Source organism: Crocodylus siamensis, chromosome 2 (assembly GCF_052110815.1).
Source record: "Crocodylus siamensis isolate JL-2025a chromosome 2, ASM5211081v1, whole genome shotgun sequence".
NCBI lineage: Eukaryota > Metazoa > Chordata > Crocodylia > Crocodylidae > Crocodylus > Crocodylus siamensis.
Window position 1 is genome coordinate 226,243,135 of NC_143396.1, and position 72,089 is coordinate 226,315,223.

Here is a 72,089-nt window from a genome sequence, read left to right on the forward strand (position 1 = left end):
CTAGTAGATAGCAAAGTTGACAGAAGAAAGGTTAGCTTGATTTATGGAACATCAAGATGATTATGAAGAAGAGATGGTCATTAACACCTGCGGAGGAAGAACAAAGAACCATTAAGTCAACTGATCCCCCTCAGCTGCCTGAACAGAAATGTTACTGCTGCTGCCTGGTGGCGTAGGAATCAAGGTAACATGCTTCTATTTTGGGTAGACAATCAGTTTCCCTGCTTAAGACACACTCTGATTTTGATGGGCCAATTTTTTTGGAAAAAGGTATCCGTGGGATAGAAGTAAATATAATAATTTCTCTGTGTTCCTACTTCTTTCCTTAATATCAGATGTTGACCACATTGGCTACAATGTGTTATACCTTTGGCTTTTGCGCACTACTCAGGATAAGTGCCATATTGTTAATAATCAACAGTGGAAGCTGCCATTTGTAGAAGTAGTGAGTATACACTTTAGTAACTGAAAGTCTTGGTTTTATCCCCAATACTGTATGCAGGCGACTATAATGTCTGTGTGCATTCATCACTTGCATTTGTTGCATTTGTCAGGGGCTTTATGGGAAGAATGGAATTTGAATGGACCAAGCTTTCATATGGGCAACGCTGATAATTTGGGAGTGTTTTTTGCATCCCACCATACCGCAGATGACTTTGGTGGCAAACAGGAATGATTTGTAATGCAGAGATGAGGACTGGTGACATATCAGTGAGTACTGAAGAGCAAAGGAGAGTCAGGGATTTTGGAGAAGGGCCAGTAGTAAATTTGGGAGAGACTTTGGGGAGTATAAAATGCAGTGAAGAATGGAACAGGAAAACAAAGCAGGACAGGGGAAAGTTAGGAATGCTAAGAAAATTTCAAGCAACTCTGGGGAGCAGTAGGTGGCTGAGGAAATCATGGAAAAGAGGCCTGAGGCTGCAACAAGGAAAAGGAAGGCAGTAGGGAAAGCTCAAAAGCTAGAAATGCAATCAAAGGCTCCTTTCTGATGGGAAACCTTCCTTTCCTAAGCTGCAAGATTCCAAGGCCTTGCACACATTGCTGCCCAGGGCTCAGAAATTATCTTGGCGGTTCTGGTGATGGATTCTCCTGCATACACAGCTTTATGCTGTGCTCAGAGAACTAGGGCCATAATGGCTGCTATTCAGATTTTCCTCAGGGCATTACTGTTAATGTATGCCATGCTTGATAACTTATAGAGAAAAAAGTACATTTGAGAAAACAAACTGTAGGTGCACTGCATTGTAGAAATCATTGAACAAACCTAATTTTCCACAGTGCAATTTCCAGAAGGGCCTGAGTAGATATTGATAATATCCACAGGTCACTAATTTTGCATCCCACATATATATAGCATCTTACTATTATCATTAGCTCCCTTTAAATGTATCTGACAGGCTTTTGTAAACCAAGGACAAACAAGCACAATAGAATCTCTCATCTCTTCGCAGGATGCAGCAATATTGTTTCTTTGCTTAAGGTTCACTAAAGCCCCTGGCATACATAAAGTTATACTCATATCAGGCTGATTGGCCAACATCCATCTCTGCAGTGCTTTGGGAGGGGAGGCATGGTCTGACAAGCTTCTTGGATTAGGACCAGAATCCTTTTTGGAACAAAAGAACAAAGCTAAGAGTATCATTTATGCATTGCTGGGCTTGTGTTAGGAGGACTATGCACAGATGGTGCTTTTAGTTGTGAGTTTATCAGACCTCACAAGTTTTGGTCAGGTCAAAACTTGTACTGAATGGCCTCCAAAAAACTCACTGTGGTGCAGGAAGATGGGTGATAATAATGTAGTAGGCAGTGATTTTCCTTCTGAGCTTGAATGGTGTCCAGAGCAATGTCTCTATTTTTCTCTTATAAATATGGAGCTCACATTTAGAATTCCCCTCTGACATATAAATGATCTTAAAGGACTTAAATTTATACTAGAGCTTTCACCCAAGTGTGTCACAAAGCATGTACAAACACACTGATTGTTCAAGCTACTTAAAGGAATCCCATGATTCTCAATCGATCTATCTCTAGGGTAAAGTATGGTATCGCTTAGCTGTTTACTGTGATGCTGCTCAACAATTTGGGATGAGAAGGGGAGAATAAATATTGTATCCATTTGAAAATGCAGGAGAAATACACCTACATTAAAATTTGACTAGGGTATTTATACTTGCATCTATAATATAAGTACAAAGAAGTAACAATGACTTCAGTCTCATCTGTCTTCTGAAGATGGCAGCTGAACAGTGACCCTGTCATCCTACAGATGAATTGGTTCAGTACTGACTTTAAGAAACTGTGATATTTGCTGAACCATCAGCAACACTTCCTGAAATAACTTGCTTTCCTTGGAGGTCTCTCATCCAACCACCAGCTTGGGAAACCTGACATGATCACAAAAGAGGCCTGACCTTTGACCTTATCCCAGCAAGCCATATCTGTTACACTAGCAAGTAATCTTCATAGTCCTGGATTTTGCCATCAGTCAAACATGCTAAAATTACTCAGCTAGAGGCTTCACAGAGAGGCCCCATGACATCAGACCACCAAGATAGATGCCATGAGCTAAGGAATTTACACAAGTCTTAGCTTTCACAGGGACCAGCAAGACAGAGCTGGTAAACCAGCACAGAGTTTCATGCCCCGACTCTTTAAGGCCTCCTTTGTTTATTATGGGACACATTTTCAAAAGGGCAGCCTCTTTTCTGGCAGGTATGATTTCATTTGCTCTGTAAAATTAGTGCTCAGAGCCTGCACCTGCTATCCAGCTGTGAGTTCAGATCTAAGTAACTGTGCAGCTTGCTTTGAGTGTAGCACAAATCAGGAAATTAGAAGCAGAAGGTCTCAAATTTGCTCTCTTCCTTCACTTTTCATTTCATAAACAGAGATAGGGCTGAGCCCCAAAACTGAGATCCAGACTCTCTCCAAATTTACAGGGCTTGGATGAAGTTTCTGACCTTGGCCCATTCCTACCAATAATCAAGAAGGAAGATAAATAAAAATAGCCAGAATCAGTACTCTGGAGAAATGGAGTTGACACTTGTTTTGTGGAAAATGATGCTTTACCTACATATCCCGCAATGCAGTCATAAGGATTATTTATAACACCATGAAGATGAAAAACATTATATAAGTGCTAGGCATTATTACTGTTGGTATACACATTGATTTCATATACCTCACTAGCACTGGTCACTGGCTGGTACCTTAATGTTGAACATTAGAAATGCAAGACTTGTGGTTACTGATGCAAGCTGCTGAATCATATGATCGTTTTAATTTTGTGCTGTAATTCAGCTTCCAGCTGCACAGAGATGATGGTAGTCATCAGGAGTTAGATTAGGAATCAGGAACCATCAGGAACTAGATCAGAAACACACAGGAGGGTCTATTTTGCAAGTTTCAAATCTGCTTGATAAGGAAGGTGATTTTCTTCTACCTACACTTTTCACACACTGCAGAGCAGTCATTGCTGTCCTCTCTTCATGCCCAGAGTGGATAAAGTGCAAGATCCTTTCCGGAATAGAGAGACGGTGTGATAGATTATAACTGCAGCCTCCAGATGGACTGTGTCAACAACAGATTTTAGAAAGATTAAAAGTGTTTATCAAACTTCATCTGTCAGCAGCACTCCTTTCCATCCTCCAGTTTGACTGGATCCTTCTGCTAACAGCAAGCCCTGCTTTTTAATTAAACTGCAAAGAAAAATATTGTGAGCTATACTAAACTACTTCTCTGCTGGCCTGTTGCGATTCCTTTGGCCTCCACAGCTAAGTCCAGTGTTTAGTCCCTTGTCATTATACTTATAAGACGGAAAGACTGATAAAATATTGTCCCCAGTTCTATTTTTCTATTCCTTTGAATTCTCAACAGCTATTCTGCTTAAGCATGTCTTTCTGATGATTTTTTATTGGCAAACATTTATGTGAATAAAATTTTGATCATACAAATATCTTGGTAATGACTGTCATACACATGCTCATATTTGCCTGCAAACACACTGATATTCACTATTCATTACTGATTATTCGCTATTCCTGTGGATGTTGTGGTGCCTCTGTTTAAATGTTTTCAGTTGTCCAATCAGACAGTGTTACATGACTTAAACCAACTATATAACACAAGCAACGAATAGGCAAAGCAAACAATTTTAGAGTATGCCATGGGCTGAGAACTGTCTGCTATTTGGTCGGCACTTGTAAATAACAAATACCACGTATAAACATAAATCATTGGCTAAAAAAAAATCTTAAGAAGAAAAATGAATTTGTATTAAAGCTGTATTAATTCTTCCTGCTTATGAATCCACCTTCATTCTCCCCTTCCTCAGGTACAATTATACACAGTTAAGACACAGGCCAGGGATTTCCAAGATGTTTCTCTGCTTCTCTTCCCTTAAGTTTGTCTTTTGCCTTAATCACAAATTCCATGGCAATATGAAGTGCTTATATATGATTTGGAAATATATAATGGATGATTAACCAGACTGCTGGCAGACAGTAGCACCAGCAGGTGAGTGTGCTAGAATTTGGACACAACTGGGGGATTTGGATACAACTGAGGGAACTCAGCAGTGAAGCCATCCCCCCTCAAGAGGGGTGGAATCATGTCCATCATAATCATTCTTGGCCCATTTGGAAAGAGGCACAGCTTCTAGTTTTCCTTTCTGGTTATTCAAAGAAGTGTTGATTGTGCATTGCTTCCACACCCAAAAAAACCATCAAAGACAATGAGCTTTGAGTGCACTAGGAAAGCAGGATCAAGTTCACAGGGCATGCACCTTATTAATAATTCATTTCCATTTCTAAATGTATATAAGCCTGAGCCTCCTAGCTATCCTTAAAGTCACAGTTGGTAAAAAAAAATATTGCTCAATAGCACATCGCACTGAGAAAAACTCACATCAAGACAGAAAGCACAGTAACAACCCCATTTAAGTCCCATATCCTTAAGTCTTCCTCAGAAGCCCATTCAGCATGACATGCCTTCAGCAAATCCATGCTATTCTTAACTGTATTGATAACCATACATAATCAAAGAGTGATACAAAGATAGAGAGATGTCTGAAAATGTCACTAATATTTGTTTGATAATTTTTTTAATTATTTTTAAAAGCTCTCCCTACTAGCACACTTCTCAAATGCAAACAATTCAAAATTTTCAGAGATGGAAAAAGCCCACAGCAGCAGAGCTGGAATACCTTCTAGGTAAACTGGCAGAACAGAAAGTTATAATATAATTGGAGTAGATTACCAAATCATTTCACAAAGATATGACCAGAGCTCCACAGCTTAGGTTAGCAATTAAGCAATGCAAATACATACTTTTGGCAGGTTTTAGGGAAATTTAAATCTAAAAGAGGAAAGCCAAGCACACCCAATCACTTCCAGACACCCAGGGGCATTCAGACAGACAGACAGAGAGGCATGCCGAGGCTGATACAGAGACAGACAAATAGACACATCTCTACAGACAAAAATTCAGAAACAGATAAGAGATAGATATGACAGCCAATATCAGAAAGTACCAGGGCTCTGTGAGATGGCATTAAAGATGTGAATAATGATTGCAACCAAGTGTTATTAGACGTGAATGGTATTTTTTTCCCCAACCCAGAGTATCAGTGCAACACCTCTTGACTGACTCTTACTGCTGGATGCTTTTGGACTTCTGTCAGGTTCCAAAAAGAAAAAGAAAACTGCACATAATCAGAGGTGCCGCATGTCACAAAGCTGTGTGAAATCTAATTTTGATCACTGGACTTTTTGCTGGGCTCATGTACTGCTCAGATACCTGAGGATCTGGATACCACGTCAGCTCTCATAAATAATTAAGTGCAACCTGAGCCCTATGTTAGGTACAAATCCCTTCTGACTTGAGAAGGTGACAGGTTCTCACATTCTCTGTCAGGAGCCATATGCATTTTTTTTTAACAGTAACATTCTGCTGCAATGTTCCTACAGCCTCCATTTCACATCATCCTGACATATTTTGCTAAAAATCAACAAAATATTTAGCATCTTCCTAGGGGGAGAGAGTTAACAAGATTTTGCTAGTCCTATGCTAAACCATCCTACACATATCTGATGACAGATTTATATTCTCTAACTCAAAGTCTAATAATGCAGCTTGTATGCTGAGGTAGCCTACATTTAACCCATTTCTATTCAAAGGGACCCACTAAATGGAAAATCATGATCATAGAGCTCCTTCCCTTCTTGTGCGAACAAGGTTTCACACAGTATGACACACCTTACTGCATCCACTAGCAAGCCAACACCAGGAGAATTTGGACAGATCTGGTAGAATTAAAAAATATAAATCTTGGAACTGATATATTGAGCTACCCCATGTTTCCTTATCAGGGCTGTGGGTGTGGAAGAGAGGGATGGATATATATCTTTAAGTTACCATACCTGTGTGCTGAATATCCTTTTAGCTATTTTTCAGACCTCACTATATTCGATAATTTGCAAAACCCCCTGTCAGTACTGTTGACCAGGTCACTTTTGCCCCAGCACTGGCAGCAGCCATCTATCTAGTAACATTTCCTAAGAAAATAGAATCCTTCTTAAGACAATCTTCAGCCTTTTGTACTTTCCGGCAGTGGTCTAGTGAGGCCCCGTTAGCAGCGAAGGCCTTTCATAGCACAGATTTTGAAATTAAACTGCTGCCTAGTCCATGGTGCTGAAACTGGCTTAATATTACAAGACTGTCATTAGTACACTCAGACAAAGATCAGGAAAATCATTTCACAAAATAATTGACATTCTGAAGCTGTTTCTTTTTTGAAAAGTTCACATGGACCTATTTTCCATTTTTCATTATATTTTTCTGTGATACGTTGCAAGGAGGCTTTCTAGTTTTCAAAAGGTTTGCATTTGAATTGTGATTCAAAGTTATTACCATTTATTAATGCTGACAAGCTAGTGGCTTGAATACCGGCAGTTTTGATCTCTCCATGGCCTTACTTTCCATCTTCCTTCTACTTTATCATCCTCTCCTGGCTTTATCTATTTTTATCTACACTAGTAAACCCAGCCATGTTCAAAAAGTGTGTGATATGCTGCCTTGCTTCCCTCAAGAAATGATGGAAATAGCTATCTTGCTGTTGTGAACAGTGAGCTCTATGTTCTTTGCAAAGAAAATGTGGATACTGCTGTCATAGCAAATGAGGACCAACCAACCCATTTTTTCTAGGGCGGGCAGGCTCCATACAAGCCCGAAGTAATAAGCAACCCCTGCCCCCAATTTCTTGCAGTCTAAACAGATCAGATGTGGGTAAGAGTGTAGCACACATGCAGAATCAACTGTGTGATGGTAGAAAACATGTTTGTTCCACGCCTTTTTTTCCCCTTGGTGGGTTTACTTAGGATATGCTAAATGAGGAAAAAAGGAAATAGAAATGAAAGGAAGAGGAGGAAAAGGGGGACTGGGCAGGCTAGAAGAGGATTAGAGGGGCAGCTCTTGAGTGAGACTAAGGTGAGAAGATTCTGCGGAAGGAATGGGGCTGGAGCTGAAAGCCAGTGAGTACAAGGCAGGGGAAGTCCACTCAAAATGAATGGGAGTTTTCAGGATGCCCAGAGGTCCCAACTCCCACAACTGTTCCTGTTGGCTAAGGTCTGGCTGGCTTCTCTGCTGTATTTTGTTCAAAGCCAAATGATAAGCCAAAGAAGAAGGGAAGGCACTGCTTGGGTCCTTGGGTTCCAGTGTATTGGGGTCTCCCCTGTACACTTCTGGATGTGGGAGGTTTTGAGGGGATAAGGAGGTACCAACTGGACCCTGGTTTACTCTTCTCCCACCACCCCCAAAATGCAGCAGTCCCTCTTTTGACTCTTCTGCAACCCTTTCTAGTGAGGTGACTGATATTTCAGCACAATCATCTTCTTTTCCTAGGCAGCGCCACTAAATTCACTGGCATACCCTGGGTTATGTATAATTCTTTAAAATGCAATGAAAGATATCTAAGAAGAGATTGCTTGAGTCACTTATAACAGACAGCATGGACATTGGACAGCCTCAGTGTGACTCAATAGAAATTTTCCATCCTTAATGTCTATGTTTTGCATACAAAATCCTTCTCTAACGTCACACACAGAGTCCATCTCCAGGTTCCCCAAATATACACTGCCCATCTCTGATTTCTGGATCTCACATTCTTCAGCCAACACTTTTATGCCTGCTCCTAGATACCCATTTAGAGTTAAATAAAATACCCATAATGCTGAAAGCTGGTCCCCCTGACTGTGTGTATTTTCCCCAACAACCCCCAGCCCATGGAGTCAAGTGGTGATGGAGAACTCTGAGTTGTCCCTAGCCTTCAGGCTTGCAGAAAAAAAAGCTTGAACGTGTGATGTTAGGGCACTGCAAATGCACAGAAATCACAACATGAGTAAAAGCCCCCTAGATTTTTTTTTAAACATGCTGAGTTTTTTAAAAATCTCATGATTTGAGAACCCAATTCATGGATTTTTGAATGCCCAGGCTTGGCAGTACTGGATGAGAAGCACATAAAAAGACAGCTAATTGTTTACATGATACATGCAGAGATTATGTTCCCCTGAGCAAACCAAGGGTCAACCCTCAGCTTGGGGACAATTTTCCCTTTGTTCCTACCAGGATAACTTTGGAGTGCTGCAGCCAACTAACAAAGAGTGGGGAGCATGGCGACCCCCAAACCTTTCCATTTGGATGCATACTGGAGCAGAGAATAACCTAACTCACAGGAAAATGCAGCCCTGCAGTGTGAGTGCTGCTGCAGAGAGGGGAAATCTGTCTGCTTCCCCTGTGCCTGCCTACACACACACACACACACAAATCAGGCAGCTGCACTTAACTTGCTGCCGGAGGAAAGGGTGGGGGGAGGAAGTGCCTGCAGCAAGGAGGGCAGGGGGAACCTGGCGGGAGAGGGCGCTGGAGCAGGTAGGGGCTGGAGGAAATGAGGCTGAAGTCGGGTCCTTAGTCCCAGTTCCTTTTTCAAAGCCAAACTATACCCAATAAAATCGTATAATTCATGAATGACACATTCTAAAGAGAGAGGTGTCATCAGCTATGTATGTTTAGTAATTAATGTGTCATGAATAACAAGCTTGCATTGGGTAAAGATTAATAGGTTCATAGATTGTAAGGGGCTGGAAGCACCAAGCAGGAAAGATAACTGGGGTCAGGTGACCCCAGCAAGGTGACCCTCCAGTCTCCTCTTGAAGATTTCCAGTGTAGGCAACTGCACCACCTCTGGAGGGGGCTTATTCCACAGTCTAGATACCCTAACTATAAAGAAGTTTTTCCTAATGTTGAGCCTGAAATGGTCTTCCAGGAGTTTGTGGCCATTACTCCTGGTTCTCCCTTCAGGTGCCCTGGTGAGCAGTTGCTCACCAAGCCCGCGAGGTACTCCCCTAGTGTAGCGGTAAGCTGCTACCAGGTTCCCTCTCAGCCGCCTTTTCCTCAGGCTGAAGAGTCCCAGGTCCCTCAGCCCTTCCTCGTAGGGCTTGCCATGCAAGTCTCTGATCGTATGGGTGGCCCTTCTCTGGGCTCTCTCAAGCTCGCCCACGTCCCTGTTGAGGTGCGGTGCCCAGAACTGGACGCGGTACTCCAGCCGCAGTCTCACCCGGGCAGACGAATCACCTCCTCGGTTTTGCTGGAGACGCCTCGATTGATGCACGCCAGAGTATTATTTGCCCTGCTGGCACTGCTGGCTCATAGTCATACTGTGGTTTCTTATTACCCCCAGGTCCCTTTCATTCCTGGTGTTAGTCAGTTTGGTGACTGGATTGGAATAGACGAGCTGCGAAGGAGCTGGGCACCAGGAATAAGGGACCCCACTTCAGCCTCTGGCAAAGGCATGAGGGGACCAAGGGAGCAGGCACCCACACAAGGGTTGGGGGGGGTGTCTGCATCCTGAAGGGTGGGGGCGGGAGGGCAGCGGGGAGGGAAGGAGGAGGCGGCGGCTGCTGCGGGAGAGCAGGGACGCGGGGCGGGGCGGGGCGGGGCGGCGGAGGCGGGGATGGGCGCGGGGCAGGGCGGCGGCGGCGGCGGCGGCCGAGCGCTGGCCCGGCTGTAGCGGGCGGCGGGCGGGCGGCCGGGGGCATGGAGAGGCCGGGCCCGGCGGCGGGGAAGCTGAACGCGGGCGGCGGGGCCCCTCCGCAGCAGGCGGCGCAGCGGGCGGCGGGGGCCGAGCCGGCCGAGCTGATCCAGCGCGCGCTGGACTTCAAGGGCCAAGGGGCGCAGTGCTACAAGGACAAGAAATTCCGCGAGGCCATCGGCAAGTACCACCGCGCCCTGCTCGAGCTCAAGGGGTTGCCGCCGCCCCGCGACGAGCCCGGCCCCGCCGCCGGCCCGCCCGGCCTCAGCGCCGAGCAGCGGCGGCTGGTGGAGACCATCGAGATCGACTGCTACAACAGCCTGGCAGGTGGGCGAGGCTGCGGCGCGGCGCGGGGCGATGGGGAGGACCCCCGCAGGGCCGCCCCGCACCCCCCCCCCCCGCCGCAGTGGGGCAGCACCCTGCAGCATCCCCCCGTGCGGCCGCCGCCAGCCCCTGCGCCCGCCGGGGGAAGCGGGGGGCTGGCGGCGGGGTGGGGGCCGGGCCTTGCCCCTCAGCAGGAGCGCGGGCAGCCGGGGGGCCCCGCTGGCTGCGTCCCACTTTGCGCCCTCCATCTGTCTTGCAGGAGTACCGCATGGGGGGGGAGGGTTACGCTACTTGATGGGATGCTGCAGTCTGGAGGCAGGCAGAGCTCCTCTGGACTTAGCAGCAGCCTCGGCTAGGGGAGCCGGGAGGGGCGCGCTGGCACCCGGAGCCTGGCTGTTTTGCCCCCTCTTAGAGCGCAGGCAGAGGAGGAGGGCGGGTGAGCCATTCTTTCCGTTCGCGGCGACAGGCTCTGCTTCTTTCCAGCCTGGCATCTGCTGGCTTCTTTTCTCCTATCCTTGGCCTAAATCTGATCACAGCCAGATGGCATGTTGGCCATTACCACCGCTCTGCTCTTGGCATGTCTAGGTGGAGTTGGTTGGCTTGGCTTCTCCTGGAGGGAGGCAAGGGGGAGAGTAGGGTTTAAGATTGCCAGCCCTGGTTCTGGTCTCGTGTAAACACCCACCATCGCTCTCTGAAATCAGTAGCGTTGTTTAGCATGGTATCAAGGGCAGGCACTGTTCAGGCCTCTACTTAACACATCATCCAAATGGATATAATATGGCTCCTTCAAATAACTATTTCACTGATGCTCAGGGAGAGGAAGGTGCCACTATAATACTTTAATTACCTAGGTGTAGTTTTGCCTCTCATAAAGAACTGGGTTGATGTGTTTTAAAATCCACTCTATTTGCAAGGCTGCTTTAAATTGACAGTGTTACACAAAGGATCCGTGATACCATGAATCAGAGAAATTTAGGGTTTGGAAGGGACCTCAGGAGGCCATCTAGTCCAAACCCTGCTCAAAGCAGGACCATCCCCAACTAGATCAGAGTGTAACTTAATATCCTTTAAAGTGCTCCCTAGTTTTAATAAAATTCCTGGCAGAATACCTCATATACAAATCATACATGCATCTTTAAGGCAAATGAGATTTGGAGAGAGGAATGGTGTTCCCTTTCCTTTTTGTTGTTGCTGTTTCTGCTGAGTGCACAAGTTCCACTTGCTAGAAATGTTTACATTTGTGCTGACATAGTTATTGCTCATAACAATAGTTGTCCAGTTTGTTTGGTGTTTCTCGTTTGCTTTGGGATTTTTTTAAAATCCCCTGCTGATTCTGTTGTATCTTATAAGCAGTGGCAATCAAATAATAGGAGAACATGCACATTTACTTTAACCTACATTGAAACAGATTTTACCTAGATTTAAATAGTTTCAGCACCAGGGGAGAGGAGTATTAATTAACCCTAGAATCACAGGTAGAGAGGCTGCTACCCTGATTTGAATCATACTTTGTTACACATGGACAACTCTTGCCCTTGTGTTTTGAGGTCGGAAGTTATACATTGGATAGAGAACAGAATTTGGCTTTGAAATACATGATTTCATATTGGCCTGATGTCATGTTTTAAAATGCAAGCACTGAAAATGCACATCATATCAAAGTAAAAGGATTCTGCAGCTGGACCAAAACTGTAGGGCTACTCCTATAAAAATCTCGTTCCAAAGGTCAAATTTGTGTAGGAGTCTCACTGCCCAAGAGCAAGGGGGAGGGGAACTGGCCCAAAACTGCCATTATGATTAGAACACGTTACTAAAAGAATCTCTATTGAAAAGAACAAGAGATGCAGCAATAGGATTTCATTATGTAATGCCAAAGTCCACCGGAAACCGCTGAATAATTTACACGGTGGGCTCTAGCAGAGAAGCACCAGTGGGATGCAGGCCGTTCAGGCAGAAATCAGTGTTAGGGGTGTAGATGTGAGGAACTTTATTATCCTCTGCTTCTGAGGGGCACCTAGAATCGTGTGTTTAAAAATTCAGAGTCAATAAGTACATCATACTTGGATCATAACAACAAAAAGGCACTGATTCTAAATAAGGAAGCTTGGTAATTAACTCTGGCATATTATATACCAGTAACTTCAGCTACTATCATCTAAGTATCCTTATTATCAGGCTTTTTCAATCCCTTCAGTCATTCCACTCAGCTGAGCCTTGGGCAAATTCTTCCTGCTTTTACACTGTCATTTTTTCATGTGGCCACTGCATTTTTCATGTTTCCGAGAGACAGACTGCACCATATATTTGAGCTTTTAGGGAGACTGTGTACCAGGCAGGAAGCTTGTGGGAGGTATGCCAATAACCAGATAAGTAGGCAAGAAATGCATACATCCGCAAGGGGGATTATATGTGATCCAGCGGGTGAATGCTATGCACATGAACATGCAGTACTCACTGAGTTGACTCCCTTTTAGTAAATTGGGCTGTTTTTTTGATGAATATGAAAATAGACAAAGAGTGATCTATTTTCAGTCCATTTGTTGTTTTGCAGTATGTAAATCCAGGCACACACCTGGGTGTCAGTATAGTTCTGCTCGACTTGAAGAGCATCATTAACTAGCAACCTGTGAACCCGACTACAGAGTTACTAATGTTATTATGCATTTCATAGTACCTAGTGTTTTCCTGAAAGCCCCTGCTTTTGGAATCATGTGATCTCATGACAATCCAGGTTTAAAATATTCCACGATTGTTTTGAAAAGCTGAAAAGCATAATCTCTAAAGCTAAAAAGGGAGGAAAAAATTCCAGGTTTATTATCTTTAAACTTACAAGTTTTAAATCGCTTATGATTTCAGTAGGCATAACCTGATTTGGATGCTTGCAGTTGGCAGTAATGCTAATACTGGTATCTTTTGCACTCGGATACTAGCTGTGCTACAACTTAAAGTGTGTGAGGCTGTAAAGGGGCTCATGTATTTTTTTCTTTCCAAGGTGGGGTTTAAGGTATATTCATATGGCAAATTTATTATGCTAGGCCACGGTGCAGCACTGCTTCATGCAGGCGTCTCCTGTACCAAAAGCAGTGTAGCTGCATTTTTGTAGCATTATAGTCTAGCTAATTAGCATGGGGGTAGGCTGAGTGGTACCATCATGCAGCAGTGCTAATTAATTTGCCTGCGGTGTCAGACTACAGTATGCTTCTTTTGGTTCTGGACCATACAAAGCAGCATGGCATGCTTGAGGGCACTGCTACCTGGAGCAGTAATACTGTGCTGAATTACCGAAAAAGGCCTCCCAGAAGACCTAAGACCTCTCTTTTTACTCAGTTTTTCATAAATTTCATGAGAGCGCCTAGGCTTCTTGAAACTGCTAGTACAGACAAAAAGAAATGGTACTGACAACATATAGCCCTGTAGAATAAACATATGATTACAGGGCAAACAGCTTGTAGAAAACATTTCATTATGACTCACTGCCTGTCTGCAACCTTGAGCAAGTCACTTGACCTCCTTTTACCTTGTTAGCCCACATGAAAATAAAGACTAGGAAACACGGTGGCATCCTGAAGCTGCACTACAGCTGAGCTTTCCCAGGGGAATAGTTTAGGTTTAAAAAGATAAAATGTATGAAAAATGTATGCAACAACAGGAGTTCTTTTTGAACTCAGATGTCATTAATTCCCTTACTGTCCTGTTCCTTGTTGCTGGTAAAGATCCAAAGTGTTTATGATCTGCAAACAGGGACCCCTCTCTCTTCACACACACAGCCACTGACAGTATGGAATGCAATACCCAACCCTGCCAATAGCTGAATAACAGTTTACAATGATGGCGGAGGCCTGTTCCTGCTCTGGAGGTTGGTATCGGTCCTAGTTCCTCTTTAAGCAGCAACATGCTAGTAGTAGCATATTTTTAGCAGGTGTGATGACAGATCAGATACATATGGCTCCAGAGGAGATATCAGCTTGAGCCACACTCCAGACTCTTGCTCCCCAGTCAACCCATCTTTAAATGGGTACCTGGTCTTTTAGGCTGGGGAGTCAGTGGCAGCCATTTCTATTGCTAACCACGTGATGCCCTTGTGTGCCTTTGGCTCTGGAAACTAGTGTTTTAACCACACTAGACTAATGGGTTGCTAGGCTCAGGAGGTTCTTTAATCTTGACCTTTAGCATAGTTTTAAGATTTGGTATGAATGTGAAACTGATAAGCAAACCTGTCTTATCTTGCACGAGGTAAAAGAAATCCTAGAGTCAGATGTGGGCAGGAGAAGCAAAGTAGAGTGACTTGTGAATTAGCTGTGGTACCAGAAGTCAGGAGCTCTGGGATTTAATCATGGATCTGCTATTAACTGGCTCTGTTCCCTTGTTAAGAGTATGCATCTCTGACCCATTTACTCTGGAGTATTTCTCAGTTCACTCTGGAGGAAGGGTGGAGCACACTTATGATACACAGCCATAACTCCAGAGGAAATGCTGTTCTTCAGTATAAAAGTTACTTCTGAGGAAATCAACGGTAAATTTAATCTGGAGAAATTTACTGATATGCATTTCACGTGTGTTGTTATTACCAACTTCATACCAGAGTGGACCTTTGCTCAGTGCTGACCAGTAGGGCTGTGCAAAGATTTGGTTGCTGATTCGATTTGGAGGAGATTTGGCCCGATTCAGCGGCCGAATCTCTGAATCCAATTCGAATCAGGAGACCCATTAATTTCTCCAAATTGAATCAGAAGCCTCCGATTTGATTCAGAGAGACTCGACAATTCGGCCATAGACACAGCTTTATATGTTTTTTCTATGTACCTTGAGGTACTAGACATAGCTTGTGAATGCGGAGATGGTGGGGCGGATGGAGCGTCCCATGGAAGCGCAGGGGTTCCCCTGCATACTCAGCAGCAGATCCAGAAGTGGACCAGAATTCATTCCAGTCCACTTCCGGATCTACCATGGAGCGTGCGGGGAGGCCCCCCACTTGGCAACTGGTGCCTCCTGGGTCTGGGGAAGCACCCGGGATCCCCCTGCAGCCACTTGCCGAGCTAGGGGGTGTGGGGGGGTAGTGGACCCCCCGCACACACACTTCTATGGGATGCTCCTAGTACCTTGAGGTACATAGAAAAAAACCATATAAAGCCATGTCTATGGCCGAATTGCTGATTCTCTGAATCAAACTGAATCTTCAGATCTGAATGAGCAAATTGAATCAGTCCCCTGAATCAGCCCAAATCCAAATCAAATACTGCCTGCTTTGTGCACCCCTACTAACTAGCTCCCCACTGCTCAGCGGCCAGATATTACAATAGTGGGTCTGTTCGTTACTACTACTAAATTTATTGCAAAGTAAAATATAGGTTTACGCTGGAGTGAGCATGTCGTGTGTCTGTATTGAAAGTCATTCAGTTTCCCTGAACCTTGGTGTCCCCATCTCTACTTACCATCTCTCAAGGGTAATAACAAGAATTTCAATTTTTGTTTCAATTAAATGTAGTAATGTTTATATCTTAGTTAAACTGTGTGCAAAGCACTATGGAAGCCTCAGTTGGAGGAAACTGTAACTGCAAAGTATTAAAGAGTGTAATGATCCAAGATGCAGTTGAGCCAGAATGCCAAGATTAGAATCACAACCTCTGCAAAAAGAATCTCAGGATCTCTCACAACCCTGAAGGGGTCAGGTCATCAGCTTTACACCTCATTCAAAGTACGACATTGTTAACAACATAGAAAGCCCCTAGTACCTCACTGGGATTTGGCTCATTGCTGATTTAAGGCTTTAGATTCTGCAGCTTCTGTGCATCAGTAGTACATTGTCACTGAAATAAATGGGGCATAAGGAGGGGTGTTAAGATGCATCTGTTAGCATCTAGAGAGCTCCTAGCTTAAATGTGAGTACCCCTTTTTAGGTTTCCTCAAAAGGAGTCCTTTCCAAAAGGTGAGTGGGCCTAATCCTGCTGTGATTATAACAGCAGTTTTCAACCTGTGGTCCATAGACTATCAGTAGCTCGCACTGCCCTTGCTGGTGATTGAAGATGACTTGGCTAGCTGCCTGATGCAGATCTTGCTGCCAGCTTCTCAGTAAATGTTAAAAGAATTTCCAAGGGTGTCATGTCATTGTCACAGAAAATGGGGTGGTCTGTGGTGTGAACAAGATGGGGAATGGGGTCTGTACAATTATTGTCCATGAGAGTCTCTAGTTAGGTATGGTCCACATAATAACAAAATCTGAATGCCTCAGATTCATGAGACCTGGTACAATGACACCTTAAGGTGGGTCTCCTGTTAGCAGGCAATGAACTAAGGCTTGGTTTACAAGGTTCTGCCCACAGAGCTAAATGGCACAAGAATGTAAAAAGATCACACCCTGTAGCCAACATGGTTCTGCCAGTGAAGTCCTGAGTGCAGCTTCAGCTCTGCTGCCAGAAGGTAGCTTCTCCGGGAGCAGAAAAACCTCTTTCTGGCAGCTGCCTCTACACCAGGGAATGCAGCTGCTATAGCACTGCAATCTATAGCTGTAGCTACAGTGGCAGCAACTCTGTAATGTAGGCAAGGCTGCAGTTGAACTGAAATGGCTGGTTAGGCACTGAAAATATTTAAATAATAGCCCCCAAAACTGCTGTTTTGCTGTTGGAAGAGGCAGTGTTGGGAACAATTGCTGTAAATCATTTATGCACAATTTTTTTTTGCAGGGAGGGGGGGAAGTGGGAGTTCTCTTAGGTAGATGGAATTTCACACACATTGAAAGGATAGGATAAACAATGCTGCCAAATCTGGGTGTGGGCATACTTCCCCCAGCCAGTTGTCAACATGCTGCATTTCTCATAGAGTACACATGTTCTGGATAAGCTTTGGAGAGGATATATAGCCCTGAAGCATTTCTCTCTGTAGCAGATATGGGTATTCCTGGGATTCAGTGTCTTTCTGGAAACTGGCTTCAATTCTTTTGCTCCCTCCCACAATTCTCTTTGAGAGAAACCACAGATGCCCCTGCAACCTGTTCACTGCCTAGCGGCCTCTCTCCCTGCAATGTCCTGTATCAGCATTATCTAAACAGGACTTCCAAGTTAACTCTTTGCTTGGAGCAGTGCCTGTACTAGTCAAGAGACTGGGGAACGGTCAGACAAAGTATGAAGTAATGGGGCAGAAGCACGAGACCCTCATGAGGAAGTTAAGTGAGAGATGGCAAGCAGAAGGTGTGAAAGAAACCAGTGGGCAGTGATTAACTTGCTGCTCAGGATTTATTATTGATTGTTCTCTTGCCTTGAGAGCTGTATGGAAACATTTACTGAGGAGGATTCCTGGTAGCTTTTTTCCCTCCTGTCAATGGCACTATACCCTCCTCTGAACTTCTGTCCTGGCATTTCCTGCAGCAACCATACCCTAATGAGTTGCAACAGACTTCTACATCCTCGTGCCTCAGTTGATACCACACTACACTACGGGGCTGCTAGTGGGGAATTCAGTATTCCCCATCAGACACCTTTGTCCTGGACTGAAAACAGCCCTCATTGGGTTGTGCTGGGACTCTTCACCTTCAGCTTTAAAATGGCAGTTGATGGGGTACACAATAGGAGGAAAAGAAAAGCAAGGGGAAGTTGATATTTTGCCACCCTTTGCTTCTTCTCTTATGTGTAGCTGTATAATAATACCAAAAGAGGCAGCATTAGCAATAGCTAGAGATAAAGTGAGATCACTGTTTTTGTGGTTTTGTGTTGTACCCCATATTCCTGTTTGTTTTTAAATGTACAAGCTAAGGGTTTTTTAAATAGTGCTGGAAGCCATAAAGCAAGCTCTCTGCGTGCAAGATAGCGGAGCTGTCTCTATCTCCAAAGCACTTTACAGTCACTAGCTGATTGCTCCCCATGTGACAGAAATATCATGCCAGGGTACAGGTAACAGGGGACCTTCTCAGGGCCGATTTTCCTGGGACCCACCACACCATATTGTTAATTATTTAATTGATGTTGATTAAGCAGGAGGCTACCCATTTCTTGCCCTGATTTCAGGGGGTACTATCTGTGGCTCTGTTCCTCCCCTACACTGCAGCCCAAGCCTCACAGATGGCATCCAGTTGTTATCTATATCACCAGCCCCCACACTGGACCCCAAAATCCTACTAGATGAACCCCACTTAGATCCCTCCATTCAGGCAGCCTATTTTGCCTTCATCCTGGGCAGCATAGCTCCCTGAGCTGCTTCCTCCTTATGGGTGTGGTCCCCCCAGGACCTTTGGCTCACTAGCCCTACTCCACCTCCAGGGCAGTTGGAACCCCAGGCCCTTGGCTCTTGGGCATTCCTCGTGGTGGGCCCCCAGCCCTTTGACCCTTCCAGTCCTGGCCCCAGCAGAAGCCAGTTGGGGGATGTCAAGACAGGTTGATCAATGGCCTCACTCTCTTTCAGGGGGGGTCCACCCTCCAGACCCTACAAAGGGGATAACCCACCCAGTTGTGGGGGCTAGGGGTTAAGGCACCCTGACCCACTTTCACCAGGGTGGTAACTGGCCTGGCATTTCCTGGGGGCTCCCACACCACTGAGCCCCACTAGGACACCCAGTCCCAGCAGGGTGCAGTTTTAGGTCACACCCAGGCCCAGGAGCCTCCTGGCCATCCCCTACAGCTCCTCCCTTACCTCCAGATGATACCTGCAGCCAGGCAATGTTGCTGGCTGACCTCCCAGGCACCGCAGTGCCCTGTTTATATGGGCAGTCCTGAATCCAAAATGGCTGCCTTCATCAGGCACCTGCCGGCTGCTGGCTTCAGGCCCTTAAAGTGGCAGGCACTCACAGTGCCCTGCCACATTACAAATCTTTTTTTATTTAAGATTTCTATTCTGCCCTCTCCATGAAGTTCAGAGTGGCTTCCAGCAAACAACCACCCATAGACAGGACTCCCCAAATAACACCCCAAGAGCTCTGACCACCCCCCAAACCACTGCCCCCCTCACAAGCAAGCCCCCTGCCAACCATGACCCTGCATCCTGACCAACATTCACAACCCCATCTGAGCCCCAGGGGAGACCCCTCTGCAATGACCCCTTCTATCCTGCTCCCCACTCCACCCCTCCAGACTATCCCAAACCAGTGCCCCCCTCTCAAACCACTCACAGTTCAGCTGCTCCAGCTGTACAAGGTGCTGCTCCAGCCTCAGCTCCCTCACAGTGATGGGAACTGAGGCATAGGGTGGTTACATGACTTGCCCAAGGTCATACAGCAGATCAGTGGCTGAGGTGCAAAGGAAACATAGAACAGAAAGGAACCATCTGACTCACAAAGTCTAGTCCTCCAACAATCGCAAGTAACCATGATAATGAACATTAAATCCAGAAAGATCCAGTGGAACATCCACCAGGCCTCCTCTGCACACCACAAGACAGAAAGCACCTGCAATTCCAAATAAACAAGCAATACAAAAGACCAAAAGTCTCAAAAGCTACTACATGCCACAGGAAGAGAACAGGAAACCATGGGCACCACCTGTGCAATGGTAGGAGTGGTGTGAGGTGAAGCATGTCCAGATGATCCTAGGAAATGAACCCTGCCCCACACTACCAAGGAAGGAGAAAAATTCCCAAGCAAAAGGACACGAGGGACAATTCTTCCCTGACCTCATATCTGGCCATTGGGGTAACTCTAACTGAGCCTCAACAGCCAAGCACCTGAGAGGTTTCTTGGATCATGAGGAGCACCAGATCACCCCACCCAGTTTCCTAACCTGAGCTATAGTCAATCTTTGATGCTTCAGAGGAAGGGGGTGGGGGTATAAACACAGGAGCCAAGTGATGCCTCAGTGGTGGGGAAAAAAAATCCTTCTTGGCTCCTAGAATCAGCTAACAGAAGACCTGATGCATGGGGTTAATGAAATAAATACAATGTAAACACCACACAATAAGTACAGAAAGTAGACTGAGAGCTCAAAGGGAAGAGGATGTGCTCAGGAATTCCTGACTGCGTCTTGTGCTTGAACCATGCCTTTCTGAGCGTTCAGCTTCTCCCAACTGTAAATACCAAAACATCTCCCTGCTTGAACAGCCTGTTTGTTCACTTGTGAACTGGCCCCATTGTAAAATATGCCAGTTGTCGCTGAATTTTATATCGAGACGAGTTCTCAGTCTCCAAACAAGTGGAGTATTGGAATTTAGGGGAAAAAAAGAAAGCTTAATAAAGGGAAAACTTCACAATTAAATTAATTTTACACAAGGTGGAGGGACCATCTAGGCAGAAAATGTAGTTGGCCAGTTGTCTTTGCTGCTGTTTCAGAATGTTGTAGTTGAGAAGGACACAGAGGTGGATGATACTCCCCTGTTTATTTCTGTTTGGTTCCAGCTTATGTGGGTGGCTACTCCAGAACCTAATACAGAGGTTTTCCAAATGTTTTCATTGTATGCACATGAATATGATAGGTATGACAAATAATTCTTGAATAGCCTGTTCGTTCCTGTGGCTCACGCTGGAGGCTTCGCAGTAAATTTAACACAGTGAAAACTGGCTTCCTGATCGCTCCTTTAGCATCCTCCTGAGGCTGGGTGGTTTTCATTACTGTCTCCCTATCCTCACCCCACATACTAAGGCTGTGTCCAAATCTTGCCATTTCCACAATGTTTCTAAAATATGGTCTTCATCCTGTGAACATAATTGAAGTGCTCACCCGGACCCTCATCACCTGCAGTCATGGTTACTAGAATAGGGACTGAAATTTGGTCAGTTTATGAATGGGATCATATGATGATCCTGCAATAGCAGAAGACTGAACCTGATGGCCTCAAGAACTCCCTTCCAGCCCCGTGTTCTTAATGTCTCGGTGCCCTTCTCCTGTTTACTACTATGCACCAGCCTTGTGGCAGTAACTACAGTGGCATCTGTGCAACTATGTGGAGATTTGTTACAGATGAGCAGTTCTTAAACAGCTTAATAGCTCACTGAGGATCTAGGGAGCTGGTGATTGCTAGACAGCTAGCTGCACACTAGGTGCAATCTCTTCCCGCTCATATTCACCTGCTTCTATGGGCATCTAGGCTCTTCTTTGCAATGAAGGTCTTGGGTGGCTGCTAGGAAGCTTTCTCCCTTGCCTCTCATAGTCTAAGGTTTTCTTTTTTTTCCCATCCTTAGAGTGTAGTTTAAATCCTATCTTTGTGCCAACAGTCTGTTGCCATGGAAGTCATTATGTCGTCACAGGGACAATATCCTATGGCTTTCCTACAAGCAGAGACAAAGCAGCAGGAGCCCTTTGGAAAACAAAACATCTTTGAAAAATAACAAGTATGCTTCAATTGTTTTCCTGTACCAGGATCTGTGTCCGGCGCATTATAACTCTGCCCTCTGAAGGCTGATGTTTTCCCAGCCACTGGTTAACAATCCCTTCCCTGTATCCCGGCTGCATCTCTTGCATTTGCCCACAGACAGTTATGAGGGGACTGTCACTTGGAACATTGTATACTCTTAATGACAACAGCAACCCCTCTTGCCTCATGCACGCAGCACAACTCTGCTAATCCAGCCATTGATCTAGTTTCCCCAGAGAACTGGCCAAGAGGAGCAGCTGGTTCAGCAAGCAGAGAACAACCTTTCACTCAGCAAATTTTCCTCAGAGTTTTATTTTGGAGGTTTTGGAGCAGACTGGTTACTAGCATCCCTTACAGCCTGACTGAACCATGTCAGTTGCGTTGCCTTAGTCCACTTTGACCACCTAGGCTCAGCCTTAGTAGATGGATAATTTGCTGTCTGCAGAAAGTCTAAAGGGAGAACATGTTACCTGAGCCTCCTAAAGCACAGGGTCTTCTAACACTGCTTAGTAAAACGTGATGAAGAAGTAGAAGGAGGTCTGTACCCATTTGGTGTGGTTCTGAGACTTGTTGCCTTTTGTGGCTACAGTTTCAGCCCAGCTAGAGCATCTCTGCACATGGTCTTTGCCAACCTGAAGTTCCAAACTTTTTGGTCTAGGCAGCAGTATTGCCACCCAGTCCTGGTAGCAGAATAGAGCATTCCTTGCTACTGGCATTTGTCTCTCAAGGGGGAGACAGACTAGTTGCTGCTCCTGAAGAGAAAAGGAGGAAGCTCATACTGTATAGCCTTTGTTTCTCTTCAAAGGAAGATGACTCTTCTGTCCACTACTAGGCCTGTGTGAATAGGGAAGTATTGGGTTTGGCGAGTTTGGAAGACAGTGATTTGATTCAGGGATTCAAAGGGAATTTACAAACTACTTTTCACAGACTAGCCTATGGACTTCACTTCATCAGCCTCCTAGATACAGAAACTCATGGACTCAATATAGACAGACATTGGATTTATGACGCACGATAACCTGCCCAACATCTGACTCCCCAGGTACCTCTACACTTTTACCTGCTACATCCCCCTGCCCCACCCCAAGCCTGTCCCTTGCCCCCGACACCTCAGTTTATATTTTCAGTAACTGGTTTTCTTGCATGCATACCAGCCTCTGGCTTCTTCACTATTCATTCCATCCAGGAAGAGAGGGGGGCAAGATCTCACCCAGTATGAGTGAGATCTCAGTCCGCCCATCTGTTTCTGGGCCAACCGCCCACCCCTCTTTATCCTGCCACGCTTTGATGGAAAACTGATTCAGATGTTACCAAGGCAGAAGGATGCCCTTTTAGGCCGCTGATGTCTAGGGGTGACATACCTTCCTTACACTGCAGCCCATGCCTCACAGATGGCATCCCAGGCAGCTAAGCTCACCTGGAGCCTCACAATTCTACTGCAACCAGTAAGCCTCAGGTCTCTCAAATATATTACAGGTCTGGGCTTTCCCTAGCCAGGACTGTGTGCATGTGGTGGCTGGAGGTTATAAGGCACCTCCTACCCACCTTTCACCAGGGAGGTCTGCAGTCCTGATATTTCTTGGAAGCTGCTGTGCCACCAGCAGTTCCATCAGGCCTCCTAACCCTGGCGGCGTGCAGTTTTAGGTCATGCCCAGGACCTGGGGTCTCCTCCTTCCCCATAGCCCCACCTCATACCTCCAAGTTCATTCTGGCATGGGAGATCAGCAGGGAGATTTTCTTCCTCTGGTGGCTGGTGATAAACTAAATTGCCATCTCTAGCTCTGACAGTGGGGCATTACATGGTTGTCAAAGAAAATTAAAAAAGCAAATAGGTGCGGAGTGTGGCACTCACTCCATCTGCAGGTGGAACCCTCACAGCAGGAAATTCACCTTGAGGAACATTAGCTGCTCCACCAAATGGGGATCCAAGGAGGTGCGGTGGGATGTTGCAACATCCCCAGCAATGCTGAACACCCTCTCACTTTGAACACTGGTTGGTGGACAGGACAGGTGTTCCCAGGCAACTGTGGCCAGATCCTGCCACATCTGGCTGCAGGTTCCCCAATAGGCCAACAGGTCTCAGTCCAGTGACTCCACGTCCTCAGCAAGATAGGTAGCCACCGAAGCCTCTGTGCTACGTGCCTGAGGCTGGGGCCTGGTGCCTCTGGACCCCACCATTGAAGCCATGCCCTTGGCCCACCTTGGCAGTGTCTGTTGTGGAGGAGACTGGCTGGTGCTGGGAGTGCTGGCATGGGAAAGTGGATCCCCCTCTTCCACGTCCCCCCGCCTCTGCCCTTCTGCCTCGCTGACTCTGTTCACTAACAGCTTCATCAAGTGATCAAGGGCTTTGCTGGCACACACACTCCCCTTCACCCTCGGGTCACACAAGGGCTGCCAGCACATGGACCATACTGGATCGCAATGGATCCAGCCATTTTTTTGATGCCGTCCTTCAGCCGCTTCACCAATGCATTCACCTCTGGTGACAGGAGCTTGCCCAGGCCAAGAATATTGAACCCCTGAACCTTCTCCATTTTGTTCTCAAGCTCCTTCGCTACAGGGATCACCTGGCTAAGGAGGGCATCACTAGCACTGAGTGTCTTGGTGGCCTCAAGGAATAGCTTGAGGACCACCAGGATCTGGGAGCTGGTATCCCATTCCGTTTTGTTAAGGGAGCCACTGATCCCAAACTCCCCGAGCAAGGCCATATCATGGATGGCCTTCTGTTGCTTGACCAGCCTTTTGAGCATCAAGTATGTGAAGCTCCACTGAGTCTCCACATACTGTTGATTTTTGTGCTGTGGGATCCTCAGCTCTGCCTGTTTGTCCCACAGCATCTTGCCTCCCTTGATGCTTCAGTGGAAGTAGCCTGCCACCTTCCTGCATCTTTAAATGAGCTGCCCGGTTGTGACAGCACCATCACCAGCAGCCCTGTCCCCCTCCAAGGCATCCCTGACTATGAGGTGGAACTTGTGTGCCACATAGTGGATGCCAACAAAGTTGACATCACAGACCACCTTGACTACATTGGCCCTGTTGTCAGTGACCATGAACCTGCAAGTGAGCTTGCCCTGTCCAACGAGCCACCCCTGCACCATGTGGCTCATGGCCACCATGATTTGGGGGAACGTCTGTTCACCATAGCGCCCCAAGTGATGACAAGATCAAATGGTCACAAACTCCGTCGCAGCCAATTCAGACCGGACATAAGGAAGAACTTCTTTACTGTCTGAGCCCCCAAGGTTTGAAATAGACTGCCGCCGGAGGTGGTTCAAGCACCCACTTTCAAGCTGCATTTGGATGTTTATCTTGCTGGGATCCTATGATCCCTGCTAACTTCTTGCCCCTGGGGCAGGAGGCTGGACTCAGTGACCCTTTGGGGTCCCTTCTGGCCCAAATGTCTATGAAATCTCCCTTGCTGCAGGAATGGAACCATGGAAGGCAACAGGCCTGTCATGGCCCTGAAAGGACACTTTTGCTCCCCTTCCCTTAATACTTTAAAACTGAAACCAGTGCCCCAAGTACGAAGTCATGATTCTTGTGTGAAATGGTGCAGTAGAGAATTAAGCTTCAACATCTACTTAGATGCTTCTTTTTTTTAATGCCACTATAATTCAAATCCTTGATGATTATCCTCAAGTGATTTGCAGTGATTAAGTGCTCAAGACCATGCTCTGAGGAAACCAGAGCTACCAGCTAGGAAACAAAGAAGAAACACTGATATTCTTTTATGTGTATACTCCCCATCCCTAAGTGCTGTGATATAGTTGGAGGAAAGGACAGAACTGTCCCAATTCCTAGCATTAATAATATGTTATAACATCCTTTAAACTTTAATACAAATAAAAATAGTAAAAGAAAATACTTGTTTAAACCAAGGCATAGTTAACTTGTGGAACTCATGGACACAAATATCAAGTAATTTCTAGAAAAGTTTGACAGTTATGACTTGCAGCATTCACAGTTATATTAGATGGAGTAATAGTTTGTACCAGGGATATTAAACTTCTGCGATTCAAGATCAGTTTGATTTTTCTTTGGGTTAGGAAGAAACTTCCCATATCAAATACACACAAACTTTGGACACTAGGGTGAAGATAAGTGGCTGTTGGCAGATTATTTCCAAAGCTGTTAATTAACTCGCTTCTTGTATATTTACTTTGAACCGTCTCCATCTACTTTGAACTATCAAAACCAGTCTCCTCCTATTGCAGGCAACAGTCACAAATCCCTTTCAGAAACTGCTCCTTCTAGGGGGTAGAGGGGCAGGGTGAGGTTGCCCCATCTACTCGCTTTGTAAGGTTGTCTATAACCTGACTGCTCTGCTGGTTAGAGCCTGTCTTCTAATTTTAGCCTAAATTTATTCATGGCCACTTCGTACTTTTATTTGCTCTTGTGTCAGCATTGCTGTTTAGCTCAAATAGTTCTTTTCCCTCCCAGATGCTTATGCCCCTGATGTATTTATGGAGAGTACGCATATCCCTTTTCAGTCGCTGTTTTGCTAAGCTAAACAAGCCAAGCTATTTTAGTCTCTATTTGTATGATAAGCTTTCCGTTACAGGATCATCTCTTCTCTGCTTTGAATTCATCTTTCTGGAACATGGGTGACCAGATTTATATGCAGTATTGCAGTGGAGGTCATGCTTGCACCTTGTACATGTATAAGGAAGCTTTATTGCAGTCTCTACAGGAAATACCTTGATTGGTATGGCCAAGGATTGCATTTGCCATTTTCATAGACACATCACTTTGATAGCTTTTAGCCCTCTTTTGATCCGCTAGGACTCCAAGGTCCTTCTCTTCCTCAATTGTTTCTTTCTAAAAATGTTCCCAGTTCACTGCAGAAATTCCTGTTATTAATTGCCAAGTATTTGACCTTGCATTTTGTACTACTGAATTCATCCTATTTCTGTTAACTCCGGTCTCAAAGATCACTTCTTTCTGTACAATAGCTTAATCCTCCTCTGAATTGATGCTACTGCCTAACTTTGTGCCATTATTCAATTTCATCAACATATTGCTACTTTTTATGCATAGGTTGTTAATGAAAATATTATGTAAAACTAGTCCCAAGACCAGTCCTTGAGGTATTCCGCTATAATCTCCAGCCTTTCAACAAAACCTGTTATCTCCTCTAGTCCATACCCATCTTACAGTTCTTCTACTAACCTCCTTATTCAGGTCATATAGGAATTTCTCTGGACATAACTGGTTACTGTCAGAGGTAGGCTCTTACTGTATTTACTTGCATACTTACGTAGCTCTCCCCAAAAATTAGCCTTTCAAAATTGGGATGTATGTCTTAAGCAGAGAACCTTATTTTCTGCCCAGAATAGCAGCACTGGCATTTCTATTAAGGCAGTGCTGAGGGGGTCATTTGAGTTTATGGCTTATTATCATCTACCTGATTCCTGCTAACTGGTCTTCACTCAACAGGTATTAATGCTCTACTTTTCTTGTTAATGGTCTTGATAATCCACTAATCTAGTTTATCTTTTCTTCAGGAGTTTTGCTGAAAAATGTGCAGTTTAGCTGTTCCTGGTCTCTTGTTTCACAACCTTGTAGACTGTAGACTCTTCAAAATCCTAAATCTTCTTAGGGGGTCCAGTCTGCAGCAGTAGTTAGTGTTTCAGTTTTGGCTGAGCAGTTAAGAGCTGCTGACAATTCAACTGTGAAAGGATTCAAATTGTAACTTTTGTCTGAAAAAGAAAGGGTGAATGAGCTGAAAATTAAGTTCTATCCCTGCTGTATAACTGCAATTTTTTTCCCTTTATTTTGCCTTCTCAAAAACAAAATGTGTGTCTTATTTGGGGGAGTCTGGTAGGCAAGAACATACAGTATCTTAGTGGCCTGTCAGTCTGGATTTGTACAGCAATTTCTATGTACCTAATATCTGTAGAAAACTTTTATTTCAAGCAGCAGTTTTGCCAGGGTCACCAATCCTCATGCTTCTAGTTGTAAACTGGTTACCTGTTGGAGTCAGCAAGCAGGCAGACTTCCTCACTGCCTCTACCTCCAGCAGCACATGGCAAGAGTACTGTACTTTGTCATGTTTTCTAGGTTGTTTAAAATGGGCAAAAATCTTTACCTGAAGCAAGCAGCCCTAACTAGTATCATAGACAGGATATAAGTCTAGACAAAGGATTGACTTGTTCACCTGCATAGTTCAAGCCAAAGTTATCATGAAACATCATGTTTGTCTTCAGTAGGGGCATCTACACAAGATGCTTTACTGTGCATAATACACAGTAAAGCATCACACGCCCCTAGGGATGACGAGGTCGAACGGTCACAAACTCTTGCAAGACCGTTTCAGGAAGAATTTCTTTACTGTCCGAGCCCCCAAGGTCTGGAACAGTCTGCCAGCGGAGGTGGTTCAAGCACCTACATTGAACACCTTCAAGAGTAAATTGGATGCTTATCTTGCTGGGATCCTATGACCCCAGCTGACTTCCTGCCCTTTGGGCAGGGGGCTGGACTCGATGATCTCCCGAGGTCCCTTCCAGCCCTAATGTCTATGAAATCTATTAAATCACCATCTATGCTTATGCAGAACTTACTGTGCATTAAATTAATGTAATGCACCATTTGCTAGTACCAATACATACAAGTACTAGATAAATGGCGCATTAGTTAATGTGCAGTAGTTCATATGTAAATGCTGACTGGCAGCAATTTGCTCCCAGTCAGCCCACACAGCAGGGAGCCCAAAGTTGCCTGGATAAATCTGTATGTAGGGGGAGCTGTTCCAGGTACAAGGGTAGCTGTCTCCCTGCCACATGGGGATCAGGATGGGTCCTGATCCCTACGTGGCCAGGAGAGCTGTGTCAGCAGTAAGGACGATCCCCACATGGTGGGGGGACAGCAGTCCCTGCAGCTAGAACAGCTTTCCCAGCCAGGTGGGAATTGGGACCAGACCCTGTGCCTCCTGCCAGCCCCTGGGGGATCCTGGAGCAGACTTTGCTGCAGAGGGGCAGACTTGTCAGGTGCAATTTGCTCTCAACAAGAGTGCACATCTACACATGCGCCCAGGAAAGCATTAATGAGCCTGAATTTTCTACGCAGAAAATTTGGGTGAATTAATTGTGTGTGTAGAATAAATGCTCCCAGTGGGTTGTTTGTTTTTGATGGTAGCTCAGTTCCTTTGTAATACAGAAGAGTGTAGGGAACTCTCAGCTGAGATTGTTTAGGCCTGTCCATCTCCAGCTGATGTGGCTGATAGTTAACCACATCAGCTTCTAGAGCGACCATCTTCTGTAGAGCATGTCCAGGGGGCTACCATAATTTAGAGAGCATTCTGTTTAAGTCTTCTTTTGTTTTCTGGGAAATGTTGAGGCTTTTTTATCACCTCAGAACAGTCTCAACTGCAATAATCTAGTCTTGAGTTAAGAATAGTGTGGCTGATTCTGTCAGTGCCTTTATCTGGGACAAAAGGAACAGTTCTGGTCTGTTACTTCCTTCAGATCCTATTCTTTACTTACAACGAGCCCTGTCCTCTTGTCGTAACTGTCTTTCATTTATGACACTCATTTGGATATCTTTGCTGCTCCAGCTGTACAGCACCTTCAGTGGGAAGGATCCCAAGCACTGTATAAGCAGGATGTACTCATAGAGGCAATTTGCCCAATCATACCTGTTTTTCAGAACCCTATTGCCAAGACTTTTCTGTGTTGACCCAAATAAATGAGAACAGTGAGGAACTTTTAGTTTCAGCAATGTCAATCTTTGGACTCTAAGTACCAGTTATTTGGCTCTTACCCCACCATTTGAATGTAAGTCCTTCCTGTTCTACAAAGAAGCTTGCTGATCTCCTACAGTTTATCTGCAAAAATGACAGCAGACTTGGGCTCCACAGCTGGTTTTGCAGGAATTAATGAGAAAAAGAAAATCTGAATGGCCTTGGTAGGGTAAACAACAAGAAAGGATGATGTGAGATCAGTCAAGAGCTATACAGGGAGAAGAATGCAATATGGGAAGAAGAAAAACCTTAATAAAGAAAAACAACTGTGAAGGGGCAGGGGAATCAGTAGTAAATGTAATGGTATATTCAGAAGGTAAAATACAGGCAGCTGGACCAGATGAGTATTGATTTTAAAAGATAAAAGCTAGGTCAGAGATTACTAGGATAATTATAAATGAAGTCAGAGAAGAGGAATCCCTCAGGAGAATTTAACCTGCTAGACTAACAACAACAATCTTGAACAAAGCAAACAAAAGAAACTCCCATTTTAGCCTGGTTGCAGATGAGACTAATGCTGGAGGTAGCATGGTCCAGTGATTAGAGAACTGGGTTCTGCTATTGACCCTCTGTGCAAGTCATTGGATTCCTGAACCCTCTTCCCATGAAACCCAAAGGGGTTTGATTTAGAGCAGGGGTGCTCAACCTCTGGCCCAAGGAGCCGTGGTGTCCAGCCCATGAGGCTCCGCATGGGTTGGGAAATTTGGCAGCAGGGAAGCAGTGGCAATTAATATTGCCATCCCTCTTTAGTGCCAAATTCCCAAGCCCCATGCAGCGGATTGGAGTCAAGCTACATCCCATTTCTCCTTGTAGAGCTGGGCCATGCCCACTTCTCTCTGGATGGCTAGGTTGAAGCTGAAATCACGCTCTCTCCTGTTGCATGGCTGGATCAGAGCTGGCCTATGCCCTCTTCTCCCCTGCAGGGCTAGGTTGGGGCTAGGCTAACCCCCTTCCACTGTGCAGCAGGATCAGGGCTGGGCTGCCCCCCTACCCCAGTCTGCACAGCCAGATAGGACTTTGCTGTGTCACCCTGGCACCAGAACCACCAGCCAGATCCAGCCTGCAGATGGACTAGGCAAAAAGGTTGAGCACCACTGGATTACAGGCATCCACTTCTATGTTCATCTTACTTTTATTTTGTTAGACTAAGGATTTATTGTTGCACAGTTAGAACAGCAATTGCCAGATGAGAAGTCTTGACCTCAGTGGTGGTGTAAACCCCTAATTTTCCCAAGTGCTCAAAATTAACTTGGGGCAGATTTTTACCACTCCCCGGCTATTCTATGGTAACTGTCCTTGTGCCTGCTCTTACCCCACAGTAAATGAAAGCCAAAGCAAGATCACTTAGTTCTGTTCAGGGGAAGATCCAGAGATGGGGTGATGCACTTGCATCCCTCACCCATAGATTCCCAGTCCACCCAAAGTTTAAAACCAACCACTTGGCAATATTAGGAGCATTTCTATTCAGGCAACAGTGAGGTAGTCACTTGACTTCATGGCTCCTTAGAACCTACCTGATTCCTTTGAAATTCTTCATTCCACAACTCTCTCTTTTTAATGGTCGTGGTGTCCCACTAGTCAGGCTATCATTCTTCTGCAGTTCTGCTCTCTATTAGCTTCTCCTCTTAATGTTGCTCCTATTTCACAGCCCTGCAAACTGTTTTTCTCTAACTAAAAACATTCAAGTGTGGAAATGCTAACTCAAGCGAACATCAACTCAGGTATGAAAATAATTGTCAGTGAAACATTGGATGCACTGTCAAGATGTTCAGGACATTAGATTTTGTTTTATGCTGAAAGATGTCCTGTAGTCACTAGAATTAGTAATACTAAAGAAATAATATCTTTTGATTATTTTTTGCCTGGCTTGTTGTGTTTCTTATACATAATATATGATATATCAAATCATCAGAGCTGCACATGCCAATAAATTTATATTTGTTTTTGCTTCAAACTTAAACGGAACAATATGGCCCTAGGCCCCTAGCATACAAATACAGATTTTAACTTTTTTTTTTTAACCTGGATAAAATATGTGTTGTATTATATGTGATGACCAGGGATCCGGGTTTTCTGTTTCCTATGGAAAAATGGAGAAAACCACAGATTCCCTGTTTTTATCAGAGAAAACGCAGATTTCTCTTTTTAGCGGAGAAATCCATGGATTCTCTGCTTTTGCAAAGAGCTCTTATAGGCTGGCACAGCTCCAGCCTGCAAGAGCCATTTGCAAAAGGGGCAGGAAACCCCCAGTCCTGGCCAGAGCGGGAGGGAGAGGAGCCAGGGCAGAGCCTGAGCCTCTGAGGCAGCCAGCTGGGCTCATGCTCAGACTTGCCCTTTGCCCCTGGAGCATAGAGGTAAGTGGGGCTGTGGGGCAGGGCAGGGGAAGATGGTTGGGGGCTGAGGGAGTCGGGGGTGCTGCCAGCCCCAGGTGGCACACAGCAGCTGGGAGCAGGGCCAGGAGGTGAGGGCAGAGGGGGCTTTGCAGTTCAGCGATGCGGGGCACAGTGTGGTGGTACCCACCATGTGTAGGCCACACACGTGCCGCCCAGTCGCCTGCCCAGGAGAGGCGGGGGAGGGAGGCTGGCATGCAGCCGGAGCACAACTCTCTGGCAAACTCTGAAGCCATGGCGAGGGATCGGCAGTAGGGGGGCTTGCAGGCGGTGAACCTTCTGTCAGGCTGGCCAGCATGTGTGTGGCCAACAGAATGGCACCCCTGCCCTCACCCCCTGGCCCTGCTCCTTGGAGTGGGCACAGGGGCACACTCCCCCCCTTCTTGATCTACCCCCCAGCCCCTTCCCCCCACACACACACTTACCTCCTGGGGTGGGTGTTAGTGTCTGTGTCTGCATGTCTGGGGGCTGTTGTGAGGGGCATCAGGAGGGCTGTTGAGACTGTGGGGGGGGGGAGTGCGGGGCACCAGCAGCTGGGGAGGGGCCTTTAATTTTTATCATGGATTTTAGATTTTAATCAGAGAATTTGCAGTTTTTAGTAGAAGAAACCCAGGATCCCTGGTGATGATGCACCACACCACCTGCACCCTTTTTTTTTCAAAATCCTAGATTCACCCTTGGCTCTGTTTCATTCAGGATTAAACTGGGGTAAAAGTAGGCAAAGAACCTTACCAAGAGACGATTACTATAGAGTAACTGAAGTAAGTGAAGTAGGTGAAGTAAACCTCACCCTGCTCCCTCTGCCTGGTTAATTGCAGGCATGGGAATAGTAACTGTGTATATGGGTTGTCCCAAAGTAATCCCCCTTGTAGGCAGGTCTGTGACCAGTAACAGTTTGGAAACTGCAGAATTAGAGGGAGATTTCTGACTTTGCATACCTCTTCGGTTGTCTGACCTCCACCAGTGACTGAGCACTCTTTCAGCTGTCCCCATACTGAAAATTCAATTAGGCCACTTCCGTTGACTTCTGAAGGACAAGGAAGTACAGGAACCAGTAGACTAATGCAGTCATTGTTCTGCTCCAAGAGTTCACGGGCACATGGAAGCCCTCAGAACCAAAGACAAACTTCTACAGGGGAATCTTCCATCATCAGTTTCAGTCTCTTCTATAAGAAAAACTGCGGCATTATATAAGTGAGCTTCTGATCACAGTAGCCAATCTGAAAAAGCCTAGATCACCAGAACTTGAAGCATCTTAAAAATAACTTTACAATAGGGGTGACTAACAATCAAAGGGGACACTGCCCTCTTGGAAGCTTGATAAGAGTTTGAGATGCAAGAAATATAGTGCAGCATCTAAATGCATGGAAAAGGCAGGAAACTTTCATAGCTGCTATAAGTTAAAGGCATTTATATTCAAATGCCAAGCTCCTCTTCTCAGACTACAGCTTTAAACAGACCTTCCTGTCATGAGTTAGCTAGAAAATAGCAGCTGTCAGGCAGACATAAGCACCATTCATAACTGCAGTAATAGGGAGAGGGTGACATTTCTGAAAGCTGTTCAGAAGCTGATTTTTTGCAGGTGGGTGACACTTAACAGTAAGGATTCCCAACCTGCTAAGGCCAGACAGTTATAGGGAGCTGGTACAGTGTTCCTCCTCCCTCTTGTGGGGAACTGATAGGCCACTGCCACTAATCTGTCCTCCCTAGATCTAAATATTGCTGCAGCCTGCAGTGCTCCCAGCTGCCTCTGTAAGAACAGGCAGAGAACAGCACTTCGTACAGCCAGAGGCTGGGAACAGGCAAGAAAACAAACATCAGCAGAGATGGCAGAATTGAAGTGATAGGACTGAGTGAAGAAGAGGGATGGAAACGGCTTGTAACAAAAGAGGGAATGGAAAAATGCAGACAAGAAAATGGGTGAGTGCAGACACAAAAAGACAAGTGAGAAAGAGGGAAAGCAAATGGGCAGAGCTGAAGGCAGATAGGAAGGCAGGTTTGGGAGAGAGCAGCTAAGGGAGACTGTGAATCACCTCCCAACTGCAGAGCCCAAACTGGGCTCTCTCCCCACCTCCAAAACATTATAAATAGGGAGTTTTTGACAGACTAAGTCATCTACTTACTGGATGAGGCAGAGGCTGCTGTTATGTTGTCTGGAACAGATGATGGAAATGCCACCCAGGCAGACTTCCAGGTGTTTTGCAAGGACTCTGCTGATAGCATGGGACCATTTTTCTCTGCCTGCGTCTCCCGTGCATGCCAAAACTCCAGAATGGGAGGCAGAGCCCTAGGCTAGCTGCCAGCACCAGCGCCTGACATAGGGAGAGCCGTCAGCTCCTGTAATAGCCAGTAGTGTGATCTGGCTGGTCCTATATGCTTCCCTGGCCTTGTCTCCTCTCCTGAATGGTGGCAGTTGTGCCAGCAACCCTAGTTATTTTCTCCGTGAAGTGGCGCTCCCTTTCATAAGGATGAGGTTCCACATGTGATCACAGACATCTGTGAATCTGCTGCATTCATCTTCTGAGGCAGCAGGATCCTTGTGATTGGATCTGTCTGAAAGAGCCCAGATGGAGAGGCAGAGGCAACCTAGCCAAGTAGCGTTTGATCTGCGTTACCTCAGGTGACACTAGTGTCAAGGACTTACGGGCAAGAGTCCATCCTAGGGTCTGTCCAGGGAAGCTGAGGTGAGAGGGACAGACAGAATCTGTCCTGAGGATGGTGAGTGAGGCTGAGAGGAAGAAGAGGCTACCTGGGGTCTCCCAAAACACAGGTGGATCCACACCTCTGTTTACATTAGGCAGTTCCTAGAGAGGGGGACCTGTTCTATCATACAGTCATATCAGACCCGGCTGTGGTGCAAATGGCCTCTTTGTGCTTGGAACAAGCCCCCTCCAAGGAAGGAGGTTATTCTTCCGGCCTCTGGCAGAGGGGACAGCCAGGGGCCTACTCTGGGCAAGGAGCCACCCAGCTGCCAGTTGGGTAGAGGGGAAACTAACTCTACTTCCTGCCCTCCTCTGCCTCAGGGGCCATGATACCCGCCTGCTGCAGCAGCGAGGGGGGAATGCGGGCAGACCTGGCCCCTCCCCAGCCAGACCCCCACCCCTGCCGGTCCCTGCGTGGGCTGCGGATCAGGGGGGCGGCGCCAACCTGGCTGGGCTGGAGCAGAGTCCAGCCCAGAGAGTATGCTGGGATGCTGGGGGGTCTCTGGTTTATCTCAAACCAGCAAAGGGTCCGAGACAGACAATGTATTAATGGGTTTGAGCCAAATCAATCAAGTCTGATACTACATTCAACGAGGTTTATCTCAAATCGGTTTCAGCCATTTTCAGACTGGGTTATGTGCACTGAATGGCTGTTCCATTACAGATTTAAACCAGTTTCTGATCACTTTAACCACTCTGTGTGTAATGTCTGTCCCTGGCCTAATTGAAAAGTTGACCAGTCACTTTTGGTTTTTCCTACTCATCCCATTACGGTGGTCCAAATGCTGGTAGCCAGCTGGTCAGATTATGGCTTGACATTATCAAGCTGATTATAATTAGCATTTTACCAGTAGGGAGCCAGAAAAACCCCTTTGTTTGCAAGCTGGAGCTGTCGAAGAAGAGGAGTACTTCTTGGAGGACAGATTATTTGGAAATTCTTTAGATCTTAATGATTGGATCAGATCTGGAGTGTGATAGCATGTGTTTTTCTCTCTAAGGGCACTTGTAATCATCATCCTTTGAGAAACATTGGGTAGCATGTTGGAAATGCACAGCATGTGTGGCGTTTGGAGGAGAGGAGGATTTGATACAGCATCTGTTCTGTCCCCTTTGTGTACAGGTTTCTCAAACTCCTTTTCATCTTGCAGCTCTTTTTTCACTAAAATGGTGGATGTGTATTGAAGAACTCAGAGGGAAACAGTAGGTTTAAAGTTCAGCAGTACCATTTGTATGTAAGCAGACACACTAAAGATATACCCAGAACAAAACTGTGATTCTAATTAACCTGAACTTTAGGATAGCTTGGATCTAAGTTTCACAGCTGTTGCCCCTCTCTCATGTTGCATTCAAGAACCCATTACAGTTGCAAAACTCAAAAGTTAGGGAATGCCTAAATTAGAACGTGTACAACTTTAACTTGCCTGCTTTTGCATATGTAATATAATAATTTATAAATCATATTATTGCATACTAATTATTCCAGGACTCCCTGGCCTGATTCCCCACCCCCTCTGGCTCTTACACTTGTTCCCCAGGCTGCTTGTCTAGTTGTTTTGCCCTTTTCTACCTCAGCTACTTCCCTGGTGTCTTAGCTTTGGAACTCCTAAGCCTATCTCTTCCTTCTGGCTCCTCATTAAATAAGTCCCCTCCCAACTCAGAGTCTTCCTCAGACACCTAATTAGCTCTTGGTCCTCAGGTTTCCGTAGCCTGCACTGGGTTGAGGGGTTGGGTGGATTGGAGCCCTCCAGCTTGGGGAGCTCCAATCCACCCATCCCCTCCTCCAGCATGGTTAGGCAAACCCCAGAACAGATTTCCCTCCCCTGCCTTCTCCCCCTCCCATCCTGAGACAACACCAGAGCAGACAAGTTAATGAAGGCATTCCACTTTGGAGCACCTTCATTTGAACCCTCAGATAATGAGGGTTAATTTTGTCATGCAATTGGAGCATTCTGCAACCATGCTTTTCTGTTGGGGCATGCCTGTAGAGCACTTTCAAAGGGCAATCAGACAACAAATGTAATTTCTGTCTGCGCCTTCAGTTTAGGTTCCTGGACCCAGCACAGCCTGCAGCTGCCAAGAACTGTAAGTGTAGGGAAATTTGAGCCCAAGTGTTTACAATTTGACATGGCTATACATGACTGAAATTAGGGCGTTGCAATGGGCTGTTTTAAGCAGTCTTAGTAACTACCAGCTCCACCATTTAGCAATGGGCTGAGTTAAACTCCCCTGACATTTGTGAGAAACAAACTTGTGACTCAGGATATCCTTCAGGACAAAATATTAGCCAGACACACTAGCTTCAGTGGGTAAAGATATGCTGACTCCATTTCCAGATAATTTTCCCCATTCCATTTAATATTCCGTAAATGTGGGTAGATTTTAGGCCTTGTTTACACTGGGATTTTAGCTATTAATATAAATTGTATCTGGAGGTTTGTCGTAGTGCAACTTCACCACTGAGAACCCCCACATAGACAAGGTCTTGCAACAAAATTGTGCAAAAGCTCCATGTTGAAGCTCTCATGCCCTTAGGCTTTGTAATGAAATCTAAGTTATCTCAAGCCAGGGTTTACCCAAATTCACAAACATGGGCCAAACTAGAATGCTTTAATAAACTGGCTAGTTCTTCAAGGCTGTTGGGAAGATCTTTCTTGAAAACCAGATGAAACAAAGAAGACTCTGTTTCTCAGATGAACTTTAAGTTTTAGGGTTCAAGAAAGAGCCACAAGAGTGATTAAAGGATTGGACGATAATGCGCCATACAAGCGAAAGCCCCCAGAAGCTCAGCCTGTTTAATTTATCAAGGTTACGGTTCAGAAGTGACTTGAGCACAGTCTGTTGGTACATATGCGAGGAGCACAACATTGATAACAGGCTTTTCAGGCTATCAGGCAAAGATTTAATAAGGTCTTGTGGTTGGAAGTGTGAGTTTAAACAAAAATCAGACTAGAAATTGGGGTACCTTTTTAAAAAAAAACCCAAACCAGTTCAGATAATTAACCATTGGAACAACTTACCCAGGCATGTGATGATTTTGCAATCTCTTTATTTTAAAATTACTGCTAGTTGTCTTTTCTAAATGACATCTTGTAGTTCAGAAATATATTCACCATAGACTTACGGTCAATACGACGAAGGAGGCCAAATGAGTCTCACATGTGTTCTTTCTGGCCTTAAAATCTATAGGGGTTTTTTGTCAGAGTAAAATTCAAGAAAGCCCCACCTACCAGTCACTTTTTTTTGACCTTCCTATCATTTCCAACAGCAATTAGCAGCAATAGTATGGTCCAGATCCATGTTGTCCACTAGGCTTGTTCTGAAGCGAATTAGACAACTGGGTTGTAAGGACACGCTCACCAAATTGCTGCCAAAGTTGCTGTATCTGATGGAACTTGTATAGACAACTCAGGGATAGAAACCCAGCCTAAATACTTTGTCAGTGAGCCAAAACAGCGTGACTCTAAGCCAGCTTCACTTTGACAGTAACATTCAACTTCAAAGGTAGATGGGGAGGAGACATCCCCTGGAGATTTCAGCTAAAAGGAACATTGTGCCCTTCTATAGTGCATTTTATTTAATGTATTCAAAACACAATATAAATGATGAATATAGGCTCTCAATCACCCCGTGAGATGTGAAATTTTAGAGATGAGAGGTTATAGTGTTTAAGTTGACACTGCATGCCAGTACCAGAGGGGAGAATCCCACCTAACCATAATGGGCTGTTAAACCATGTGTAAAAAGATTCTATAAAGCTGAGCTGAAGGATCACGACCACTGGATCCTTATTAAGATGACAGTGAGTTTTGTGAGAAAAGGCAGCTGTGCTATTGCCTCTTCAGAACAATACGTTCTTTTGGCTGTCTAAGAATGATTACAAAAGATGTTGTGTACAGTCAAGTTCAGCTTGATTTCAAAGGAAAGGAAGAAAAGGCTGTATAACCTGACCCTCATTTGGGCTTCTTGAGAAGACACCCAAGGTCTCACTGGGGGCCTATTCTACAGAGAGTACAAAGGTGATGAAATCTTCATGATACTGTAAACAAAATGTTCCCAGGCAGAGAGCTACACATCTATTTGGGAAGAACAACAACTCTTGAAACACCACCCTTCCCTGACCAAATTACAAAAAAAGGAAAAGGATAAGCTTTCCTGGGCTGGAAGCACACTTCTATTTAAAAAAGATGTATTATCAACAACTTCAGATTTGCATTGTTGTTTAATCTTATCCACAGTCACATCTGCTGGCTTAAATTAATTCTGTTAAACTGAAAACCAAGAATTGGTGCTGCTAAATAGTTAAAAGGAACTCTTAAATGTGCAGATATAGTTAGAAAAGGGTGTCTGTCAAAATGGCCATGTCATGCTCAGCATAGCTGTTTCTTGCATACCCATGTCATTTTGCTGAGATAAATAAGTGCCTGTCCATCCTCAGGCAGGCAGAAACAACTTCTCCACTAAGCCACTAAGTTTGGTTTACAGAATCTTTCAACAGAAAAAAACAAGCTGGACATCCAGAATTCAAGGAGAATTTGCAGATCTGGCAGTTGGAAAAAATAGATCCAGAGCAAGTTTGTTACAGATTTATTGAGATAATGTAAATGAGGTAGTTGCTTCTTTTACTATAGCTGGAGAGTGAACAGATCAGGAGTGAACAGATCAGGAAAACTAAAATCCCCTTTCATCCACTTTGAGAGATGGTTTTGTCAGAACAGGAGAGGGGCTGTTAGATGGGCAATTTATAGGAAACTAGTTCAATAGCTAAACCTATTCAGGGACTAAATAGAGGACTCCAGTCTTCACGGCTGTCAAGCCAGCATTAAATTCACACAACCATTTTTATATAAGCAGCTTTAAAAATAAAGGCAAACAAAGCACATTCATTTCAAGCCTCGTTAGAACTGCAGGAAGAAAAAACATCATTGACTGATAAATAGGAAAGGAAAAAAATAGGTAAGGAAATGCCTTTGAGTTTTTAGAAATACATTTTTTTAAAGTGACTAATCAAACAGCTGATGGCTGGTCCTTTTGAAATACATTGTGCTTCTGCTTAGTAACAGCACCTATTTGTATAGAATAAAAGTCAGTCAGTGAAGCTCCTAGTATGGAGCTCTTTTATGTTAGAGGCACCTTTCAAAAGGAGAGTCTGTAGGTGCAAGCCATGGGGATGACCACTGTCCTTATTTCTACCAGTAGTCCCACTGATTATTTGCTAAATAAAGGTTGTATGTGTGGCCTCTGGTAGCTAATTAAGCCACCCATTTATAAGTAAATATTTGCATGTTTGAGTTTATACTTGCCTTCACTGGCAGGTAAAATGAGGCACAGAGAGATCACAGTGAATCAGCAGATAATTAAGGAACAGGAGCAAGGAACCATGGACAGTCTTTTATTCTAACCACTGATACCATCTCTCCGAGGCTTCAGGCTTGCACGGCCATGTGTGCCACTGTTAGGTACTGTACACAGACAACAAAAGACTGGCCCACTGCTTAAGGAGACATCCCTGCTTTGTGTTCAGTGAGGGAAAGGGTGCTAGGGCTCTTCTCCTACCCTCCCAATGAGGGGAGCCTCGCTGCTCCCCTTCCATCTTCTAGCACTGCTGCTAATAGAGGAAGAAAGGGGATCCATGGCTCCATTTTTTCCTGCTGTCTCAGTACTATGGAAAGGGGAAAAACTAGTATTGTGTAGATAACAAGTTTCTATCCCACAGGAAAATTTTATTGTGACATCTTTCATCCCAAAAATAGTATGATAACTTAGAGTGTATATAAAAAAATTCTCACAAGAACGAAAATTCCAAATTAAAAATGTGTGAATAGATTTTTTGACAATTTAAATGTTTCATTTTTAAATTTTTTTTAACAAATTTAGAAAATTTAATTCTAAAAAAGTTGGAATTTTTTCTCTGGGGAAAAAAATGAAACCCCATATTGCACTGGAAAAGAAAATCTGTCAAAAACTGTCAACCATCTCTAGAAGGCATGCCAAGAATCTGCCTTCCCAAGCACTGCAGGGCTGGTGTGGTGCTCTGTCAGTCTTGGAGGGAGGAATTCAAAGTTACTCTTTCCTCCAGGCATTGCTGGTACTACTTGCAGAGGCATCTGAGTGTGGAGGCTCTAAATGTGGGTCTTTCCTCAGAAGACTGCAGTCGTTAGATTTAAACATCAACTCTGACTGTCATTGATCCTGCACACAAGCAATATGTTTTCAGAAATGCTGAAATTAAATTTGCTTTTAAATTAAATGCCATATTTACTCAAACACAAGATGAGTATTTTTTCCCCAATCAGCGTGAAGGATAAAGTTTCTCATTTTATATATACACATACAAGGAAATCTCATTAAATACACTGTCTATCATTAAACTGCTGCCAGAACACTATGTGTTGAGTAATAGAAACCAACTCTGAAATTGATTAAATGCAGTCAGCACTGAGCATAACTACAAAATGTATTGCCCATATTGAGCAAACATTTTTTTTTTAATTATAAACATTTTATTAGAAAAACTGACACTATCAAACACATTAAGAAAAACAAAAAGAAACAAAACCCACCTGAGGTTTCACAAAGTTAATACAAACTCACTTTCACAAAATTTCATATTGAGCAAACATACAAGAACAGGTTAATTCAGCTTACCTGAATAAGATATATGGTAGTGCTCATTGCATGCAGTTCCCCTCAGAGCCAATTCCTTTTCAAGTCATGGTGAGCCACTACAATGAAATATTTTTATAGTCGTGGTAAGTTACTATATTGCATAGATTTTGACTTCCCTTTTACTTCTCCAGCTGAGTTGCACTTTTCTTTCCCGTTTCCAATGATTCCTTTTTCTTCACCAGCCTTAGATGTCTCACAAACATCACCAAGTGGGGCCCCAAACTGTTTGCCCAGAACCCTCTCTCACTGCCTCTCTTAGCTTGTCACATATGATTAGTGTGCCCTCCCCCCATGAGGTAGAGCCAGACCCGATTGCCCTGTGCCTCATCTGCATATACATTTTTGGAGGATCCCAGGACTCATGTCAAGAACACCCAGTTCCAGTCATGTGTGTGATGGTGGGTAATTATCACATGGATCTTTTGTGAGGGATATCTGGAGTACACACACATACTGAGCAGTGCTGAGCTGTAGGGTTACCATGTCATGAAACTGTAGACTTTGGGGGGCCCAGCCCTATGACTTGTATGGTAAATTGTGAGCCTTTGGCTTTGAATTAATACTATGCATAGTCTGCCCTGTATGTGTGTTTATTGACTGCTTGTGCTAAAACTTGCAGCAGTTTCAATAAAGGTAAAATACATCAATTCTGTCTGAGTTAAATCTATAAGTACCTGTAGTAAATTGCCTATATGCAAATTAATATAGGTAAGTTTATTTCAAGGTCAGTGTTTTCAAATTTGCCCCTTGTGCTCAGGGTGAGCAGTGTCGAACTATAAGAGCGGGGAAGAAGTTGGGAGGAGGCAGAGCACAAAGGAGCTACCTGATCTTCCAGATTTATTTTCCTTGCTGTAGCAGTAGGAGAGGACAAATTCAAGGCAAACCTCCAATAATTAAATTATATATGGAAAATTATAATTTTCCAGATATAGAAAGTCTAATTATTTGGGAGTCGTCTTATATTTGAGTAAATATGGTACCAATATTCTAGTAAAGCAGGGATGACTGTGTTGCTTAATGAGGCACAGCTCTAAACTCCTAATAATCAACAACACTGTCAAAACATTGCCTGTAACCTTGCATTGTTTCGAGTATAACAACGGGTCTAACTTACTGTTACGCTTTTATGCACTTTATTGCAAATGCTCAGCATTGCTTTTGGTTTACAAAGTGTTGTTTTTGGTTCGGATACTATCAATAAGATGGAGATTTGGAGAGTTACTCAAATCCTTCCACCCTTGCTAAACCAAACACAGTTTACCATCATTGAAATTCCAGACATAAAACCTTTGTTTCAGATTAGGTATTGTGAAAAGCTGGAATTCACACTTAAACTCTTCTTCAGATGTATAGCCCTACCTAAATCTTTATTTTCCTTGCACCACAGGAAGAGGAAGAAGTAAATTTCTAACAGTCCCTGTTCATTTCTCTTTCCCTGTTCTCCTCTCTTGCAGCATGTCTGCTCCAGGCAGAGTTGGTGAATTATGAGCGAGTCAAGGAGTACTGCCTCAAAGTACTTAAGAAAGAAGGAGAGAACTTCAAGGCACTCTATCGATCGGGCGTAGCATTCTACCACCTGGGTGACTTCAACAAGGCGCTGTACTACTTGAAAGAAGCAAGGTCCCGACAGCCAACAGGTACTGAATAAGGCCAAAGAAAAGTCTCAAGAGCATCTCTGACAGCTTTTATGTTTCTTTTCACTGGACTGAATCCATCCCTGGTTTAGCATCATTTATTTCACCACAGCAGAATAGGGCTCACAGTATCTTTAGTTATATTGCCTTTCAAGGACTTCTGGTAGCACATAGCTTTGCAGTGACAGTGCTTGAAGGTGGTAAGTTCTGACCACTATAAAAGAGCATGGAAGATGGTGGTATTGCTGAAAGTTTACTGTTATAGAGGGGGTTCCAACTTCTCTTTTCCTTCAGAAGGAAATGGTGGAAAAATGTTCAGGAACCCATGGCCCATTTGCCTAATAACAAATTGTTTCATTTTCTGATGTTATGGTCGTTTCATGATCAAATGGGCCTAAACATTTGCTTGAACATTATAAACTGGTCAGAATCAGAGGGCAGCACAGAAGCAATACAAAGATTGTGTTGTTTATATTTCCAAATAAAAATAAAACAAAACACAGGATGTTGCATATCTGGCACTATTTGCTTTAGTGACTCAGGGGACAGCTTTATCATTCTAGTTCTGTTATTCATGACATACTGATGTTGGCTTTGACTGTTCTTTGGACTGGGTTACAAATGTGTGAAGCTTTTATATCAAGACAGAAAGAAACCATGTAGCATGGAGATTAAACCTCAAGTTTTCCTTATAAATGCTGTGCAAATGAAGGTGAAGTTATAATGATTAAAGGGAAGTGGAATGAAATGGTGGTAAGTGGAAAGTGAAATATATGTCATGTAGATAGAGAGTACCAGAGAGCGACTCTTAGCATGAGCATGGAAATGGAGTTGGGTCCTGTCAGAGTACTGCAGTCAGAGCTCCAGGAACAAAAGGAGAAGAGGAAAGCTGTGTAGCATACCTGGCAGTGTTTGAGTCCCCAGAGAAGTTGGGCCCAGCTAGGTTGAGGACATGGTCACCTCAGCAAAGGCTAGTGGGAATATATAAATATACCTCCTACAACGTGAATGACTGCTGTGGTCAGATGGCCATCCCTTTCCCAGAAGATATTCTTCTGTTTCTGTCACCAAAGCTTGGAGCATTGTTTCAATGTCCCTGTGCTCTCCACAACTGTTTAACTGGTGTGCTCAAGAGCACATTTTCGCTCGTTTTGTTTCCTATTTGCACTTCCTACTTTCAAACCAGTCAGAACTGGTAAATGCAGAAACATGTAAATGAAGACTAGTTAGGGGGAAAATTAAAACAAATTATCCTCATCCTTCTTGAGGTTCAAGTTGGATCAAAAGTCAGTTTTTAATGAAGCTTTAATGTATCCAAAACAGTTTCCCCCCTAATTTTCTTGTATGCATTTCTCTGCATTTTATACCATGTGGTATTAGCTGATCTGCTTTCCATCATCTCTTTATAAACACAAATTATAAAATATTCCATAGCAACAACATCAAACAAGACAACTCACAGCAAAACTATTTAGAAACAATCAAAGAAAGGACTAAATTTTTAGGGAAAGGACAACTCTGGATCAGAACTCCACAACACAGACCCATATCTACTGTTACTGTGATATTTTACATCATTTTGGGGAGAGGTTATTTCTGATAATTGAAAGTCTGGGGGAGGATAAGGTAGGAAGGGGGCATGAGTTATTAAAGCAATGGGGGACACATCACTTCTAATCCCAGCCCTGCTGTACTTACTATGTCTTGGGCAAGTCATATAACTTCTCTAGTCTAGATATCTCTATCTGTAAAATAGAAATAGTTGTTTTTTCCTCTCCTTATAGAGCACCACAAGGCTCAGTTCATTAACACTGGCAAACCATATTAGAGCATTATTTGGTTTTGCTTTGTGCAATCCCTTTCTCTAAAAAGAGATGCCTTAGGCACAAGTTGCTGGAAATTACTCTCCATGAGCAAATTGTAAATGGCAAACAGGAATTCAGTCGCACAGGATTTCACCATTCTAAAGACTTGTCAGCACAGCAAATCTCTTGAGACTGTTTATTGTCTGTTAGAAGGTTAGCACAGCTGGGCTTGGTCTGTCTGTTTTTCTTTCCCCTGTTCTCCACCTTCAATCACAAAAAGAGCTGAAAAGGTAGTTGGATAACACCCTTTATTCACAGAAAAATTGGAAAAAGAGAGGAAAAAGGATGTTGAGGGAGCTGGCAGGGGTCATCGCGGAGCCCTTGGCCTGGCTGTATGAGCATTTATGGTCATCTGGCCAGGTGCTGGGGGATTGGAAACTGGTTAAAAGGGTCCCAGTTTTCAAGAAAGGGAAGAAGGAGGACCCGGAAACTATAGGCCTGTAAGCCTCACCTCAGTGCTCGGGAAGATCTTGGAGAGAATCATCAAGGAGGACATTTGTGAAGGGCCAGCAGGGGAGATCATGCTCAGGGGCAATCAGCATGGGTTCATCAAAGGCAGGTCCTGCCTGACCAACCTGATTGCCTTTTATGACCAAGTGACTAAATCCTTGGATAGTGGTGTTGCTGTGGACATAGTCTTTCTAGACTTCAAGAAGGCCTTTGACACCGTCTCTCTCCCCATCCTCATCAATCAATTAAGTGACTGTGGCATTGATGCCTACACAGTTGGATGGGTAAAAATTTGGCTGATGGGGTGCACCCAGAGAGTAGTGGTGGACAGGTTGTACTCAACCTGGCAAGATGTGAGGAGTGGGGTACCCCATGGTTCGGTCCTCAGGCCCGCACTGTTTAACATCTTCATCAGCGACTTGGATTAGGGGGTGGAAAACACGCTGTCCAAGTTTGCTGATGACACTAAGATGTGGGGCGAAGTGGACATGCTTGAAGGGAGAGAGAGGCTGCAAATAGATTTAGATAGACTACAAAAGTGGGCAGATGAGAATAGGTTGGGGTTCAACATAGACAAATGCAGGGTGCTGCACCTTGGGAGAAGGAATCCACAGCATACATACAGGCTGGGGAGTTCCCCTCTAGAAAGCAGAAAGGCAGAATGGGATCTTGGAGTCATTATTGACTCCAAGAGGAACATGAGCCGCCAATGCCAGAATGCCATCTCAAGCTGGTCCAGAGAGGTGATATTCCTCCTCTATGCAACACTGGTCAGGCCGCAGTTGGAGTACTGTGTCCAGTACTGGGCGCCGCACTTTAAAAAGGACATGGCCAGCCTGAGAGGGTTCAGAGGAGGGCCACCCGCTTGGTAAGAGGGCAGCAGGACAGGCCCTATGAGGAGAGACTGAGGGACCTGAACCTGTTCAGCCTCGGGAAGAGGAGGCTGAGCGGGGACCTGGTGGCTGCCTACAAACTCATCAGGGGAGATCAACAGCAAATAGGTAGAGCCCTTTTCTCCCCAGCACCACCTGGGATGATGAGGAACAATGGTAATAAGCTGATGGAGAATAGATTTAGGTTAGAGATCAGAAGGCAATTTTTTACAGTTAGGGTGGCCAAAATCTGGAACTAACTTCCCAGGGAAGTGGTCCTCACCCCTACCTTGGGCAAATTCAAGAGGAGGTTGGATGATCACCTGTCTGGGGTCTTATGAATGCAGCATTCATTCCTGCCTGTGGCAGGGGGTCAGGCTAGATGATCTGTTCAGGTCCCTCCTGACCCTAGCTACTATGAAGCTATAGGAGCACACAAACGATCTGCAGCATTTCGTAATCTCCATGATCAGAGGCTGGGATAGAATGAAACAAGGCTGAAAGCACTTTACACTTTGAAGCAGCAAAAGGTTTGCCTTGTGATCCTCAGCCTGGCCGAAACTTTTGTTCAGGTTATTCCTATGTGTGTCTTTCTAGTCGAACATATAGGGATTGGGACAGAGGATGGAACCCAAGCTTGATGTATTGACACTGAACACCAGTTGTTTGGCTATGTAAGTCCAGGAGTGGGTCTGGGGGGGATGGCAGGGGTGCAGTTGCACCCCCTCTGATTCCTGTTGTACCCAAACTCTAAAACCAACTGCCTGGGGAAGAGGGAGGGGCAGTGGCATTTCTATTCAGGCAGTGCTGAGGGACTCAATTTTGTCCGTGGCTCATTATAATCTACCCAATTCCTGATAATGTCTCTTCACTCCATAGTTGTTAATGATCCCCTTTCCTTTTTAATAGTCTTGATGTTCCACTCTTCAAACTATCCTTTCTTCTGCATTTTTTGCTGTTAGCCATTCCCAGTAATGTCTCTCTCCTATTTCACAACCGTGCAAACTGTTTCTAGCTTTAGCTAAAAACCTTAACTGAGGTGTAATAATATTAACTCAGGTGTAGAATGACTGACAGTGAAGTACTGGAGGCACCGTCAAGATGTTTGGGAAGACTAGCTTTTGTTTTACCAATTTGAATAAGAGATGTACATTTAATCATAAGGACTACAGGACTAACAAAACAATACCTTTCAACTATTTTGACGATTTTTGCTTAGTGATACTTGTTTTTGCTTTGATCTTATACTCAGTAATATAGTGCTAGGCCCCTAACATATTATTCATAGAATCATAGAAAATTAGGGTTGGAAGGGACCTCAGGAGGTCATCTAGTTCAACCCCCTGCTCAAAGCAGGACCATCCCCACTATTCCCAGCCAAGGAATAGTCTAGCTGGGTCTTAAAAACCTCCAAGGATGGAGGCTCTACCACTCTTCTAGTTGACCCATTCCAGTGCTTCACCAAGAAAGCCTCTAGTTTCTCTTTAACTGAGGAAAAACATTATGTTATATGTGATGATGCTGCACCCCCCTTTTCAGAATTCTAGATCTGCCCATGCATAAGTCCAACTCCCACATTCTCCCTCTTACTTTAGGAAACTACTTAGACTAAACCCCAGTAGCATGAGCTCTCCCCACCCACCGCACACCAAAGACAGCCATACCCTATCTTTGTGATCTAAACCAGGGCTTTCCAGCTCCCAAGTGGCCAGGGGCCATGTGCCACGACCAGTTCCAGATCCTGGGACTGCACACCACATGGGCGGCATACTGTGGGAGCTTCCTGTGACCCCACTCTGTGGGCACCACAAGCCTTCCTGGTGTGCTGCACAGGGATTGTGACATCTCGCGCACACACACCCCTACCTTTTGCTGCTGAGCAGGAAGCGCAAGTTGTCGTCACGCCCCATGCCGGCAGCATGAACCATCCTCTTTGATGCCACTGCATGCATAACATAAGCTCCCCCCGTCCCATCCACAAAAGAGCCCCTTAGTACAACCAGCATGAACCACTCCATCTGCTGTTACTACATGGTCTCTCATGTCCTCCACCACTGCTGCTGCTGCTGCATGGGTAGTGCAAGCCCCTGTACCACACATGGAGCCTTTCCCCCACCATCACCCAGGCAGCAGGCTTGTCAGGCCCTTTCCCACCATGCTGTAGTGCCCCAGAGACTCCAACACAACAGCAGGAGCAATGGAAGGACTGACAGCTAGGCAAGAGCCTAAGGTCTACATATTAATCCCTCATAGACCAGATGCAGTCCACATGCTGCCAGTTGGACAGTGCTGATCTAGACATACTAGGAATCAAAACTGGGGCACAGTCTTGCTAGCATAATGGACTAGCTACCAGGATCTCTAAGCCAAAGCCCAGGGAAAGCAATGAATTCTTCTTCAAAGGCCAGAAAGAAGCTTTACATACTAGTCCAAGCATCACTGATGACTTATACATGACCTCAGCTGAGTCACTTAACGGGAATGTCTGTACCATAGCAGTGGTATGCCCCAGCTAGGATGTTCATGACATGCCCTGCCAACCTGGAAACATGCCTATGAGACAGCTGTCAAGCACTGCAGAGACTGAGGACTTGAAAACAGCTGCAAAAGGATGTTCCAGAGCATCTTCACTGGTGCATTTTAGGGTTTGGAGCACGTATGTGTGAGCAGGTAGCATGCTCCAGAATAGCCCAGCCAGGACACAACAACATTCCCTTCAGTTCTCTGTACCCAACATTCCCCATCTAGAAGATGGGGCTAGTAATCACTTCTTGCCTCACAGAGGTGTAAAGAGCCTCTGTTCATTCATATTTATACACTGCTTTGCAGTCCTTCAGTAGGGGGAACTAGAAGTGAGCAAAATAGAATTATGTAGTGGAAAGGCAAAGGCTCAGATTGAGAAGCAATAGTTCCCTTTGCTTGGTAAACGAGCTGTTGTTTATGGTTTTCTTTCATAAAACTATGACCTGGAGAGAAGATGTGGCAAGACTCACTTGCAAGACTCCCAGCTAACCCACGGAAGCTGTTTCGCTAGTCGCATTCCTGGCTAGATCCTGTTCGGCCTCTGGCACCTGTGGTGGAGGGGAGGCATTTGAGAAATTTTCCATGTGGGTGAATTTGCACTGAGTTACTAGCTCTCTTACCTGTCAGGCTGATGAGGCCTCCAATTACCGGATTCTACACTGAACTCCGCCTCCACCCATTCATCAAGCATCCAGTCCTTACAGGCCTGGGCAGGTGCGATTTCCTAACATGCCTACTCAATTATCACTTCTCACCTTCACAGGGAAGACAGTCAAGCTGTGAATTGTGTGTCACTGGAAGGCTCATACAGGCCATAACCCATCAGCTCTAGAGCAGCACAGAATATAGATACTTTTATTGAGGCTGGTGGTGTGGGGGAGACAAAGACTTCATTATCATGCCACTTCCATTATTTGGAGGTCATGTGCACTACACGTACCTTGCTTCTTTTAGAGGTGTGCCCAGCCTGCAAAATTCAGATCTGGGCCCTCGTGTGAACTTCTGTAGTGTTTGAGGATGTTGAGATCAGGATTTCAGTTCAGGCTTAATTCTGTTTCTTCACATGCATTTGCCAGCAAAAAATATATTAGATTAACAGCCCAAGAGACAGCTGTGCTTTATCCACAAAGCAGTATAACATAGACAGCAGAAGCACCAGATTCCTCATGCTGTCCTTCTATTATTCTTCCAAATAGACAGTGCAACGTAGATAAGAGTAGCACAGGGTATGTGAAATATGACAGAAAGAGGAGGGAGGCAGGAAATATTCCCCAAAATAGGTTTGAAGGTGTGAGCAAGGTCTTTTTAGTAAAGACTTACTAGACAAAAAGAAGGATGTTCTTTTAAGCCCAGCTGCACCATGGCAGTGAGTGAGAAGCCAGGAGCAGAAAATAAGAGGTACAGGGGGCCAGGGGAAGAGGAAAGAAATAGGAATAGCAATGTAGCTTTAGGCAAGTTTTTTTTAGGACTGTGTAATGGAAAGTGAAAAACCTGAAACAGGAAGTCAGTGGAGGGACTGTATCAAACCATCAGGAGAGGATGAGTAGATTTTTGGATGGAGCGGACTGAGAAGGTGGGGACTTGTAGGTAGCCTAGTGGGCAGATCACAGCAGTCAGGACAAAAGCTGACCACGGTTTGGAGAAGGGTTTGAACAGAAAGAATGACAAGCACAAAGGGAACTTTGGTTCCACACAGACAACAAGATGTTGGCCCAGAGGCCTTGTCCAGCAGGCACTTCCTGTGACTGGTAGTACAGTGCACCCCATTGTGCTCCTAATACAAAGCTGTTAACAGGTTTCTCATGGAGAGTTATAATCAGTGTGTGTTCTCTTTCCCTGCAGATACCAATGTCATACGGTATATCCAGCTGACAGAGATGAAGCTTAGCAGATGTTCCCAGAGAGAGAAAGAAGCCTTGTGAAAAGGAACCTGGCTTCAGTGAAAGTGCCCAAGAGGGACATTTCCTCCCAGATGCCCATTGGCTGGATTTTTTCCATTTGCTCTACCCTACCCCCTTTCTCACCATCCATCCATATTCCCCATCCTTGTTCTTAATTTAATCCTGTTTTAAAAGAAGAAACTCAGACAATGGATTTGGCTGCTTGCCAGCACAATGGTAATAACCTGATCCCCTTGGTGGGAGAGCACAATGGCTGCAACCAGCTTTGTTCCAGGCCAGTGGCAAGAATGTGGGGTAGGTGATAGAAGCCTGGAGCTGACTGCTGGCTGTGATTCTGCACTACAAGAAGCATCCCTGAGTCGACTACCTACCAACTGAGGAACAGGAGATGCATCGTTTCTCCCGGTAGCTATCACTGGAATTCTATAGAACCAGAAACCCAGGAAAGCTGTTGGCCACTTCGTGAGAGGCAGCAGACTCCTCTTTTACCATCAGTGTTTCTCTCTGCCTTCCACCCGGTAAGAGTTCATGTGCTACAGATCCAGGGTCAGTGAAACCTGTTCTAACCATCCTTTTACTGAAAGCACACAGCATCCTGTAATACTCCTAAACAGCACCCGTGCTGGAGAAAGAGGTGCTGGGGTGCCCTGGAACTCTGCCAGTACCATGACAGTGCACTGTACAGTATGGGGAAAACTCTGGAATAATTATCCAAATGTAAGTGACAGTTCTTTAATGGGCAACAATTCCAGGCATCACTTCTGGAAGGGACTCTTAGGTTCCTATCGTCCAGAGAGGCAGCATGGTGTAGTGGAGTCAGCATGGGGCTGGGAGCCAGGAATTCCTAAATTCTTATCTTGGCTCTGCCATTGCCTTGCTGTGTGGCCTTTGGCAAGTCACTTAGCCTCTCTGTGCCTCAGTTTCCCCATCTGTATCATGGGGGTAATACTTCCCTACCTCGCAGGGGTGTTGTGAGGATTTATTAGTTAACGTTTGTCAGTAACATTATGTAATGTACAGTGCCGAGTATTATTAGTACACTGGATTGAGGTTGCAATCTCTCTGGCTTGTGTGTCGGTGCTTCCAGTCTTTCTTTTTAGGGAAACGTAGTGCTGCGAATGTACGGGATCAGTAGCCAGGGGCCTGATAACCAGTTAATTCACAGAACAGGTAGCATCAGTCCAAACTGGTCTCTGAACACCTCTAGGTGTCATTGGGGAGTTGTGTTTCCATGGTTCACCCATCCTGGGTCCCTCTGCTGAAACTGTCACTTAGTGATGTGAACATGTGTCCACTAGGAAATAACCTTTCTTCCTCTCCACAAATTGCTCCAAATGGATTAGCAGGCAGCAGTCACAGCTTTCAGTTACAGGGCTGAACATGAACTGTCTATTGTCTCCCCACTATCAGTGTGGAGCTGAGCTTGTGTCCAGGAATGCTTCACTTGTCCTTTGGTTCAGCTAAGTACAGTCAAGTACAGTGCACTGCACTCACAGCTGATGCAGTTTATGTAGACAGTAGTCTCCAGTTTCCAAACCCAATCTGTGACCTCTGTTGCATTTTCTGGACAAACAGCATGGAGGGTCAATTTAGGTGACCCTCCAGAAGAGCCAGTACAGATTCAGTCTCTTTGAGAATGTTACTAAGTCTCATAGTTTGGGGATAACCTGGATTTTTCACATGGGAAATGTCTTAAAGCGACAAGTCGCTGTGAAAGAGGGGGTTGTATCAGTAGTATGAATTCTTAGTGGCCCGTCAAGTGGCATAGCAACTTTGTGGTTTGGAGGGCTGCCAGAACACACCACCCATATCCCAAGATCACAGTGTCACAAGTGCATGCACTTTACAAATGCACAAGGCAAGAACCCAGGCCCAGGAAGGTACATAAACCACATATGCCCTACATGAGATCCTGATGATACACCAGATCAAATGCACCTCCTTACTTCACACACTTCCCCTGATCAAGTGCGGCATGCTTCCTAGCATAGATAACCTATCCTGCTCGCCCCCACCCCCCAAGTGCTTCACAGGAAGCAAACACCAAGAACAGTTTTGCACTGGATCCAGAAGTGAGTGTGTGCTCCCTACGGTTCCTGGATGGATGCTGCAGGTAAGCACAGGCAATGTGCATGTATGGTGTGGGCACGTGAATTGGCCACTTTAATGACTACGAGGAGTGGGTTTGATCCTCTGATTGACACCCTGACCTAAAACCAGTGGAGGTGGAGTGCACACACTCACTCTTACACGCACAATACCAGCTCCTTTGAGGCAGACCTATTTGTAGGCAGCGTACTAATTCTGTAACTCTGCTGTCCTATATGGTGGGGGGCAGATGTCAGACAGAGCCAGGAAAGAGACAGAAAGCAAACCAAGGTCTCTGAGGGAGGTAGCAAGAACAGCAGTTGAGAAAACCAAGCTGGTGGGGAACAGCCCAAACAGCTGAGCCTAAATACAGAGCAAGTTAAGCCGGAAAGAGACGAGACCAAAGGCCTAGCCAGATTATTTGTGGCTAGATAATAAGACCCAGCTTTAATTGGCAGGAAACACAGCAGGAAAAAGGACAATGAGATTAGAGGCAATTTTCCAGCTGTGGGGGCAGCAGAGGGGGAGACTTCCTTCCTTCATCATAGTTCTTTTTCAAAACATACAAGAGAGAAATATAGATATGGACAGGCTGCCAGATTTTCACCAACACATGAAAGTCATTGCAGTAGACAGAGGGGCTTATGTGAGGAGCACTTCATCATTCAATTAAAAAGGAGTCCTTGCTTTTCAGATGAGATGTGAAGCCAAGGTCTTGACCACTCAAGAACCCAAGGACTGAAGGGAATAACTCCAGAGTCTCAACCAGCCTCCCATGAGGGTAGATACATTCTGCCTCCTCCAGTACCTCCATCCCTTTCCACTGCCTAAAACCTCCTTTCCTAAGCGTTCACATAGGTAGCTTAGAGGTAGAGGTGGGGAAAGTGACATGCCAAGAGGTTTTGTTTCTACTTCGTGCTCCATATTTAAAGTTCTAGTTGTAGCTAGTGGTAGTTCCCTATTTTTGTTTTTGAAGGGAATCAAATCAGCCTTACATGGGAACTACTGAGCACATCTCTACCCTGCTTCTTCCTGACTTTTCCACGTACATGCACATATACAGAGAAACATTCACATTATTAATAGATTCCTGTTAGTAATTTCATGCTACATGGTGTAGCTTGGAGTGCTGGTCAATCCTAATTTTAATGAGTAAGAGGATGGGTGGGAGAGCAGAGCGCGGTTCTGGGGTGCTGCTTTCTGCCACTTGCTCTTCCACAGCCCCACAGTAAATTAACAAAGATAGTAATACTACTTCAGGATCAGTGTATGTGGCTCATATTGTGTCACTGATATTAGAGGAGTCTCACAGGTTGGCCAGAGTTAATTTTTTTTAGGGTTCCTTGGTTTTGAAATTTTGCAGGTCATATCAGCTCTGTCACGTTAGCATCTGCAGCTACATCCCTACCTGGATAGTGGTGATGAAAAGAGGGTTCATTTTGCTTGGATTATATATTTTCAGAGAAGAGGAAGGTGCCCTCTTAGGTGCCTGATGAGAATATACTCACAAGTCCATGGTTACTGAGGACTTCACAGCTGTCACTGCACTGCAGAGCTATTCAGGTCCCATAGATACAGCAGGGAAAAAACTTCAAAACCTTATCCTGCAAAACCAGAGGCCCCCACCACTTTGGCCAAAAGAGGCTCATTAAGGATGAAATTACACGTTACTCTTAGACCACACTAAATCCATGGAACATTAAACAGTGTTAAAGTTTGAATATGCACGTTAAGAGTTAATGACATTTTTTTGCCTGCATAGCTCTGAATTGCCATGGGAGAGATAGCAAGCAGGGGCATGGCTGGGAGCCAGGACATCTGGGCTCTATCCCTGCTCTTGTGGAGGAGGAAGGGGGCTGGGAACAGTGCATCCTGGGATGCTGGAGGACTGCAGATTGTTCACTTTATATCTGTGGAGCCAACCAAAGTTATCTTAACATAAGCTAGGTTGCATTGCCCAGTTAACCTTCCCCTGAAGTGGCATAACTTTGAAACACTCAGAGGGCAGTTAGCATGGGTTAATGAGATTTAAGTGTGGACGTTCATGTTTTAAGTGCCCTAAGTGTAATGTGTAACTTCACCACGTCACAGCTGAGCATTTCACATTCCCTCCAGCAGAAGGCATTGAGCAGCACACTAGTTTACTGCAATAATTAGGGATCTACCCAAATCAAGCTAACAGACAGCTGATTTTGCAAACCCATCATGGTACCAGCCACCATTTTATGGCCTTACTGTAGTAGGGCCTTGCCCCTTACTGCTGACTGGCCAGGAGGGCTGCCTTTCATGCAGCCTTACCCCTTGCTGCTGATTGGTAGAGAGGGGTGGGACTGCATGAAAGGCAGCCTTCTCAGCCAATCGGAAAAAGAGGGAGCGGCTGCCATCTTGGCTGCTCCCCTGCCCCAGTGGATTGCAAGGTCAGGCTGCAACGGCTGCTGGCTGCCACTGGGGAACCAGAATTTTATTTTTAGTACAATTTTTTTCTGTTGGCAATCCTACGCAAAATTGTGGAAACTGCCATATTTTGCAGAGTTCGCAGAAACTCCTGTTTTTTCCAGTTTCGGCAAAAATTGCAAAACTGCAATTTGAGTAGGTCCCTAGCAGTAATGTTTGTGACAGAGAAGCAAAGAATGCATTAACCATATACCACATTAACTGGCTGCAGTCCCACATGTAGTTGTTCACATTTGCTGGCTTAGTGAAAAATTCTGCTGTGCGTTGCATAGGTTTTGTGGGGCGTGGGGAGGAGATTGGGCGGGGGAGGAGAAGGGTGGCGAGTAAGTGACACAGTAATGCTCTTTCCCTCACTTGGCTTTTCCACTAAACACTGGGGTAAGGAGGCAGGGCCTCTGGATTCCCTATATCCACAGCACGTGGTAGGTTAGGGCAGAGCCTCACAAAGAATGTGGATGAGCATGGGAACCTGCTTTTTTTCTTCATTCCAATGCAGCAAAGCAACTCTGCTGGTTGTAGATCAGGGTAAGCAAATTATGAGAAGGGCAGGTAATTGCTTGCTCCTTGTGCTTGAAATCTGGCCAAGACTTTGACCATTGCACTAAGAAGTGAGACTGCTTTGTAAGAGAGAAAGACTGTACAAAGTGTCCACAGATTTCTACTGTCCTTGATCATCAGCAAAGCTTTAAAAATAATGGTAACTGCAATAATGGTCTCTCAGAACCTCCTGCATCCTCCCTGCTTTTCTGTAATCTCCTTAGTCTTTTTGGCATTTTGCACTTCCCAGACATCCCCCTCCACCCCCAACAGCAAATCACTATTGATAAGGAAATGAGGTATAGTATAGATTGCCAAAGTAGCGCAGGGTATTTTTGGAGGCAGAATATGATTGACTGAGATGGAATGTAGCTAGGACACTGACATGCAAAAGGCACCACTGACTCATTATGGACCACAAGCACTCAGGACCTCAGCTTTGCTGCTCTTCTGAAATCTCCTACTCTCAAAACAATTTTATGCCCTTAACACCAAGCTAGAAACATTGACTCAGAGGGAAGAGTGACTCACCAGCATCACTCCCTGCACCACCCTGCATTGTCCTTGGGAGCTGAGCTTAGCCAAGTCTCTATTGCCTTGTGTCTTGTCAGATGCACATTTCACAGTCATGCCTCACAAGAAGTTGTACATAAGTCATGTTAGACCCAATTTACCTCAGTCCCATGCAGACCTGGTATTTACTACTGTGAAAACTCAACATCAGAAATGCAAAATCTGGGCATGGAGATGATAGAAAATGTCATACAAAGGACTCTGTCAAGATAAAACTCATATTTAAAAAACAAACAGTGATCTAGATTACTGATAATATAAACTGGAATTAAAACTGAAATCACTTTAACCTGCTCCTTTGTCTCCATCATTTCTGGCACTGTCTTTTACCTCTTATGTATGAGGCAGAGAAAGGCTGTGGGTGGGGAGGAGGGTCACATGTGTATGTGCACGGGCAAGACAAGGGTGCAAGGGAGAAGAGAGGGGCACCGGGGTAGAGAAGTTGCCCCATCCTTCACAGCTTCAGGTAAAGCAGAAGAGGATTCATCAAAAGCATCCTGCTTCTTTCCTTTTATTCCCGTGGGGTCTACTAATGCACCTGCTATATATACAGGGTTGCAGACACAGGAAGACATCTCACTGAGCTAAGTATCTTGTTTCTGCATTTCCAAACTCAGCTATGAATTTCCATATGCATTGGCCCCATGCAGCCACACTAGATACAGCCACACCTTGAGAAGGGTAATAAAGAGGGGAAAGGGAAAGAAGGAAAAATGGGTTGGTGGGGGGTATCAAACATGAACCCTGGTCAGAAAAGAAAAAATGCACAGAACAGAGAACAGCGAGGGTGGGAAGAGGAAGAGAGGGAAGAAAACAAAATGGTCACAAACTCTTGGAAGACCATTTTAGGTTGGACATGAGGAAAAACTTCTTTACTGTCTGAGTCCCCAGGGCCTGGAATGGACTCCACCCCCCGAGGCAGTGCAAGCACCTACTCTGGACTCCTTTAAGAAACACTTGGATGCCTCTCTTGCTGGGATCATTTGACCCGTGAGGTCCCTTCCAGCCTTAATGTCTATAAAATCTATGAACTCTATAAAATGGCATGATGTGAAAATATAATGAGGCAGTTCCTTGCATGGTGAGGCTCAAAGGTAAGGGCTGGAAATCCACCTATGTTCTTCATTGATGGTTTACCTTGCTCAGCTTTGACAGCAAACTGAACCTCACTTTGTGTTGACTGTCCATTCCAACTTGCGCACTAGCCCAGGGGTGGCCAGACATCCTCACTCTTCCAGCCACAAATCAAAATCCTAGTGTAGGCAAGAGCTTGCAGGACACAAAATGTTGGAAATGTGCATGCCCCAGAGTCTGATCTGCAGGCAGCCCCTGAGCTGGGATTTGTCATCATGACATCTAGAATACATAAAGAGGAACTGAAGAAAAACAAAAACAGGAAACTGCAAACTGATGGCAAGAAAAAGAATACTTGAGTCAACTGCTTTTCTTTCCTCAGGGGCTGCTTTCAAACTTCCCAGGAGCCCACGTGCCTTGCAAGCTGTGCTCTGCACAGTCCTGTCCTAGCCAGTGCCAAAATGTTTGGGTTGCTGAAACGGCAGATTACATTTACATGCAACAAGCACAATTGTTTTCTCTGGCATTGAGAGAAAGTATACAAAATCATCTCTATTTATATTGAGGTGGGGGGAGGGGAAGACATTGCAGATATGATTGAATGTGTCAGGTCCCATTTCTTTATAGATAAAGCATCCCCCTCTCACCTAATACGAGGGTGGGGAGGGGAAGAGGAGGAGAGGGAAAGATCTGTAAGCAATGATAAAATATCAGTAGTGTGATAAAAACCTCACTCACTCTAAAATACTGGGTAGATGTCAGTACAGCAGAAAATACCTCTCTCTCTGCCAGGCAAGACAGGGTCTTAAACAGTGACAAGAACAAAATCCCTAGTCTAACTAGGAGGACATGGAGGTTTTTAACGCCACACAACAACCAGGCACTTGTTATTTATATTTGCTGGAGAACATTAAATGGACTTCATCTACTGTAGCTGACCTGCCAGGCAGGCATAAATTCCAGTCTAGGAACATTCACCATTTGCATGCACTGTGCACAGGCTGGAAATTACCTGTCATTTGCTAGCCAAATGCAAGCAAAAATCTAGTTTGGTTGGGAAGGGGAAGGGAGAGAAGGGGAGGGGAGGGAAGATGTCCAGGCAAGATAAAAGATGGATAAGGAAGCTGGTTCCTTCTTTAGCTGACAGCATCTGGCTCTGTAATGTAAGGTGATACTCAGGCTTGACTCCCATTGATTTCATTAGGAATTAAGGTCACCTTTTACTTTGCTGTCTGCCTCTTCCAGCTGTGGAGTGCACTGGACAGAATACGTTCAAAGTACAAAAACAGAAGTAAAGGTATGACTCTTGTGACTCGTGCTTGTAAAATTAACAGTGCTAATTTCTTGTCACCAAAGTGTTGCCCTCCCATAGTTTGCCATCAAAACAGAGTGGAGGAGCCAGCCAGCTCAGGAGAAGCATCAAGGATTTTTAATAAATTGAAGAGATTAATCTGTTCCCACTCCTAGGAACTGGAGTGGGACACCAACTCACTTCATGTAGATGGCAAAACACCATGCAGCACCCTTGAGAGGACCAAGGCACCCCTCATTTCTGGGACTGGGTATGCAGGGCGGTGAGGGGCCCAGTCTACTACAGAGGCACATAGGGAGCCTGCAGGCTGGATGACACTGTGCCAGAGGCTGGATCTGGGCCACTGGCTGGGGGTTAAGCACCCCTGGTCTACAGAGAATGAGAAGAAAAAGAAAAACCAGAAACTATTTGATGTTCTGAAAGCCTGGGGGGGACCAGGGGGAGAAGGCTCATGGAAGTAGGGATGTCCTGAGAGTCCCTCTAGGGAAGAAAGGGATTTGATATGAAAGGTACCGAGAGAAATAGACCATGAGAGAGGAAAATCAGGGTAGAGGAGTGGACTATGTTAGCATTGTAAAGGGATGGCTGTCACCTGCTGTTTCCAGGAAAGGGCTTCTAGCCATTAAGCTAGGCAGCACTCAGGGGCATGGGTTGTCATGCAGCTAGTTTCATGTCCCCTGAAGGTCCAGGAGGGAATAATGAGACAGCAGCTTCCCATGCAGCATGCAGAAAGGGAAGCTAAATGTAGGGACAAGGCTGCTATGGTTCCTCCCAGAGGACATGCTACAGCACATTCATGAGAACTGGGACAGGAGTGGGTTGGTCTCAACCTTCTGCTGCTGGGAGAAGGAAGAAGTATTGAGAAAAGGGAGCTAAGGGTAATTGGGTCTGGAAAGGGCATTTCTGATTTGGTTTAGGGATGGAGAAGATGTAGGTGTGTACAGAACAAAAATGAGGGTTGTGCAGTTTATGAAAAGATTCATAAGACATCATTGAGGCTGACTCTTACAAGGGCATGACCCAGGAGGTCCTTGCCATTCCTATGTTCCTTCTACCCAATCTGTATAAGCAGCTGAGCCTTGAACCAACTTTAAGCTTTGTCTTTGTTACTCACATGCTCTTGCAGCTCCTCTGACTTCTATCCCATTGACAGACAGACAAGCATGCCTATCTATAACACGTGGCAGTCAGCAGTGGGTGATTGTTTTGCCATCTACATGAAGGGAGTTGGTGTGTCCCAGTCCAGTTTCTAGGGGTGACAACAGATTAGTCTCTTCAATTAATTAAAATTCTTGATGCTTCTCCTGAGCTCTGCTTTGATGGCAAACTATGGAAGGGCAAAACTTTGGTGACAAGAATTCCCATCTGCCAGGGACTGATCTGATGCCCCTCCAACAGCAATTCAAACTCATGGGATAGCTCCACTCTGCTCCCCTTCTGCAGAAGAATCTGTATCTCTTACTCTAGACAGAAACAGGGTGCATCTCCAGGTCTGCCACTGGAGAGACATACAACATCAGTATTAAAATGCACTTAATCTGCATGTTTAATTGCTAGATTTTTTAAAATTCAGATTATCCAGAAGCAAAACACATCAGCACAGCTCCTCTATGGCTTTGCTTAGCAAAGACAGCTGGGGGATCTGCAATTGGAAAATAGAGGCTGAGCACAAAGGTTTTCTCTTTTTTCAAGCAATGGTGGATGGACTGCAACTGATGTGTCAGCCAGTCTTATTCCTCACTAGGTTCTGACAATAGAAGACAGACAGGTTGCTACAATTCCAAATGGGCTCTGGGAAAGTCAGCTGGCTGGACAGATTGTACAGTCAGCTATTTGGGAAAACCTCATGGAAGTACAGAGCTAGCAGTATTTCTCCACTTAATTCAGCACCAAAACATTAGCTTACAGTTTATCTTGCTGCAGGAGACAAAAATAACACTGCTTCTTATTCCTATCAGAAAGGATTCAAAGTGAGATTCTAATCAGAAAAATGAGTGTATATAAATGGCACCTTCTTATACACTGGAGCTTCTCCCTGTGCATATTCACAGGAATGAATCAGAGCAGACCAAACAGTTCTTTAGTCCAGAATCCCATCTCTAGGTCTTCGCTACAAACTGACAAGCTCTCTCTGTTGAGCCAGGGAGCTCACACAGGCTCACATCTTGAAATAAGCAGAGCCATTTCACAGGGCCCTGGTTCAGATCATCAGCTAAATGAGACAGTGGTGTAGCCACTGCATATCAGCGTTGCCAATTCAGTTTCATGAGTCTCTCAATAGTTGGTGCTTTGTTGCAAGAATAAAGATTGTTACTCTGCAAAAAAGTCTTGTTTCTGTTCCTCATGGCCTGCAGACTAAAATCTGAACAGCAAGATCCTTAAGTGCTCCTAAGTCAGAAGACAAATTAAAAAAATATTCTCCCCCTCAGAAAAAATAAGGGTCATGGTTTCTAGGTTTCACTCATGATTTTTGGAATGCTTGTGCTGAAAATCCTAGATGAAGACTCTGAGCTACTGATCTCACTAGCCTGTGCCATAACATAAGCCCAGAAAACTAGAGTTACTTAGGCAATAATTTCCGGTGTCTGGATTCAGGCTAGCAAGCTCCATGGGCTGAACAAGTGACTACACAGAAGGCTGAAGGACCAGGGACAGAAATTACATGTAAACTGGGATAAATGATTGGAAACTGGTTCAAATCTGTAACACAACAGAAGTTCAGTGCACATAAACCACTTTCAAAATGGCCAAAACTGATTTAAAGTAAACTGGACAGATGTAGTTATCAGGCTTAACTTATTTAGGTTAAATCGGTTTATTGAACTTCTGTCCCAGATCCCTTCCAAATTCAAGTTAACTTGCAGTCTCCCAGCATACTTTGCACCTCTCCTGCAACCCCCCCTCACAAGGCAGTCGGGGGTATAGCCAGATGCCAGCTTGCATGGCCCCCCAAGGTGAAGGGGGCAGGCAGGGGGTTTATTCTCTCCCCCTCCAGGGAACCCCAGCTGGGGTCTGCCTGGCCAGGGTGCAGCAGCCCCTGTCAGGGTCCCTTCCCCCTCGCCATTCCAGCAGCAGGGGGTGGGGGGGGTATAGCCAGATGCTGGCCTGGCATGGTCCTCTAAGGTGAAGGGGGCAGGGAGGGGGTTTATTCCCTCTTTCTTTCCCTGGGGGGCCACAGCTAGAGTCTGCCAGCCCTGGCTTCCAGCTCCGCCGTTCATCCCCATCCAGGCAGACCCTGGCTGGGGTCCCTCAGGGGAAGAGGGAAGGGAGGGTAAAATAAACCTCCTCCCTGCCCACTTTGCCTCAGGGGGCCATGCTGGGCAGCGTCTAGCCATGCCCCTGCCCCTGCTCTGGCTAGAGAGCAGAGAAGTGAGGCCAGCCCTGCTCTCTGAAGTAGAGAGCACAGCACAGCCCAAGGCTGCAAAGTATGCTGGGATTGGGGGGTGGGGCTCTGATTTAATTTAAACCAGGAAGGGGTCTGGGACAGAAGTTCCATAAACTGGTTTGACCTCAATCAGTCAAGTCTGATGCTACATTCAGCTGGCTTTATCTTAAACCAGTTTTGGCCATTTTCAAACTGGTTTATGTGCACTGAACTTCTGTTCTGTTACAGGTTTAAACCAGTTTCTGATCACTTAATTCAGTTTATATGTAACTTCTGTCCCTAGCCAAGGTGTTGAAGCAGTAACTCCACAAATGCACAGCAGTGAACTCAGCCCAGCAAAATAACCAACCAGTTCCAGTCACTGGGGTGATGGACCAGCAAGCTTGAGAGTTTCTGAGCTGGTGACATCATAAGGCCTGTACCTAGGTATCCATTCCAGCAAGGCAGGGCTCTTAGCAAGAGACATCACAGTCATATCTGTTTGCCTGTGGAACAAAAGTAATAGGAGAGCAAGCTCAACTCCATTTAGGCCCTGGCACAGGGAAAATTCTTTCCAAGACCAAAAAAAAGGAACTTGCAAAGATGTAAAAAAGAGTAGAACTGCAGCTTGACTCTCATATCTGTATTTGTGTGTGTGTGTGCCACCACCAGTTAAAGTAAGCAAGCACACCTAAACTGGAATCAATATGGGGGGAAGCAAGGAATCCCATGATTCAGAAAACAAGTTCACTTTCAGCAAGTGAGCCTATAAAAACATCCTCAGGAAGGTTTAATCACTCTCATTTTCAGTTATCTGGGACACAATCATCTTTCACTCCAGTATCAGAGGGAATAGAGGTGCAGTACATACCAAAAGGGGACTCCAAAAACAGAATTACAGAATTCTGTAATTATTGCATCTAAGGGATTCCAAATCAAATATGCTCAGTTTACAAGTAGCAGGATGCAACTCACTCTAGGATCTGAAAGTCATGCTGGGTCCTTTCCTTTTCCCCTGTCACTACTGCAGAATCTCCCTTCAGGAGCTTGATAATTCTGTTCATGATGCATGAGTCATATTAAGTTACTCCCCGCTCCCCCCTCCTCCAGCGACTGAAGCATGAAGCAATTAGAATTTTTCCTGCTTCCGAGACAGCAGGTACAATTCGTAATCTGCGCAAGGAAGAAATCTACATTTTTGTACATTTTATAGAGTCTTGTATCTAAAGAGTCAAATTACAAGACAAAAGGTTGGACTCTGGAGGAAAGTGGTAGTTTCTGGGTGTGGGGAAAAAATCAATAGGATTTGTTCTGCTCTATGTCTCCTTGTAATAAGATCCATGTTTAAAAGGGTTTTGCACCACTTACAATGGCTGAGCAGGATGCAACTTGACATGCCTTTGAGAGCTGATGGGCGCTTCCCGCAGAAGTACAGCAGCTAAATTTCACCAGGTGCAGACACTGCTTCTACCTTGCAGATTATCCAGCGGAATCACACATACTTGGAACACCCAGTACAACTAGGGTGATTAAGCTCATAAGTAAAATATAACAATAAATGCAAGATGGCATGATAATCCATGACTCACATCTTGCTTATTTCATGCTGTCTTAGGATGAACTCTGTGCGTGATCTGACCCCAACATGTCTAGTGGGATAGACAGGCAGAGGTTGCATCAAATGTACTTTTTTTTAGTAAAGATTAGGGATGGCGCAAGCCACAACATTTGGATCTAGATATCCAGCCTCTTCCCCAAAGCTTAGGGTATATGGATATCAGCATCTTATACTTCTGCTTCCAGCTTTGTACTAAACTGAGAAGCAGCCCAGTGTAAATGAAAATTAATAGAAGAGGGTAGAAGAGTGGGAAGGAGAAGGGGGAAAAAAACAACAACAAATAGCCAAAGTTTTCCAAGCCTCAATAAAGATTAATTCAAGATTGTGCTTGGGTTTGGCATGAGACATTTGGGGTTATTATTTTCTTTCATATAGATTCGTATCCTGCATTCACCAAATGGACTACTGCAAGGTGCTCCAGGGGCTACACTGAGATGCGGTTAATGTAGTCAGGTGTTTGGTCATCATGGGAGAAGGAGCACGTGCAGTGAAGAGGTTTTTTGTTTAATAGGCATTCCTTTTCTAGCAAATGAATGGCAAAGAGCAAAACAATGCCCCTTCGTGGGAAGTGGAAAATTGTGGGGTTTAGGCCTTTGGGCACCTTGTAGACAAAATCAAGACCATGATTCTGGCTAGATATTCTGAGGCAAACCAGTATAGAGCAAAGAGGACAGGTCTGATATGCTCATAGGAGCTAGGGTTGTAAAATTGCTGCTCTGTATTGTGCTGTCTTGCTGGAGTGTCTAAGCACCACAGGCTCCATGCTCAGATATATCATATTGTTGTGGTACATGAAGTTGACAAAGATGTGAATAACTGAGGGCAGGTCATTGCCCACAAGTTTTGGAGTGTCCCAGAAGCAACTAGCACATACAGAGGTACAAAGCATTGCTCACAGATGCTGTTATACAAGAACGGGGCATGAGGAAACACCCCCGACCTATAGAGCGAATTGGAACATTGTGGGCAAGAAACTTCAACCAGTGAGCACATGACCACACACTCTTCAATCACATTTTCCTCTTCCCACCATCACAAACTGAATGCCTTGCTGGAATTCAGGTTCACCCAAGTACTGTTCATCTGTGATCTCCTCTGATCCACAAATTTGATCTCCTCTGATCCACAAATTTGTCTTGGGGCATGTGATAAAGGATCAGAGGTACAACTGCCTTTGAGTTCAACTGAAACTACATCATTTTATAATACCTGGCCATTGACACGAAAGGTAACTGGAAAAGGGAAGTTTAAGACTTGGAATTGTTGTCTCAGGCAGTAGGAGTTAAGAAATATAGACCTTCTTTCTAGCTCCACTACTGACTTGTGATGTGACCTAACATATGCCAATGAATTTTTATGGCCTTGGGCTTTCTTGTACATAGATTCAATAGATTGGATACAATGCCAGCCTACTCTGCAGGGGTGTTGAAAGGGTTTAATGAATGTTTGCTACACACTTTTGAAGGCACTATAAGAACATGAGGTATTGTTGTTGTTAAAGACACGAACACAGTCTGCTGCTGAATAATTCATTTGATGTGACAAACAGCCAACAAGTTGTTGAACAGAACTGCTGTACAATGAAACATAATTACAAAGTGGCTACAAAAAGCAGGATACAGATGGAGTTCTCAGATTGGCTGATGGTGAGGTCATAGCCAAGAAGATACTGCCAGATGAATGCGTTTTCTGTTTTCATACTTCGTAGTCATCGTAACAATAACACTTTGCCCTCCGCTAACCTCCTTCCTCTGAGATCTCAAAGCATGTTATAGGCTAATTACACCTTCCCAACATCACTGCAAGGTAGGCATTTTCATCCCTATTTTGCAGATGGGTGAACCGATGAACAGAAAGACAAAGTGATTTGCCCAGGGGCTGACATATGAGTCAGCCCCTGGAAAAGAACTCCAAAATTCTGGCTTCCAATTGCCCTCTCTAATCAGCAGAGAACGTGCCTTCTCCCTGCCCTCCTTTTGATGCCAACAGTTTTAATCAACTAAGGCTATTATGCATTTCTCGGGGGGGGAAATCACTGCCCACTGTATGCACTTTTCTCCCTCCTTGTCTTACAGCAACACACAAAGCAAGTTATCATTTCTTTTCATTTCTGTTACTCCTCATACATCCCCACCCACCAAACTAGGGCTGTGCCCCAGCCTCACACTGTCGTTGCCCCATGATCCAGGGGTCTCTGTGGAGACTGGCTGGGAGCTGAGCAGGCAGGCAGGGCAGGGCGTGCGGCCGGGTTGATAGGAAGGATCTGGGGTGGGCGGGTGGGTGGAGCCAGGTCTGGGATCTTGGGGCAGTGACAAGGTGGGGCCAGGGCCGGGGCTGGGGCTGAGTCGCAATCTGCTCCCTGCACACCCTGCCTGAAGAACCGGTGCCCATCGCAGGGGCATGTGGGCAGTGGACCACAGCTCTGCCCCAGGTCCTGGCCCAACACTGTCACTGCCCCCAAATCCTAGGGTCTCCCTGGCCCCACCTACCTGTCTCATTCCCGGACACCACTCCCCACCTGCTGGCCCCATCCCAGCCACTCAGCCGAGCACCCTGTCCGTGCGGGTCCTGGGAAATGGGAGTCCAGTTGCTGCATTGCCCCAGCTCTATTGCATGCGCAGGGGTGGTGGGACCAGCTACATGTACCATGGCCCAGGCTGGCCCCTGTGCCTGGGCCAGGAAGGACCATGGGACCCCACCACAGGTTGGACAGAATCCCACACTGGGCTGGATCTGGCCCACAGGCTATATTTTATCCACCCCAATCTAAAATCATTTCACATAGGCTCCCAGGGAAAAAGACAACAGAAAATACAACTTCCAGTTACTACTGTCCTGAGCTGTTATTTGAAGCAGAGATACAAGGGTGAAAGGTCATCAACCCTATTTCTTGGCACTTTGCCCACTCAGCCACACTTGATGTGAATACGACAGGGAGATGCAAGGAAGCTGTAAATAGTGTAGCCACAAAATGAAGGTGTAGGTCTGTATAATAAACCAAACCCCTCTCCCGGTACTATACACTGAGCACAGCTGAAGTGCTGGGGTCAATGCAATGGATTTGATAATAGTATCGATCTTCTGTCATTTAAAAAAGGACTAGATGCTTAATCAGAGCTGAAGAAGTGTCTCATTATTTACTTCACTAAAGAAAGGGTTAGGTATCAGAGGAACCTAAGGCATAGGCCCAGCCATGACTTTGCTCTGCAGGATAAATGCCCATCCGCTTGCAGTTAGTCACAAAAGCGTTTAAAAGGGAACAAATCTGGAGATCTCTCCAGGAAGTGCTGGCTAAAAGAAGTACAACAGCAGCAGAGGAGGAAAGGGAGACTCAATGATGCAGCAAATTAACATATAGTTTCCGGAGACCCTCATTCAGGATCATCAACAACTCTGTTATCTAAGCCCCACCGACAGAAACTTTATTACAGTCTTCAGACTAAGAGGCAGACTGAACAAATAGTTGATGGTAGATTGGACAAACTGGGTTGTGGGGAGGGGAAAAAATGATTTTTTTCTTGTAAGTAGAGTAAATATGATCTGGAAGAACCATAAGTAAAGAACATATACGGAAGTCAGTGCTGGCATTTTTGCACTCTTTTCCAGACTATAAACACTGCAGGCCATTGCTCCATTGCCTGTACTGGCGTTCTAGGAACACTGCAAAGGTTTCATTTTCTGGCACTTGATGCCATAGTTTTCCAACCCATATTTTAAATGGTTCACAAGTCATGCAGCCTGCTTGTGTCACAGCACTGCCAAGGTGTTCTTGACACAGTTTACAAAGGATGGAGGATTTGTTAGTCAACATACACTGTCTCAGCAACAGAAGCAAATAAAACATTGTAGGCTGAATATAAACAGTGACTTTTCTGTGCATTTTTTAAAAAATGTGCCAACACTTCCTCATAAACAGGAATATTTCAGATTCATAAACACACACAAATATAAATGTGATGAAAAATCTGTTTGTATTTAGCTTCCAAGAAATACCTTAAATGACCACGGTGACTCCATTCAAGCTATTCTGACCCACTGTTTCTTCCCCTAGGCTTCCCAGTACACTGGGGAATCTCTAATGTCCACAGACCTCCATATCTCTCATAAAAACATAGGAATTGGCATTTACTGGGTCAGATCACAGGTCCATCTTGTGCCTCCAGGGAGGCACCAGCACTTTCTCCTGGTGCTGCTGGGCCAGGCAGCAGCAGGGTGTCTGCAGAGCTGCCATAGGCTCCTGCTTTCCCCACCACCACCACCACCTTCATCTGGACTTACAGCCCAGCCCACTGCCAGGGGGACAGGAGGCTTCTTGCTTCACCTACCAGCCACTATCTACCAGCCATCACTTGCTGCTGTGGTCACCTGCAGCAAGCAGGGACTCCACAATGCCAGTGGGGCCCCTTCACCAGCAAACACAGTCTACTTCTGCTAGCTGCTCTGGCAGCAGCCCCTGTGTTTACCCTCCTGTGGCGAGTCCTGTGCTCCACTCATCCTCTCCCAGTGTTTTGTGTTCAGCTGAGTAAGCCAACAGCATGGCTCCCCCTCTCTCTTGTGTGTCCTTGTGTGCATTTCTGTGTTTACCCCCCAGCCCCTCAATACACACACCACCCCCTCTCACAGCTCCCCACCCAGTGCAGCCAAAGAAGGTGTCCTGGATGCCCCTGCAGCAAGTCACCTTCTCTCACCCAGGAGCTATGGACTCCTGTCTCCCACCCCTTCCCATCTAGCCTCCCATGGCATGGCAAGAGCCCCCTAAGGGGGATGCCTGAAAGTGGAGACCTTGCAGGGCCAGGGGGCTCTTCCTGGCTAGTCTCCCCTGGAGACCCTCCCAAATTCAACCAGGGCAGGGGCAAAGGCAAGGGCTTCTCATGCTTCTCCTCCATAGTGGGTGGGAAGGGGAAAGAGCCTGGCAAAAACAAACTAGTAACATCTGCAAGGACCAGCAGCAACTTGTTAGCAATGCCTTGACCACTCAGCTTTCCTTCAGCTCTGCAACCCTGCTGCTCAGCCCAGCAGCTGGAGCTATGCGCAGGCAGCTGCAAGAAAACTTGCAGCTTTAGAGACTGGGTTTCCACTGCCTCTGCCCACGCCGTCTCAGGCAATTAGCACACCCCCCGGTCCCCCGTGATCAGGTGCCACAAGGTGTGCTGTTATATGCCCAAAGAAGACACTCCCCACCTTTGAAACATCCACGCGGGTGCTCGCTCAGGCAGTGGGGGGCCCTTCCTCCTTGCCACAGAGGCTGCTACTCAGAAGGCATGGAGAAAGTGCTTGCAGTGGGGGGGGGCAAGCTTGTTCCCCTCAAGCCCCTCAAGGAGCTGGGGCCCAGGTGGTCCTCAGTCCTGTCCCCCTACCTCCCGAACTCAGCCCTCATGCCATTCCTTCAAGGCCTGCGGAGAGTCCTCTCCCAGTTCACCACCTTGCCACTAGGGTGCCAGGACCCCAATCCTTCAGCCATCCGGTTGGGGGTAGGGGTGGAGGTAGGGGGGCCTTTATGATCTCCTTCCAAGGGTCCCCCCATAATGACTTCTACACAGTGGGGGAGATGAATGCCCTTTCCACCAATGGGGTACACCACAGCCCCCCACCAAAGAGAGGGGTGCCACTGCTACCAGGACCCCTGGCATCCTGGTCCCAGCATCCATCCACCCCACAAGCTCAGGGGACCCTGCACCACAGCCACTAGCAGGAACCCGGGGGGGGTACATCTGCCCCCACCATCCTGCCCCCCCATGCTAGCTCCACACTGCTCCCAGCACTGAAGGGCAAATCCTCCCTGGCCCACCCCAAAGCTGGGTGGGTACTGGTCCCATGTGGGTGGTGATCTGCTGCTCAGAGCAAAATCAAACACAAGCTCCAAGCACAGCTTGAGCCCAATATGGAGGAGGCCCTCCACCTACCACTAGAGAGGAGCTGACATTGAGGTCACGCCCACCACCACCTGAGCAATGCCAGGAATCTCAACCCCCTCAACCAGTTAGCTGGTACCACCACAGAGGAGGACCCAGGATGGCGCAGCCTCCCTGCTGTAGAAAAGCCCATGGAGGAGACCCGCAACAGCCAGCCATGACCTGCCACCCACCATCGCAGATACTGAGGCCCTGCCTCAGCCATCCCTGGGGTGGGTAAAGCAGTGAAGCTTTCCTCTTCTAACTATCTGGTGGAGGTGGGAGCCCTGGGGCTCATGCCAGTGGGCCATGATGGGGAGAAGTCCCTTCCCAAGGCCCCCAGGGAGGGGACCATCACCACCCAAGTGCATGAACCATCTTCTCTGACCCCCATTGAACCCACCCCTGCCACAGACCCCATCACAGAGTGGGAAGAAGCAGGGTCCCTCACTGAAAGCAAAAAACAACCCTCAAGGGGACCCTGAACAGTGTCCTCTGCTGTTTGTCCTGCTGCTCCCTCCCCACCCCAGGGGGCTGCAACTCGCCCTCCCTCACTGTTGCAGAGGGCGTGGGGGGAAATATAGTGGACAAGGCGGTTCAGGTGGTGCTCCACGGGGGCAGCCAGGAGGAGCCTGCCAAGACACACAACCAAAAGGATGACCAGGAGTCATCCTGTGGGCTACACAGAGCCTGCAGACTCCTTAGTCCCAGTAGTACTCAGGGAGAAGCTGCTCCAGTTCTTGGAGAGCATGCCATGATCTGAGAAGGTGCAGCTCACCCAGGACTGCTGGGGGATGGGGGGGGTGGATTTCCACCGAGTCCTCAGCACAGTGAGGGTTCTGGTGGGGAAGGCAAGGGGCATAAATGGAGCAATACCAGGAACTTCTAGTGGACTCTCAGCTTCCACAATGCCCTCTACACCTATGAAACAGTGGTGGGATTGCTGATGGGGCCTTCAGCTGTTGTGGTCTTCTGCAAAAGCCTACTGATACCCTCCCACCAATAAAATCCATCACTGTGGTGACCATCAATGTGCACAGTTGCAAGACATCTCTGTAGGTGCCGGGTACTCTCCTTCCTCTGGGAGGGAGAGTTCTCTGTGGTTTTTCTGTGAGAGACCCACACAACTCCACCTGCCAAAGCCAATTGATAGCTGGAGTGAGGAGACATGATCTACTTCAACCACTTCCCCAAGACAAAATGTAAGGTGTTTGTTGTGGGAGACTCCATCCTGAGGGGGACTGAGGGTGCAATCTGCCACCCAGATCCCTTAGTCTGGGAAGCCTGCTGCTTCCTGGGGGCCCGCTTTCGGGACATTGCGGAGAGGATCCCTAAGCTCCTCCAGCCCACAGACCACCATCCCATGCTCTGTATTCATGTGGGCACCAATGACATGGCTCAGAGCACTCCCAACCAGGTCATGAGGCGCTACAGGGATTTGGGAGCGGGGCTAAAGGGTCTGGGGGCACAGGTGGTGTTCTCGTCGATCCTCCCAGTCTCGGGGTATGGGAGGAGGATCCACATACTGAACCAAAGACTGCGGCGCTGGTGTCATAGGGAAGGCTTTGGCTTCCATGACCACAGCCCACTCTTTGGCGAGAGAGGCAGTGAGCTGCTGGGAAGAGATGGCCTCCCACCTCTCTCCCCTGGAGAGGAGGCTCTTCTCAGCCAGACTGGCTGACCTGCTCCACTGGGCTTTAAACTAAGCCCACTGGGGGACGGGGGGACTACTGCCACTGCTGGCCCACTGAGCAACCCTTGCAAAGCCAGCAGGCCAAGACACTTAAGGGAGCCCACCCCTGCCCCAGCCCTGGTACAATCTGTGGGCAAGGCAAGAGCCCCCAAGGGGACACTTGCCTGCCTGTACACAAATGCCAGGAGCTTGGGAAATAAGCAGGAGGAGCTCATCCTCCTGCTTAATGCAAATAATTATGATGTCATAGGGATAACGGAGACCTGGTGGGACTCCACCCATGACTGGACCTCGGGTATAGATGGCTATACCTGATACAGGAGGGATTGTGTAGATAAAAGTGGCAGGGGTGTAGCTCTCTATGTTAAGGAAAGCTACGCATCCCTGCAAGCTGATATTGGTGACCAGAGTGGATGACTTGAGACCCTCTGGGTTAAAATCCATGGGGAACACGACACAGGGGACACAACGGTGTGAGACTACTACAGACCTCCCACCCAAAGTCCTGAGCTTGACCAGGAGTTCACCTGGGAACTGGCTGAGGCCACATGCTCCAGGACCATGGTTGTCATGGGTGACTTCAATTACCCGGACATCTTGTGGGAGGATCACTCAGCAAAATCCCAGCGGTTGCAAAGCTTCCTCTCATGCATGGATGACCTCTACCTGACTCAAGAAGTCTATGGGCCAACGAGAGGCAAAGTGCTGCTTGACCTGGTACTGGCTACAGGGGATGACCTAATCAGCGACCTAGTTATCGATGGGAAGCTCGGTGACAGCGACCACAAGCTGATCACCTTCACCATCCGCTGTAAAGCTGGCGAGTCAGTCAGCAACACGGAAGTCCTTGACTTCAGAAAAGCCGACTTTGACAAGCTCAGGAGGCTTGTCAGTGAGACCTTAAGGGACCACGACCCCAGGGGAAGGGGAGTTCAAGAAGGGTGGTTGCTCCTCAAAGGAGCAATCCTCAATGCACAAGCTAAGTCTATTCCATCTTGGAGGAAAGGCAGCAAGAAGGCACAGCAGCTCCCCTGGCTCTCCAGGGACCTAGCAGACCTCCTGAGGCTAAGA

At 45.9% G+C, this 72,089-nt stretch overlaps 1 protein-coding gene across 1 annotated transcript; it reads left to right on the forward strand.

The window, feature by feature from the left end:
• The first annotated feature begins 10,051 nt into the window (after positions 1–10,051).
• Positions 10,052–56,355, forward strand: TTC9 (tetratricopeptide repeat domain 9). The gene is made up of 3 exons (XM_090033254.1): positions 10,052–10,408; positions 42,624–42,806; positions 50,356–56,355. Exons 1-3 carry the CDS (start codon positions 10,087–10,089, stop codon positions 50,433–50,435), a joined length of 585 nt encoding a protein of 194 aa, XP_089889380.1. The 5' UTR covers positions 10,052–10,086; the 3' UTR covers positions 50,436–56,355.
• The last annotated feature ends 15,734 nt before the right edge of the window (positions 56,356–72,089 follow it).

Coding starts and splice junctions, on each gene's coding strand:
- TTC9 (XM_090033254.1), top strand. CDS start 10,087: ATGGAGAGGCCGGGCCCGGCGGCGGGGAAGCTGAACGCGGGCGGCGGG. Junction 10,409..42,623: donor CTGCTACAACAGCCTGGCAG/GTGGGCGAGGCT, acceptor CCTCTCTTGCAG/CATGTCTGCTCCAGGCAGAG. Junction 42,807..50,355: donor AAGGTCCCGACAGCCAACAG/GTACTGAATAAG, acceptor CTTTCCCTGCAG/ATACCAATGTCATACGGTAT.